The sequence below is a fragment of the Mytilus californianus genome, unplaced genomic scaffold, assembly GCF_021869535.1.
Source record: "Mytilus californianus isolate M0D057914Y unplaced genomic scaffold, xbMytCali1.0.p SCAF_8, whole genome shotgun sequence".
Classification (NCBI taxonomy): Eukaryota; Metazoa; Mollusca; class Bivalvia; order Mytilida; family Mytilidae; genus Mytilus; species Mytilus californianus.
The window spans coordinates 49879698-49951786 of record NW_026262734.1 but is presented as its reverse complement, the minus strand read 5'-3'; the positions used below and the strand labels follow the sequence as shown (position 1 = coordinate 49951786).

General features: G+C 32.1%; 1 long non-coding RNA gene across 1 annotated transcript; it reads left to right on the top strand.

Moving 5' to 3' along the window:
* The first annotated feature begins 34268 nt into the window (after positions 1–34268).
* LOC127712242 (uncharacterized) lies at positions 34269–34880 on the top strand. Its single transcript, XR_007987003.1, has 2 exons — positions 34269–34439; positions 34841–34880. It is a non-coding gene; the product is annotated as an uncharacterized LOC127712242 (long non-coding RNA).
* The last annotated feature ends 37209 nt before the right edge of the window (positions 34881–72089 follow it).

Here is a 72089-nt window from a genome sequence, read left to right as displayed (position 1 = left end):
TGGTGTAAACTATATAATAATTGTCAAGTTAATATCTTCAAGCATGACGAAAAAAGTGTGAAAAACTGATTATTTAAGTGAATTTTCTAAGTGCAAGGACCATAACTCTGAACAAAATCATCAGACCGAAAGAAAATTTGAACGTGGTTTGTAACTTGTCATGATAAAACTATGTATTAATTATCAAATCAATATCTTCAATCATGACGAAAAAAAGTGTGGAAAACAGAATATTCGAGAGAATTTTCTAATTCCAAGGACCATAACTCTGCACAAAATTATCAGACCGGAACAAAATTCGAACTTGATCTGTAACTTGTCATGATAAAACCGTATACCAAATATCAAATCAAAATCTTCAAGCACGAAGAAAAAAACCGCGGAAAACTGATTTGCCGGACTGACGGATGGACAGACGGACGGAATGCAAACATAAAGTCCCCTTCGACTTCGTCGGTAGGGGACTAAAAAATTGATTTTTTTCTCATCATTTTCCTTTACTCTACTTATCAATCTTTCAAAGTCCCCTAAGGTAAATAACTGTCATACTTTTTTTAATTGAAGTAATCTATAGTCATATATGCGGTTCTAAAAGTTAAAAGTTCAAAACTATTATTGTAACATCTGTTAAATCATACCAAGTGTATATTAATATTTGGAATATGATTTTCAAAACACTTTAAAGCATGATTTTTTTATCGATTGTACATCTACTTGAAAGATAAAACAAAAATCCCAAAGTTCACTTATTGCCTGCAACGATGTTTGACAATAGGTTGAATAATCATCATTATATTTCAGGAAATAAGCTTCATGCCTGAAAATTTCAGGCAATAACTTAATGACTAGGCGTTAGCTTATTGCCTAGGATTTAAGCTTAATGCCCAATTTTACTTATGGCCGCTGATAATTTATCACATAAGCACAAGGCATATCACATTTCTGAATGATTCATGAGATATTTTCCTAAGTTAAATGTGTAATTGTGCCTATATCACCCTTAACTTTTGCGAAAGATGAAGAGTTAGCACTTGGTATTTCTAATGAATATCTTTTATTCAAGCATCACTGATGAGTCTTGTATAGACGAAATGCGCGTCTGGCGTAGAAAATATCATAAGCCTGGTATCTTTGAAGTATATACTTTAGGCCTAACACAGTGCCATATTCTGTGAGATGTCGATAATTTGCAAGTACATTTCATTTGTCTACATGATTTATTTTCTTATGCTTGATTTGTTCAGTACGGTATACATTTTGTCTGATATCTACAGTATATCCTGTTTTATTTTAAAAAATGAACGATGTCGCTCTCATGGAAGAAATTTAAGCGTGCTTGCCTTTGCAACATATAGACTCTTATAAATAAATATCACATACCTCTTTCAAATCCTGCAATCAAAATACCGAGACCCTTCCTCGTGCAGTGTATAACTAAGTTCGGGTACATGTATGCTTTGTTTATTAAATGTGAAATAAACCTGAAAATTCTGTTTCAAAAATCAGACGACACGGCCGTTTATACATACGACCGTTTATATATATATATTTTTAAGAAATCAGTGAAACGTAATATATTTGTATCTCGCAACTCGATCTTCGTAACTCGCAACTCGACTTTCGTAACTCGCAACTCGACTTTTGTTACTCGCAGCTCGATTTTCGTAACTCGCAACTCAACTTTCGTAACTCGCAACTCGACTTTCGTACCTCGCAACTCGACCTTCGTACCTCGCAACTCGACCGTCGTACCTCGCAATTCGACCGTCGTAACTCGCAAATCGAACGTCGTAACTCGCAACTCGACTTTCTTAACTCGCAAATTGCATCTCGACGATAAGAAACCCTCCTTTCAAACATAGGGAATGAACTATTTTTGATATAATTCAATATGTTTTCCAGGAAGATGATACTAATGAAAGAATATGCACGTGTAAAAATTTGGAGTACACACTGTGCGATTACAAATGCAATAATGTTTTGTTAATTTTAGTCGTGGAATTGCATTAGTGTATAATGTTGTTCGTTTATTTAAAGGATTCGTCCCAAAAGCGATGGGATTGATATAATTATGTATGCACCAAAATTTAATAAGGCCACGGCTTATTGTGTAGTTTTCTTTTTATTTCATGGCGGTGGTCTCATGTTTAACATGTGACCATGTGGCGGGAAAGCGACACAACGCTAACAATCTTGCACCATGTTCACATAATGGTTTAATCGCTTCGTCCTGAAAGAGAAGGGATTGTGTTGAAGTATGTATTCACCAAAAGTGAATTAGGCCACGGCTTATTGTGTCGTTTTCTTTTTATTTCCTGGCGGTGGTTTAACATGTGACCATGCGGAGAGGAAGCGACACAACGCCAATAATCTTGGACCATGTTTACATAAAGGCTTCGTCCTTAAATAGTCTTAGATGCATGATTTTTTATTTCATTACTTGTTACTTGTTTTAAACTAGCTGCCAGTAACTGCGAGTACTCTCAGATCTATTCTTATTTCATATGATAAAGACATAATCTTTCAATCGGTTTAATTGAGGTCTTGAGCTGGCATGTCAGTAACTGCTAGTAGTCCTTTGTTTACTTATGTATCATTGTCATTTTGATTAGTTTCTTTTGTTACCTATTCTGAAATCGGCCTCGGACTTCTTTTAAACTGAGTTTTACTGTGCATATTGCTATGTGTTTGTTTTTCTACATTGGCTAGAGGTGTAAGGGGAGGGTTGGGATCTCGCTTAACATGTTTAACCCCAAGTCATTTTTTGTTTTGCGCCTGTCCCAAGTCAGGACCCTGTGGCCTTTGTTAGTCTTGTATGATTTTTAATTTTAGTTCATTTATATTTTTTGGAGTTTAGTATGATATCCATTTTCGCTGAACTAGTACATTTTTGTATTTAGGTGCCCACCTCCATGTGCTAGATTTTTTCGCTGTGTTGAAGACCCTTTGGTGGGATTCGGCTGTTCTACTCTATTGTCGGGTTGTTGTCTCTTTGAAACATTCCCATTTCATTTCCATTCTCAATTTTTTTTTTTTTAATTTTTAATTTTTTTTTTTTAACAACATAATTAAATATTTATTTCAATTATTGGCTTGTTACAATATCCTTCAGGAGCCCAAGCTCCTTCTGATGTTCCCTGTTACATTCTACTATTCACTCAGGGCAGTAATTAGTTGTAAAATTCATATTACATCAAATATATATTAAATTATATCACTCATAATGATTATTCATATTTTTTCTAATGGTTGCTAAAACATTACTTTTAATTGTCAAACATACTCTTCTATTGAACTCATTAAGAAAAATTGAGAAAACATTGACATTTTTTGTCTTTTGATCAGATATGTAATAGGCTTTGTAAATTGAATTAATTATATAAGTTTCTTTTTGTTGTTGGGATGTATAAGTACCCGTCCACGTCCACGTCTGTGTTTTTGTTAGATGTATTTCTATTTGTACCCATCTAATGAGTTCAGCCTTTTCAACCGATTTTTATAGTTGGTTCTTATGTTGTGTTGTTACACTACTGTCCCAATTTAAGGGAAGGTTGGCACCTTCAAACGAGTTTATCCCCGCCACATTATGTATGAGCCTGTCCCAAGTCAGGAGTCTGTAATTCAATGATTGTCGTTTGTTGCTGTGTAACATATTTTTTTTCGTTCATTATTTTTTACATTAATTAGGCCTTTAGTTTTCTCGTTTGAATTGTTTTACATTTGTCTTTTCGGGGCTTTTCGTAGCTGACTATGCGGTATGATCTTTGCTCATCGTTGATGATTTCGTTGATAATTTCTGCGTCATTTGGTCTCTTGTGTAGAGTTGCCTCATTGACAATCATACCACATCGTCCTATTTTTATATAATATTCTTTACTGAGCTTCTGTTCCAAGGGCCTGTATTCTTAAAGTCAATGTTATTATTCATAAATGGACATTAATGGAAACAGGTTAGAAAGTTCAATGCAAAGATTTTTTTATAGGAAACCATTTGGAAGCAAAGTGTACATTCTATATTGTAACGACACAATTGGGAGTGACGTCTTTATACATACTAAGCACAGTGAACATGTAATTTCCTCCTACCTCTATCAAAAAACACACATGAACCATCATGTAATATATAAAGTATGAAATTTGAGTTCAGTTATAATGCGTCTATCTAAATAATATAAACATTGAATGAGAATCTTTCAATATCTTTAAATGATATGTCAAACAATATGAATTACAACTTTAAATGTTAAACTTTGTCAACCGTCAATAACATGTAAAACATAGACTACAATTTCTCTTCAATTCTTTTGTATAGCTTATACGCCATGTACTATGATTCCAATTACAATATCTATGAAGTATTAAATTTCTTAACATTACCAAAATATTTTCGAAAAGTTTTATTTCCTACAAGGTGATTTTGTGCAAATATATATATAAGTACATTATTCAACATTTTCAAGTCTTGAATATTTTTTCCATTCATTATGAACCTTTCGAAATCGTTTGAGAAAACATTTCTGTTTACGACATAGAATCATTTTCATAACAGCGTGGACAAGACCATTTCTTTGCGCGCTCAGGTTATCAATAGACCGGGTCAGATTAGGTGAACGTTCGTCTGCAACACCCACTTGTCATATCGTACGTGTTAAAGACATTTAAACTGTGGGGTCGACAAAGGTTCTTAACGCCTAAATCAGATTACGGATAAGCATGTCGGTAAGACTTCCATTTGAGCTCCAATCCCTGTATGTCTATGTTTATTGCGCCAACAGAGGGCTGTTTAAAGGGGGCTTATTCGCCTTCACTGTCAGTTTATATATTTTGAAATAATCTTATGCTAGTACCAGAGGCGGATTTAGAGGGAGCCAGGGGGCTCCCCCCCCCCCTTTTGTGGGAAAAAATATGGTTGATTATATAGGAAATCACTGAAGCATGACTGGAGCGAGCCCCCTCTTAGGCAGTCAGTGGGCCCCCTTTTATGAAAATTTCTGGATCCGCCACTGAGTACTCACACATTATTTTAATGCAAATCACCACAACGTAGGCCTTTAACCTTTTTATGAACGACAGATATTTCCTATTTCATGGCGTTAGATATATCATATAAAATTGAGAATGAAAATGGGGAATGTGTCAAAGAGACAACAACCCGACCATAGACAGACAACAGCCGAAGGCCACCAATGGGTCTTCAATGCAGCGAGAAACTCCCGCACCCGGAGGCGTCCTTCAGCTGGCCCCTAAACAAATATGTATATTTGTTATGGTATTTTCTGTTGTGGAATTAATAAAATAACATGAATAAGGTAGATGTTGATAAATGTATTCAGTTAAAAAATAATAAAAAAATACCTGATGTATAATCTGTTTCGTTAACCTTCCACAACTAGTCCCAGGAAGTTCAATGACGAATCTTTATAAATAGAACAATCATCATTTTTAAGTTTTGCTCTAGCGTACTCTGACCATGCTGACTATATAGCAGGGAAAATATACGTTTTCGGAGATATTTTAGTAATAGACCTCGCTGAACTGCATTTGAATATTGAAAAAAATATATAATTATGTAGTATTGATATACCAGAGATAAATGTCCACATAATTTTTATTAAAAATAATCGATTGACTCTCTGTTTAGTTAGTTTAAACATATTTATTCGACATCATAACAAATATATCATCAAACAAAACTACACTACAAAAATAGGATTCAGAAACAAGCTGTATATAGCTTATACATGTTACAGTAATCCGTTTCCTTGATTTTTTTATTTATACCAACTCTAAATGACGATTCCATAAACATAGCATGCAATGTTACAATGATATGGAACAAGTAATTACATAACAAAGAAAGATGGGGAAAAAATTGGTCATTTGAAAATAATGAAAATAATAAAAAAATACAACAAAAGAAGAAAACTATTTAAAAAATTATTAAAGCCGTGGAATAATGTACCGTGAAAAAGGGTCAGCAAAAAGAATTACAATTTCGTGAAGGTATCATGTGCAAAATCGTAGTTTTCCTTTTTGCGTTTTGTATATTACTCATACTTAATGATTAAGACAGTAAAAACTAATCCGGTAACACCCTTTTATTATTTTATTGTTAAAAGGGAAACATTTACAACAATAATAGAATTGCATGTACGGATTATTTAGAAATCGTACTCTGAAGTGAACAAAGGCACATGTTTGTCGTTTTTTACATACATTCTATACATTGATATACTTATTTCACACATTTTTGATTAAGCGAACCTCTTGAAGTTAAAACGCTACATTTATCTTTTTGGATATTCAGATGCAGTTTAACGAGTTCAAAATGTATAAGAAAGTTCATCAAAATCAGACGCATTTACGTTACTCTGCCTTAATTGCAATATGACAAAAATCTGAAGATTTGTTTAGGTATCTGCCATATTACGTTAAACTTTCTTGTATAGGCAGATCGGTAAACTTTTGAATTACAATTCATCTGCCTCTATTTATTTCAGAAACATGGCAGTATCTCTTTGTTCCGGGCTTCAAATTCCTTTTTTAGGTAACCTAGGGAGACGACGGAAGTCAACTTTCGAGTGCTTTGATTGCATGAATGAGTATAATATATTTCGTTTTATCTATTCATGACTAAATGCAGCATATATTGTTATGATATTGTAACTACCATTTTTATTTAGTTGGCCTAATTTGTTGTGTGTGGCCTATTATATATTTTAACATTGTGTACAAAATTATACACATTGTGTTACAACTATGCAGTTTAGAAATCACTGGAACAATCATTGATACTCAGTTGGACGGCAAACGATTTAATGGCTTCTAAGGTCAAGACATTGGTCACGTGACAAAAGGTCAGAGTTTACGGTTTTTTGGTAAACGTGCAAGCCTGGTGGTTTTTTGACTCGTATCGTCTTATTTGTACTCGTACATCAATAAAAATCAAAGTGTTCAATTCTAGATTGAATAAGCTTCATTATTCTTTATAGTTATTATTAAAAAGTGTTGTTAAAGTATTATAAATTCACGAGTGAAGTGAAACTTTTTTTCTGAAAATTTGCGTAGGTCCACGGAAAATCCTTAATTATTCCTTAAATAGGTATGGTAACGTGTTGAGGGGTATAAAATATGAAGCAAAACCATTTTTTACGTTAAATTTTGATGATAATCGATCCTAAATTCACTGGACACGAAATTGTGTCAGCTTAATCGTGGCGAAGTGGAGATCAAAGGGAGATAACTCCGTTCACGCGTCGTAGGAAAATGCAAGTTCACAACAGTAAATTCGAGTAAAAATTAATGATTGTAGTTATATTTCGACACTTTCTTGAATAACCATTCAATATTTCATGTTCCTCTACTCTTGTATCATTAAAATAGTCATGGAATGGTTGAATATGGCATTTTTTCAAGTATCCTAAAACAGGTTTTTGAAAACTTCCAAAGAAGAAAATTTAGATAACTGACTTTTCTCTGAAACTTGGACTTATTTGTATATTCTCAAACACCCTTTTGGTAGATGGAATGATACAAGTCTTTGTTTTACTTTCTTCATATCAATATTCTTAGAAAGGATATGAAAATAAACTCAGTGTTTGTACATGTTGGTTGTTTGTAGAACAGTTTGTTTAAATATATTAAAATTTCACTCTAAAATTAGACTTGAATTTTTATATTTAAATAAGTATCTAACATAGAAAGTTGTTAATCTGGTGCACTGAAAATGTTCAGATTCTGTATGGGAATGTTTCTCTTGATATTTTCAAACAATACATTTATGTTACCAACTACATTGTATCTTTGTTTTTCTACTATTATCTGCAAAGAGATGGGTTCTTTATGTGTGACCTCAATGATCGTCAAGCATGATTATTGGTAGCCTTTATTCCTGATGTAACAATGGAAAATTCTGAGAAAAGCAAGAACTTTTAAGCAGATCCAGGTCTTTTATAAAGAGAGGATGGATTATTCCTAATTTCCATATACAGAAAAAACATATTTCATTTCATGCCAAATAATTACATACAAGAGGGGTTTATCAGCTATTTGTCAGCAGAACTTGTGTTACAATAGAATTTAACTTTGCATTACATTATAATACAATATGGAAAAAATATGAAAAAAAAAGAAAATGTAGACAATACATGCTTCAAAATTGTGAACATTGACATTGAATGAAAAAAAAGTCAATTTGCAGTGGACAGAAGTACAATTTTTTATTTTTATATTATACCTGCTATAAGATACAGTGGCAGATCTCCAGGGGGTATAGCGATTGGAATCTACTCTTTTTATCGACAACCAATGCATTTGAATGGGGACATATAGTTGGAACCCCCCCCCCCTCCTCTTTGAAAATTAGCTTGATCCGCCCCCGAGATAAAAAACTATATAAGATGTACAAGTTCCGTTGCTCGCTCTTAATCAAGAGAAAAAATCTGAACATCCAAAAACCCAGAAAGGGATTTAAAACATTATAATCAACACAAGGAAACAGAACAAAAAGCTGTATTGCAATCTGATATCATGCAGTTCTCATAATTCCTATTACATGTATTACTTCAAGTTTTTATTTTTTTTTCTTATATTTGAATTCAAAAGTCCTACAAACAACTGTTGAGTCCTTTAATTAAATTATTGATTGAATAATGAATGATTAGCTAAGCTGATCTGTAAAAAAAGCCTGAAAATGTTTTGTTTAAATAAAAGAGTGTTATTATGTCATAAAAAATACTGAATCAACTTCAAATTTAATCCAAATTCATATTTAACTGCTCTAAAATGCATAGTCAATTGAACTACAAAACAAAAACCTGAGACTACTATAACATAGAGATTGGTCACTTCCCATGTTATAGTAGTCTCAGACAAAAACAAAGCTGACTAAAATACATGTACAGTATGTTCAGAAATTTTTTGAAGAATGGACAACAATGAGATATTTATTTTTCTGATATCAGAAAAAATCTCATAGTATCAAATCAGAATGCGAGTTCTTTTTATTGAGATAATCAATTTAATCGCATTATTTACTTTAATAAAAACCTCATGATATAAATATCTGAATTTACAGTCATGACTTAGCTTGTCAACCTCTACACTTAAAAATTTAAGGTTCCTAGGCCTAAATGTGGTTGAAATACAGACAATTTTGGTAACTTTTACAAAAAATATCTTTTTTATGACATACATTACAATTTCAGAATAAGCTGCATTAAGTTATATATGTATCACATATAACAATGCTAGTTTGTATTAATATCATGATTATCATGATTATTGCAATAAGTTGTTATTATTCAATTAATTAAAAAAAACATCAATTATTTTTGAATTGATAGATCTGGAACTAGTATATACATTTGTTTTTTTAAACATCTATATACTATTCATTAGAGAACTTATTCAAATATATTTTGTACAAGACAGTCATGGCAGTTCACAATTACAGTGGTCATTATAAACATAATGACACAATTTATACAACCAAATTTTATTGTTGATATATGTAAACTGAAATCATTGCAGAATTTTTCTTTCAAATGATTTAATGTTTGTTTGTCACTTACTTTAAATACTTAACCTGTACTAAAATAAAGGGATGTGGTATGATTGCCAATGAGATAACAGTATAGAAACTATCCACCAGAGTCCAAATTATAAGTCACTTTACAGACATCAACAATGAATACATTTCATTGTTATCAGGCAGGTGAGGAAAAAGAGTAATGATAGTTTTTTTAGCTTACTACATATACAAGAGAATATAAGAAATATAATAATATAAATAAGGAAATAATAGAGACAAAAAAGACAGGACTTAGCCACTGGACTATATGTAAAGTGTTCCCTTACTAATCCTTAGAGGAGCTGCTGTATACTTAGAAAAAAGGATGTTGAGGACTTGGCCACATCAATCAGCATTTTTAGACACTACATTATGGTCAATTGCAATCTGCCTTATTTGCTCCAACCTATAATGAGTATTAAAATTAATACCTAGGATGGGAATTAAACCCATGTATGTTCATTTACTCTATTGTTCTCTATGAACATACATGTACATGTATATGAAATATATCAAATGCAAAAAAATGCTGGAATGTAAATATGGTAATTTACATCATGTACATTATTACAGCCTCATTTTTTAAGGACCTAGTAAAGGAAGTCCCTGGACCTAGCTAGACCTATTTCTTAGGCAAGGTGTATTATATAACTCTTGAAAGTAGTAAAATGCAATTGTAAAATTAATTTTATCTGCTGTTAAACAATAATAACACGATAATGGTTATTTCTAAGTATTTAGTAACAACAACGTGCAATTTAGGTAAACAAACATCAATAATCTACCACGTGTTTGTCTGCTGTGCTTGAATATTCAAAACGACCCATCATGTTTATTTACACGAATTTTTGCTAAAGCAGACAGTTACACATGTCTGTTTACCTTATAAGTTCTATAAAAAATGCATTTGCTGTTATGAATTGTGCATGCATGGAAATATAATAAACATAACATTGATTATTTACCGTAAATATTGAATACACATCATTCCTGAGCTATACACACAAAACAGATGGCACTTTTGTAACGATGGATGGTAACGTATAGCCACTTTATAACAGTAAATCCCATTGGATAAGCTACCCTACACAGTACATAATATGCAAATTAATGATTGGATACGAAATTGTGTCAGCTCTCAAATCGATGGAAAAATGTAAACATTGGAATCCGCCATTTTGACATAGGAAACAAACTAATTTTGAATCTTGGATTAAAGGACATTGCGCACATTGCCAGCGTATCATGCATAACCAGTCATGTGCAAATATATCTTTTAATTAGTTTTATACACTTTCTTTTCTATGTTTTAGTTAATTTAATGTTTTAATTTACTACAGAACGGAACATCGTTCTCAAAGACGCCGTAGAAAAAATTATAGGTGGCGCTGTTTGTGGGCGTAAACATTTTACATACGGGTACTTTTTTTGTCGACAAATTAACCTCTATCTGTCAGATTCGGGCGTTTGCCGTTCAACTGACTCATGGAATGATTATAACTTTTTATTTCACTTACATAACGTTTCCAGAATGATCATAACAAAAGATGCGTAATTTAAACATCTACTGTTATCTAGAAGTTTCCATTATAAGTACTGTATATATATATATAAGTATGCAGACCCTAAAGTTAGATAGACATAGACATCAATAGACATCAACATTCTCAACAGTTGGATTGACACTTTTTATTTACAAACTACATCATACTAGATTGTGACCTATTGGACGTAATATTCTCTGTGGATACCGAGAAGATTTCCGGATACAGAAAAGATAAAAGATTGGACTCATATTTTGACAGTTAATTTGACATTACTATTTGTGTAATACTTCTTGTAAACTTGTGTTTAATAAATCTTGTTAAATTTTATTATTGATTTGTGTCTTTTGTTGGCTACAATTAAAAGTCGATTTTTCTGGTCGTAACAGTATACTAACTGTATAATTGTTTAAAAGGGCACGAGCTACGAGATATAAAGAAAATTAAAGTATGATTCTTTTTGTTCAATCATTAATGAAAGTGGTTAAATCAAACAATTATTCGCTGTTGGCAGCCAATTTGGTGCAATTTTGTCAAAATAAATTAAGAAAAATCGCTGATGAGTTATTCACTTGCAAGTGAATAATTCGACCTCGTTTAATCCGTATTCATGTGACCTTTAATTTAACCTCTTAGGTGGGGATGGGTTAGCTATTAAAAGCAAAATAATGTCAACATTGAAATTGAAACAAGGATGAACCATTTGGTTGGCAGAATCGATCCACAAAAAAATCATTCGTATGCAGGTAAAATCGATGATAAACATATTTTTAACCTACAATATGAAATCAAACAGACATAGAAAAACCCAATTGCACGTGGTCACTATCTGTTTATATTTATATTTATGTTTACATCGGATTAAGTGACCGTCGGCAGTTTCGATGGTCATCTCGATTGTAAATTAAATGGAATCTAGACAAAAATAAACACGAAAATTATTAATGTTGAAACATATCATCGAGTCCATGTATTGTCAATTGTTTATTCAGACCTTTTGCAATTTGGATATACTTTGTTGTATGTTATAAATCAAATATGAGAATTTTAGTCAAATCGGTGATCATGAATTTTACAGCTAATGCCCCTTTAAACACATTCAAATATTTATGAGAATTCTTTGAAAAGGCATTTTGATGTTGAACAAATATGATGTAATTTACAGAAACATCATCGAAGATACCAGCGTTATAAGATAACAGGCTTATGATTTAATACGCTAAACGCGCATTTCATGTATATAAATCTCATGACTTGCGCACGAATTTGAAAAATTGAAAGGTCAATTTTTATTTGACGCTGAAAAGCACTGAAACAAATAGACTCCGAAAAATTATGACAAATATGGAAAAGGTTATCTATGCTAGATGAGAACCTTCACGTTTCCAGTTATTTAACACTTAATCAACAGTAAATTTACAGAAAATTACTGTTTTAATGACACTATATGTTAGCATAGAGGTGCTGACTACTGAGGTGTCACATTCAAGTGTACATGAAAAATACTTCCTAAAAACATACGACACTAAGCACAGTTGTTGCAATTTCAATTTGCATATTGTAACTATAAGTTTTATGTCACCATAACTATTTTCAAAAAATAAAAAAGGGTTATTAACTGTGTAACCTTATTATCATTCGCATCTCAATAGATTTTTTACTGCTGATTTTTTGAAAGATTGTGTGCAAATACATGTAACTATTTCTGCACCCTTCAGGTCTCAGTTACATGTCCTTTCTATTTTATATTAAGGAAGATATCCCTTTAAATAAATATCAATGTACCTCATACCGCCCAGAGAAGGTGGAACCTATTACGTTAACCTAGCAACAGTAGTCTTACAAATTAAAGATACAGGAAATGAGGTAACGGATCTATTGATAGAAATACGTTAATATAAAGATATTATACTTTCAATTAACTCAGATGTGTTTTATTTGTGATAAACTGATTGAGGTTTTTTTAAACTTAAAACAATTTTTTCTGACTTTTGTTTTATTTATATAAATCATTTGATAGATTATTAACTAATTAGTATTATATGAATACGCATGATCAGAAGTAAACATTATTGCCAATATTTTTGAAATATGTATTTGCCTAAATGAAACCATAACATTATAACCCTATACCGTGTACCAAGTCAGAAATATGACAGTATATTTCCATTAGTTTGACGTGTTTGAACCTTTGATTTTGCTATTTGAATTTTCCTTGCAGTTCGTTATTTTTGTTATTTTACCTTTTTATACATGATATACGGAAACGTTTAGTTTATTATCAAATCTTGAAAGAAGGTTTTTGAAAATGCTTATGCGATATTTTTCAAAGTGGTATTTGGGTTTTGATGCTTGGTTAAGAAGTTTTTAAAAAAACTGCCCGAAACATGATTATTACAATTCTAAAAACAGTGATTTTTGAGATTTGTAAAGTTTTCTACAATGAAAAAGAAGGGATATTCACTCATAAATCGACAATGCCAGAGCACAAAAATATAAACGACTACGTGTAAAAGATAAACAATAGTACACAAAACACAACATAGAGGACTTAAGACTGATCGACAAGAGCCCCACCAAAATATGAAGTGCTCTCAGGTGCTCCGGACTGTTCAGCAGATTCTGTTCCACATTTGACACGTCGTGCAGCTCATGTAATTACAATCTTAGTGATCAATCTATATCGGTAGGTCACGTTCGAGGAAAAGAGGACGGGATTGTGGTTGCGACCATTCGAACACTCCGTCGTCATCTTGGAAACATATATTTTATGAAGGTTAACCAACTCGTAATTGTGTCCGTAAAATGTCCGAAGGGTTGAATTCAACTTCATCACCCGGAACTTATGGTTTAAATGCTTCTTTGTATGTAGCAACCTTGTCAGTAGAGACCAATAACTGTTATCAGGAGTCGACTGAAAAAAAAAAACATAAAATGTACAATAAATGTGTTGAGAATTTATGTTCTTGATCAATAACATAATTTTAAATAAAATCCAGGTGAAATAACCCAGCGCTTTCCGGAATCAGGTAAATTGCAAATATGTTTTCAAATGAAACCTTTTGCTCTTTCCACAAAAATTCAAATGAACGTCTCCTTATTTTGATGTATAATACACATCTGAACTCGAAGGTACACAAATTGTCAACCATTTGTCACACGTTCAATGAGCTATGGTAAAAACTCAGACTCAGGGGTGTTACTTTTTTTTCGCGAATTATCTGAAAAATTACCCCGTTTTATTTTACGTTTTCAAATGATTTTTCTGTTTGGCGTAAAATGCTCTTGAGCTCATATTATAGTGGAGATAGAGTTGTCGCATTGGCAATCATACCACATCTTTTATTTCTTTATATATCAAACATTGGTCTTTAGAATAATGACATTTTTCCTTGATTTTTTTTTTCATGCCATGGTGCTGCCATTTAGTCTTCGACTTATACGTTGGAATATCCCGTTGGTATTTTTTATCATGATTCATTATTGTATTTGTACATTAAACTATATTTTGCTACCATTATTTGAAAACACTCAATCAATGTTTTTTACGCGGATTTGTCTGTAAAAACACACATTCGTTAATTTTACGCCTCCGAAAGATTTTTTTGCCGTGAATTGCTCTTGAGCTCGGATCATCATCTCTCTGGTGGATATAAAATTGTCTCATTGGCAATCATGCCACATATTTTTATTTCTATATATTAAAAACAGATTTTGATTTGATTTGAGACCATTGACCTTTGCTCTTAATTTTTTTATTATTTTTTTTGTTCCATCGTATTGTCATTTTTTTTTTCGACTTATGTGTTGAAATATCCTCTCTTCTGCAAAACATACAATTATAATTTTGATATTTTATATTCACATGTACTACTTGCGCAATGATAATGATTCATTATTGTATTTTTCTATATTTGCTATCATTACTGAAAAACGCCTCACCAATTAAGCAATAATTTTGAAGTATTTCTTTCAATTCTGACCTGTAAACTTCAAAATATAATTCATATGTTTCAATTTGATGTAAGAACGTAGAATTGGTTTATCATTAAGTTTAGAGGTATTTACAGAATATACAGCAGTAACAACATAATGTAATGCATATTACACATAATTAACAAAGCATAGCAATGACATAACACAGAGATGCAGTGTCAGGAAATAAAGTCACTTACACATAACATAAAGAAGAAATGACAGAACGTAAAGACAAAGCAACAAAACACATTAAATATCTACACTATAAGACAGTTACGGCGTTCCATTTGATTGCATCTTTGTCATTTCCTAATAGCAACTTTAATTGAAAAGAAACATATGAAAAATTGAATCATGCGTGTCCAGCCACAAGACATGTCTTACCATTTATTGCATCTGATGTCACAATTCTATGAATTTTCTCAAATCTGTGTCTGTCCTTTTCATTTGGTCATGTCCTTTATTCCACATCATACCTCGGGACACAGAATTTAAGAAAAGACGCATAGTTTTGTTAGGACTATTGTTTTGCTTTTAAAGTAATGATTATAGGTTTGCTTGTTTATACAAATACGTTTATATTGGGTGTAAGAATAATATCTATTCTTATTTTCATGTTTTGAATATTTGGTAGAAGATACACTTATTCAAACATTAATAGTGTATACTAAATTGTCGCTTAGCTACATTTTTCTATACAATTATTGACGTTTACGGCGCTAACTATATTTGCAGTCTTTGCCGCCCGTCTTTATGACGTTAATTATTCTATGATGATGTTATTTCAATTTGTTTACGGCAGTTTTATTATTTGGATTGTATTTGGACACGCAAGATGATTTATAAGAGAGCATAATCGGTAAGAATATATTTGATCGGACTTAAACATTATTTCTTTAACATGAATTGTAACAATGTTTCGTAAATGAAATATATTGATTTAATCTTTTGTGCAAATTTTGTTCTTTATTGGAAGATATGTTTCTTTATCTTTTATTATTGACTGAGAAGTAATTTATGCACTGTATATTCTTTTTATGATTATCGGAATTTAGTTTCACTCTTATTTATGATTTATAATTTATGTATTTGCAGAGAATCGTATCGTATACATCAACATATTAAAGAATCAATTGATACGCATACTTGACTTTGTTTTGATTTACTGCGTGGACCAAACAATTCTCGATTTCCTATAAAGAAAAAATGGATAAAGAGGCGCTTTCAGACGGCGATGGTCATATTTATGAATATGAAACAGTTCGAAGACAACGAACATCTAATTTGTCACAGATGACTAAACTGTATAATGAGCTTGACAAGAAAATGATTTCCCGAGACAACACCGAAATTGTAAAGAATTTATATGTCAAACTGTGTGACCGTTTCGAACAATTCAAAACAGCTGACATCAACTGCTTAGATTTGTGCCCAGATTTACTTGTAATTGAGACTTTGGAAATGAAGTTTGATAGCTGCTAGAAAAACTTGAAGGAGTTCCGGGAAAGATTTTCAGAATGGAAAAACGTATCACTGGAAAATATTGCCGATGACGAGGTTTGTAGCCGTATGAGTTCATCAAGTTCTACATCGTCAAAGGCCAAATTGAGGACGGCAAGGGCTAATCGTTTGAAAGCGAACAGAAATTAAAGAACACTGAAGAAAAACTCAAGTTAGAGCGAGAAAAAAGGGAGTTAGAAATAAAAGAACAATTATTAGAAAAACATAGTGAAGAAGAAGCAAAATTGAAGGAACTAGTGTGGCAAGAAGCGTACGATGAAGACAATGACACGTTAAACACAAATCGAAATAAAGGCATTATTACAGAAAGCGTCGTTTCCGCACGCAGAAATAGTATTTTGATTAATGGTGTCATTGATACCGAAGAGATTTCAGCGACGAAAGCGACAAAAGCGACAAAAGCGACAAAGACCGATTCAGAAGAAAAGTTTGAGTTAACAACCGGAAGTTCCAAGTCCAAAATCAGCAGTATCGACTCAGCATTCCAGCGACTGGCGTCTACTTTCCAAGAAGGATTTAATTTACCAAAACCAGAACTGTTAACATTTGATGGTAAACCAATTAATTATTACAAATTTAATAAAGAATTTTGAAACAAATGTAGACAGTAGAGTAGGTGATGATCAAATGAGATCAAGATATTTGATTCAATACTGTAAAGGTGAAGCAAAGTCTTCTATTGAAGACTGTGTATTGCTAGAACCAACTGATGGTTAAAAGCGTGCTAGGTCAATATTGTATTCCCGTTATGGTAGATCACACAATATTGCTAGATCATACATTGAAAAATTGGTATATGGAACACAGATAAAAGCAAATGATTTAGATTCTTTATCACAGCTATCACTTGATATGCAAAAGTGTGAAATTACATTATCACAGCTAGGTTTTATTTCTGACATCGATAATTAAGATAACTTGAGAAAAGTTGTAAAGAGGTTACCAATGCATTTACGAGTGAAATGGGTAGATGTTACACATTCTATAGGAATCAGGTCGAAAACCACGTTTTACTGATCTTACAAAATGTATTGATCAGAAATCTCGCATAGCTGCGTCTATGTGTGGACTTGATCTTGCTAAAGAAAGGGTTGCTAATAAAGGTTCAAGCGGCATGAGAAGTAAGTCGCATGATTATGTCAGAGAAATGGTCTCAACATATGCCACAAATAATTTAAACACAAGTGAAAATGTCAAACATGAGCAAAAGTGTATTTGTTGTAATGGTACATGTAGATTCATAGAGATTTGTAGTAAGTTCAAGTCCATGAGCTTAGTAGATAGAATGAAATTTGTCAGTATAATGAAATTGTGTTATAATGGTTTAAAGGGTAAACATTTTGCAAATAGTTGTAGAAAACCAAAAGCGTGTACTGTCACTGATTATAATTCTAAACACAATTTATTGTTACACAACTGGGTAAAACCAGAGTCTGACCATACAGCTACGCATCCTTCTGTTAACTGTGCTACCACTGATAGTTCTTTTGTCTGGGGATTATTCCTGTCATTGTAAGAGGTGGGGACGGTAACTCATGTCAAACGTATGCCTTATTAGACGATGGTGCTGATAAAACTTTATGTGACGAGCGGCTATTAAAAAAATAAATCTCACCAGCAGACCAGTCACATTTCATATGTCTACAGTAAGCTCGTCCGGTAGTACGATTCACGGTCAAGAAGTCGACGTACAGGTAAGATCCGTCGATGGCAATAAAGACGACTTAGAAGTATCGTTACAAAAAGTCTGGTCGGTAAAAAAGCTTCCGATATCCACCCACTCATCAGCTGAAAACTTTGACATTAGCAAATTAGCATATCTAGCTGATATTAAAATTCCAAAAATTGATGTCAATGATGTAATGTTGCTGCTTGGCACTTACTCATCTGAAGCTCATATACCGTTGGAAGTAAGATCCGGTACAGGTAAGCAACCTTACACGAATCGATCACGCCTCGGATGGGCAATTCGAGGACCTATAAGAAATACGTCTACACCAAATGTTATAAATGTACATTTTGAAGAGTCAAGAGACGTTATGTTACAGCGACAACTAGAACGTATGTGGACAACTGACTTTAACGATAACCAGAACGATGACAAGAATTTGATGTCTGTAGAAGACAAAAAAGCTTTGAACATTATGGAATCGTCAATTACTCATGAGGGTGGACATTACAAACTAGGACTACCTTGGCTAGACAAAAATACTTCGTTAACAAATAATATGGTTATGTCACATGCCCGTTTACAGCAGCTGAAACGTAAGTTGGAACGAGACGATACATTACATAAGATGTACACGACCACTGTAAATGAATATATAGAAAAGGGTTATGCCAAAGAAGTGTCAAACATTGACCCCGAATCAAAACGAATGTGATACTTACCTCATCATCCTGTCACGAATGTAAACAAACCAGGAAAAGTACGAGTAATTTTTGACTGCGCAGCTGAATATCAAGGAATATCACTCAACAGTCAACTTTTACAAGAACCTGATCTCATGAACAGTTTGGTTGGTGTTTTAATAAGGTTCAGACAGGAGCAAATAACATTAGAAGCCGACATCGAATCTATGTTCCATCTAGTTCGTGTTAAAGAAGAGGACTGTGATGCCTTGCGTTTTCTATGGTGGCCTAATGGTGACTTAAACCAGAAACCCAGAAGTTATTGCATGCAGGTATATTTGTTTGGCGCTACATCGTCACCCAGTTGTGCAGGATATGCATTAAATCGGACAGCAAGAGATAATTCCCATCTTTTTGATCCGGAAGTATCTACTACAGTAGAGAACATTTTTTACGTTGACGATTGTCTGAAGTCTGTGTCATCCGAGCAGAAAGCTATTCGATTCGCTATTGACTTACAGTCACTTATGAAAATTGGTGGCTTCCGACTTAACAAATGGCTTAGTAATAGAAAAGATGTATTAAAAGCTATACCAGAGTCTGAACTTGCTCCTGCTGTAATAAATCTTAGCCCTGGAGATGTGCTGCCGAACGATAAGGCCCTTGAAATAATCTGGAATGTTAATGAAGATAAAATTAGATTTAAAGTAAAGTTAACAGATAAACCGTTAACTAGACGTAGTATATTGTCCATTGTAAGTTCAATATTTGATCCTCTCGGACTTGTGTCTCTAGTTATACTCAGAGCAAAAACAATAGTACAGAATTTATGCAGATTGAAGCTTGGATGGGATGAAAAAATTCCACAATATTACTGTGACGAATGGAAAAAATGTTTAACGAGTCTACCCTGTATTCAAAGTTTGTCCGTGAATCGCTGTTTTCAACCAAAAATTAACACATTAAGAACGCTCAATTGCACTTTCAGCGATTGATCCGAACTTGGTTATGGAGCGTTTGCCTATCTGAAACTAGTTAATAGAAATGACAAAATTACTTGCTTTTTAGTCATAGGAAAGGCACGACTAGCACCAATTAAACAGATGTCAATACCAAGACTTGAATTATCAGGAGCTGTCACTGCATGCCGCTTATACCAAATCCTGAATGATGAACTTGAAATAAAGATTCACAACGTTACCTTTTGGACAGACTCGACAATAGTGCTGGGCTACATTAGAAATATATCATGACGATTCAAAACCTTTGTAGCTAATAGATTAAGCATAATTCACAATACAACTAGTCTAGATCAATGGCGACACATCGTCAAGAGGAATAGACGCTTGTGATAGTAAGAAACTTAATGTATGCATTGGTTAAATGGTCCGTACTTTCTCTCGAAAGATTCAAGATACTGGCCACTAGAAAACGACGCCATTGACTATCTTATGAACTATTTTTCCAACTGGACAAAACTATTACGAGCAACGGCAACGAAATGTAATATTTGCCAATGTACAAGAAACTTGCTTCAAGGAGGAAATACTCAAACTTAAGCAGGATACGCCTGTGAAAAAAGACAGCCGTATTGCTTCTCTTAATCCAGTACTGTATAATGAGCTTATTCGTGCTAAAGGACGCTTAAGAACACAAAATCATGATGAATATCCCATGATCCTACCAGATAATCATCACGTTACGTCGTTAATTGTTCGTTTTTATCACGAAAATCAAGGTCACATAGGAAAACAACAGGTGCTTGCAGCTACACGTATGAAATATTGGAATTTAAAAGGACCTAATTTTGTTAAAAAAGTAATTGGGTGCTGTATTCCATGTAAACGTCAACACCGTCCACTTTGTGTACAACAAATGGCACATCTTTTTGATGAACCGATGACTGCCGACAAACTCCATTTATATTCGTCAGAATCGACTATTTTGGATCACTTTTAGTTAAGTTAGGTCGTTCACACGTTAAAAGATATGATTACCTATTTACATGTCTCACAACCAGAGCGGTTCATCTAGAAGTGGCCCACACATTAACCATTCGCGTTTCAACGCTTTATAAACCAACGAGGTGTACCAGAAAAGATGTACAACGGCAATTGAACTAATTTGGTAAGCGGAGACAGTGAAATGCGAAAATCAATTAAAGAATTGACCCAATCAAAAATTGGAAAAACGCATGTTACAACAGGCGATCGAATGGCATTTTAATCCACCTTTAGCAAGTCATATGGGTGGTTCATGGGAGCGTTTAATTCGTTCCACTTGTAGAATTTTGAAAGCCTTAGTAAAGCAACAGCTTCTAAATGATAAACAACTGCTTTTAACGTTGATGACTGAGGTTGAGAAAATTTTAAATGACAGACCTATTACGCCAGTGAGCGATGATCCCAACGACCCGTCTGTACTAACACTAAATATGTTACTCTTAATGAAGGAAATTCCTGCCTTCCAGGCGGTATCCTCAAAAAGACAGATATTTACGCTAGAAGATGGTGGAAACAGGTCTAATATCTCGCAAACGTGTTCTGGAGAAGATGGATACGCGAGTATCTACCAACGTTGCAGATGCGTCCAAAATGGTAACGATCTAACACTGATATACGATAAGGCGATCTCGTTTTAGTGGCTGATGAAAATGTACTAAGAGGACAATGGCCTTTGGGCAGAGTTACCGGGGTTGAAGCGGATCGGGATGGGCACGTACGTAGCTGTATTGTCAAAACTAACAAATCAGAATTAGTAAGACCAATAACAAAACTATTTTTACTAGAAGGTTCAGATTTATAGATTGTTAATATTATTTTTGTATTAATACCTTTTTTTTAAATGAAATTGTAGAATTTCATGGTGAGGAGTGTAAGAATTATATCTATTCTTATTTTCATGTTTTGAATATTTGGTAGAAGATACATTTATTTAAACACTAATAGTGTATACTACATTGTCGCTTAGCTGCCACTAGTTAATTTATAGGTAAGCTTTTTGTAAAAGCTACATTTTTCTATACAGTTATTGACTATTTAATTGATAGGTAAGCTTTTTATAAAAGCTTCATTTTTCTATACAATTGTTGACGTTTACGGCGCTAACTATATTTGCAGTCTTTGCCACCCGTCTTTATGACGTTAATCATTCTATGATGAGAATATATTTGATCGGACATAAAACATTATTTCTTGAACATGAATTGAAACAATGTTCCGTAAATGAAATATATTGATTTAATCTTTTGTGCAAATTTTGTTCTTTATTGGAAGATATGTTTCTTTATCTTTTATTATTGACTGAGAAGTAATTTATGCACTGTATATTCTTTTTATGATTATCGGAATTTAGTTTCACTCTTATTTATGATTTATAATTTATGTATTTGCAGAGAATCGTATCGTATACATCAACATATTAAAGAATCAATTGATACGCATACTTGACTTTGTTTTGATTTACTGTGTTGACCAAACATTTGGTATACGTTAACTGGACTGAAGTCCACTTATAAAAACATACGAAACTAAAATAAATACATGGCATAAGTATAATAACTGATGCGCACCTTATATCTTATTTTTCATTTTCAACTGTTTTTGTGTAACGTTTTGCCTACACGTATCAACCTTAAATTGCTTGAATTTTAGTCTGTGTTGGTTGTATTTCCGTATAACATGTATGAAAATAAGAAGATGTAGTATGATTGCTAATGATGCAAGACTCCACATTATAACTAATGACGTAGAACAGCCATATTATGTAGCACTTATGTCCGTTCGTTCTTTGTTTCCTAGGGTTCAAAACTGTGCAAAAAATATCTTTTGAGCTCCTAGTATTAAAACATGTTTTTAAGAAGTTGGTGTACAATTGATAAAAAATTGTATGCATAAAACTGATTTGCATACTGATTAGTGGAAAAGACAATGAAAGATATAGTCCACAATTTCTTTGTGTCACACATGCAAACATTCCTTTACTATGATATAAAAACAAAGGCTAAGGGGTATCCAACCATGACACAAAATCAGTGCATGCACAGAAAATAACACAACATGCAAAAGGATAGTGCTTTATGCTTAATGACTTTAATACCATTTTGTTTCAAAGTTTAAATTTTGAGTGCATAATTTACATCGATTTTCAGTTAAAATATTGTTTTGTGTTTTATGGACACATTTACATGTACCTAAACAGTAAAGTATCATTAAGTAAAAAATATTACATCCTCCAATATATCAATTGCAATAGCGATGGTAACGAATTTGAAATTCTGCCTTTCAAGACTTATAATAATTAATTCATATTATAATGTTCAAATTGACAAATATACGATCGTCATCAAAACTGTTCAATTATTATCAGAAATTATGACATGTTTGTTACAAATTCTTCAAAATAGGAAAATTATGAAATGGAATCATTGCCAATGAAAAAAGTCTCCATAAAGAACAGGGGTTTAAAGATGTCACTTACGCATTCAACATTGAGCTTTCCCATACTGGGAGTAAGCTATTTTTATAACTTCCCCCTAAATGATTTTTCAAATCAGCAGCTCAAATGACACAAAACTGGCACTACACGGTGGACTAATAAGATAAATGTATTCGCATTTCTATCACCCCGGTTTTGGATTTAGTTTTTGGTGCTCAGTCTTTATATGTTTATTGTATGTACCGTTGTTTGCCGTTGGTCTTTTGTTTTTTGTCATGGCATTATACGTTTGTTTTCAATGTTTTAGTTTCTTACTCCATAAGTTACATTTCACCTCTCCTTTTCGAGCCAGAATCATGCGGCAATGTCGTACCGGATATTTTTTCAATATCGTAGTAAGTATCAGGAGCGAGTAACGCAAAGTTTCACCACCCAAGATAATACGATAATCCCGAGATTCGAATCCTTATAACTATATAATTCCTTAAGTACATTAAAATGATTGAGACAAGACTTTATTAATTCATTCATAAACGAAAGCTGAAAATTAATAAGACAGAAGAATGTGCAAATGAAGCATTGTTATGTGGTAGTGTGTTAATTTGGATATTTTTACTTTTGTATTATACTTTGATATTGTGATACTATATATTTGATGAGTGTAATATTTTTAATTCTAAGTATTTAGTGAGTTAGTTTCTAGTCATGCTCCACTGGTTATGTTCATTGTATGATTTTTTTACATGGCTCAGTGAGTTTTGATATATTGGTTATTTGTTTACTCTCTGGGTTTTACTAGTTTGTATTGTGAAACTTTTTCTTCTTTGTGATAATTGGCTAATTTAGTCATATGGTCATTTTGGAGGGAAATTCTATTGTTAGGTCAGAATTTACTCATACTTTGAATTGTATAGTTGTGTGTTGTTTGCTTTGATATATTTATATTTGTGGACATCTTTGATTCCATTATCAGGTCAGTTTTCTCTACTTAATATGTCACATTCATACTAAAATACTGATATGAATAGATTGTATAGATGATTTGGTATGAATGGTCAGAATGAATGATTTCAGAGTAAAAGGTGTATAAAATAGATTAAAACATATAAAAGTATATTAAATATTGTTTAAATGAGTTTAACTAAATTGACACAGTCAAACAAATCATTTTGTAAGTATTTAAGCCATAAACAGTAAAATTATATGAATTACTCAGTTTAGTGAAAAGAAGTAATAGTAAAGATATAAAATAGTAATTTGTATGTTAAGACATATTTTAAACTATTAAATGATTTGATAATTTGATACGTAAACTATAAACACAAATAGTTATGATAATATTTTTATTACAGATATTTGAACCATACTGTTCGTATATCATGTAGAAGATTCCATATTGTAAATACAGGACCTATGTACCTCATACATGGTAGGTTGTGTATTCTGTTTATATGTGTGTTTTTGTGCTTAACATTTGTCTTGAGCATGGCTATAATATTTGTTTTAATAAGCTTATTGTGTTATGTTACTGTACGCATTGCTTTATGTGTACTAATTCAATGTTGTTAGTAATTTGAATGGAATGACCCATAAATGACTATCAGAAGAATATTTGGTAGAATACAATATGTTAAATGTTAAGATGTGTAATTTATGATGAGAACAATATTTCTCATGATTAACATTCTATGTAAATAAATTTGTAAGTAAATAGCATGGAAAACCATAGTTGTCCAGTAGGAAGTATTTGAGTATTGTATTTTAGGTATTGTCACCTAGAATGACTAGAGTTATCTTTCTTTGTATTTATTATTTGTATTTGTATTGCAGGGTCATTTCTTATATTACACAATAAAACGAAGCCATTGATCCTGAGGTGTTTATTTTATTATACGACCAAAACAACCTGGTTACAGATGGCGCCCAACGACTTATTTTGTGGAGAATTCGAATTTCAATTGTAATTATTTTCATTTGTGGATTGCGTAACTACTACACAGCTGTTCGTAACTTCCGGTTCAACACCTGGTGAAGGAAACGTGAATTGGATTGAGACATTTTTTTTGGAAAAAAACCAGCGAACTGTAGGTGTTTATCATCATTATTTGTATGTTATATGTATGTTTGTACGTCTTGTGTTTGTGTTTGTACATGATGTTGACATTGTCATAGAAATTTATTGAAGATTTGGTTTAGAAATTGAAAATTTTCATGGTATAAACAAATGCAGAATTTGATTATTTGCTGTGGATAGAGATTTGACAGAACAGTTGTAATATAATAACATGAAATAGGCTTTGTTATTTGAAGTAAACATATAGTATTATACCACAGAGACAATCGTGTATTGATATTGGTATTGAATATTATAAATGTTATTTTGAGTTGTTGAACTTAAAATTTTTTTTTCGTAAATACATAGACCCCCCTCCCCCACACATCTGTTTTGAGGTCAAGGTCAACCGGAAGTACTTATAGACACACCCACACATAATGTAAATAAACATTGAACATTTTATAGGGTGAATACTAGGTAGTATTCGGAAAGATTGATTGATTTAGAAACACCTACATAGACATTCATAGTTGTTAATAGTTAATTACATACACTTTTATTTTATAAAAAAAAAAAAAGAAAAAAAGATTTAGACATATACATTTCATTGATTTAACGAGTGATAATACTGTTCGAGATCAAACTTTACTACATTCAATTTTGATTAATTGATACAGACACACAAACTATTTTGAACTTTTCCATTTTTCACACGTCCATATACATTTAAATGTGTTGTTTATTTTGTGTTGTATGTGTAGAGTAACTGTGTACTGTCATTTGTGTTGTATGTTTAGTTGTTCACTGTACTATTTAGTATTTATATGTACTTTGTGCTCCTTTATTTATTAACATGATGTGTTGGTGTTAATACTGAATTGTAGTTTGAGGTATAAAATTATTTAAAAAATTTTAAAGGTTTAAACTAATTTAAATTTGAAAAAAGAAAAAGAAAGAAAAGCATAAATCTTATTAAACATTCAAAGAGTTTAATATTATTGAACGTAATATAATTTAAGCAACCACTTTTACTCTGAGTAGCGATTGAGCATTGAGAGGATAGAGTGTGAATAAACGTTACATTTAACCGTTCATACTATTAACCTCACCATCTGTTTCTAGTTACATCCTTTATCTTTACTGTTCACTTATTGTTTACTCATTGACTTTGATTTGATTTAGTTCATTTATTCTTTGAGGCATTTAGATTTTGGACTTGTATTTTTTTTAAGTAAGCTAGGTAGGTTTAGTATTTGCTTTGGAGTTGAGATATATCAGTGAAGTTGTACTATATTTATTGACTTGAAGTTCTTGTAGTTTGAGTTTGTTGACGTAAAAGTTCATCACACTCATATTGTAGGTAGAAGCAGATTATAATTAAGAAGGTAGGCCTTGGTGATATTGTGTGTATATATATATTGTATTGAATATTATTTTGTGTAGTTATATTCATACTTTTGATTTGTATTTTATTATATTTATAGTACATGTCATTGTGTATTTATTCTATTTTGCATTGATTATTATTGTAGATTATTAATACACTTTACATTGTATTGTAGATTTGATTTATTTTAAATTTGTATAATAGATTTGATTGATCTTTAACTTTATTTTGTAGATTTAATCATCTTTGTCTATATATCTTTTGAGATATACTTTATTATTTTTTTATATATCTTCTGAGATATACTAAATTTCTTTTCTCTATATCTTTTGAGATATATCTGATTATTTCTATACATATCTTCTTAGATATACTTATTTAGTTTATTTTCTTTATACATTTAGCTTATATTTTAGGTTAAGGTATTTAATTAGTTTTCTTATTTTTTCTTGTAGACTTTATATATATTGATTAGTTTATCACTATTCTAATACATTATTTTTTTCCCCCAGCTATATTTGATTAATTTATTTACTTTTCTTTGTAGGTATACTTATACTTGGTTGTATTACTTATACTTGAGATATTTTATACTTATTACCAGATTTAGTTTAATTTCAGATTATCTCCCTTGACAGTTGATATTTATTTTTTTTTTCAGATAAGAAGTGCAGTAGCTTTTGATTATTAATTTGATATTTATTTTGTTACAGATAAGGAGTATTGATACATAGCGGACACTTCTTCTTTGGTATTTATACTTATCATCTAGTTTGGTCAGCAGTATATTATTTTAGGTTTCAGATTCATTAGATTATCTCCCTTAGATTACTATATATAATTTTTTTTATTTCTGACAGATAATTGCTGTTACAGTTTATATTTGACTACTTTGTTTGGTTTCTTTCATATTTCAGTGTAGGATTATCAGATCTTTCATATTTTTTTTCTTTGTAGTATATTTTATTAGTATTGTTCACATTTTATTTAGTATTACTGATCACCATGGCAGAAGGAGGAAAGTCTTTGGAGGAAGTCGTCGTTACTCCATCCAAGGATAAGACATTTAGAGATTTATATCTGGACATTGAGGATTTGAAGAAGAATCCACAGAAAGGAATTGAACCACAATTAGCTGGCATGATGATTGATGTGTTGAAGGCTTCTGGACATTTAGATGAAACAACACCTGTTAAAGATGTCAAAACACCTAGTTTTAAGAAGGGGATTATATTTGGTCTACCAAAACCAATGCCACCATCTCCACCTTTGATGTCAAAGAATATATCTACATTACAACATCCATCTACTTTACAAAAGGCATCATCTATGTCTCAGCCACCAAAACTTACATGGTTTTCTGGAGAAAATGCAAAAGGAGAACTTACATTTGATTTATGGAGGTACAACATTAGATGTTTATTGAAACAACAACTTTACACAGAAAATATGATTAAGGAAGCGATGAGAACATCATTGAGAGGAGAAGCTGGAAGAGTTGTTATGCGACTTGGTACAGACATTTCTGTCAACCAGATACTGAACAAGCTAGATAGTATCTATGGGAACATTGATCAAAGAGAGGCATTATTGGCAGAATTTTATGGGGCTAGACAGAAAGAGGATGAGGATATAACAAGTTGGAGTTGCAGACTTGAGAATGTCATTGGTAGAGCACAGGATTTAGGAATGGTACAGGTTAATGATGTTGACAAGATGCTTCATTCCATGCTTTGGACGGGATTGCGTCAGGACCTGAAGGATATCAGCAGTCATAAGTATGACACCATTAAGGATTTTGACAGTTTACGCGTAGCCCTTCGTCAGATTGAAAGAGATCATGCAGTGTTAAAAGAGACCGATACACTAAAAACTAAGAGTAAGCAAGGAACATCTAAATCAGCGATCACTACAGAGGAACCGAAGTATGATAAATTGGTAGGAATGATAAACCAACTTACACAAAAGGTTACTTCATTGGAACAACAGAATACACCACAAAGATACTTACCTCAATTCAACAGAGGATATAGAGGTAATAATAGAGGATTTGGACGAGGTAGAAGTCAACCGTCAAGAGGTACTGGCAACTGGCAATCATCAAGAGGTACTAGTAACTGGCAATCATCAAGAGGTACTGGTAACTGGCAACCACCTAATACAGGTAATTGGAATCAGCAATCATCAGATACACCAACCTATGAAGATACCCAACATCAACCTACACAACAACCGGGATATCAACAGGAACCTTAGTGCCATAGATGTGGACTTTACGGTCACTTACAGATTGGATGCCGGGTGATTTTAGATCACCAGAGGAATTCTTTAAACTTCAGGCAGCCTATGACCAGGGGCCGGTGGTAGGCTTGAGGAAAAATGCAACACATGGTCCTCAGATTAGAAATAATTTAGTTAAAGAAATACCGCCAGGATTATTAGGAAAACCTGCAGAATCAACAGTAGAATTAGAGGGAAACAAGGTAACTACACTTTTAGATACTGGTTCAACAGTGTCAACTTTGGCATACTCTTATTACAAAGATCATCTTTCTAGCTCATTAGAACTTCAGGAATTACATAAACTTTTGGATATTGAATGTGCAGGAGGAACTCAATTACCATATTTAGGATTTATCGAAGCAAGAATAACAACTAAAAACAACATTAACAGAACTTATCCGATACTTGTTATACCAGATAGTCAATATAACCAGCATGTACCTTTACTACTTGGAACTAATATACTTGAAACCTTGATGTCAGAACTTAAACAACAGCATGGAGATAGATTTTTACAGAATGCACAGTTAACTACACCTTGGTATCTTACATTCAGGACTATATCACTACAAGAAAAACAACTTACAAAGAACAAAAACAGATTAGCTTTAGTAAGATCTGCAGAAATACAAAAGATTATAATACCTCCAAATACCGAGAAAATTATTGAAGGATATTGCGTCAAGGAAATACCGTTTAAGCCTACAGCTTGTTTATTACAAACAACATTAGTATCTGATCATCATATACAAGATTTAGATATAGAGCCAGCAATACATCAATACAGATATAACAACAACAATATATTGAAAATTAAGATAGCAAATGTAACAACTAGTACAATAGCCATTCCACCTAAAGCTATAGTTTGCGAACTTCAACCAGTCACTATTGAAGATATACCAAAGGACGAAAACACTGATGATATACCTATTACAGAAAAAGTCAAGCATATCATGCAAAGTGATTTGACAGATGAACAATTTCAAGAAGGAAAAGATATGATAAATTCATTTCAAGATATTTTCTCAAAAGGTGATGGTGATGTAGGACATACCGATAGGGTGCAACACCGAATAGATTTAATTGACAGAAATGAAAGACCATTCAAACAGAGATACCGCAGAATTCCAACCGCAATGTATGATGAAGTTCGTTCTCATTTACGCCAACTTCTCAACAATAGAATCATAAGACCATCTCATTCACCATATGCATCTAACGTGGTACTTGTTAAGAAAAAGGATGGATCTCTCAGACTATGCATTGATTACCGCCAAATTAATTTAAAGACAAGAAAAGATAGTTATGCTTTGCCAAGGATAGAGGAATTATTAGATTGTTTAGCTGGCAGCAAGTTCTTTTCCGTTGTCGACATGAAGTCGGGATATTATCAAGTCGAGATCAAAGAAGAACATAAGGAAAGAACTGCGTTCACTGTAGGACCACTGGGTTTTTATGAGTATAACCGTCTTCCGTTTGGACTAACAAATCCACCAGCAACTTATCAAAGACTCATGGAGGAAATTTTAGGCGATTTGAATTTAAAGATATGTTGCATATTCATCGACGATATCATCATTTTTGGAAAATCTTACGAAGAACATCTTCACAACATAAAATTAGTTTTTGACAAAAATAGAGAAGCAAATTTAAAATTAGCACCAGGAAAATGCGAATTCTTCAAGCGAAAGGTTAAATATGTTGGTCACATAGTATCTGAAGAAGGAATTCAAATAGATAAACAAAAGACAGAAGTAGTAACATCTTGGCCAAAACCATCTACACCAGAAGACATTCGTCGATTTTTAGGATTTGTTGGATATTACCGTCGTTTCATTCACCAGTTTAGTAAGATATCAAAACCATTAACAGAGTTAATGCCTACACCAACAAAGAAAGGACAGAAAAACAAGACTAAAACAAAGAAATTATGGAAATGGGGAAATGAACAAGAAAGAGCATTTGAACAACTGAAGGAAAATCTCATATCAGCACCTATACTTGGCTACGCAGATGGTTCTAAACCGTATGAACTTCATACAGACGCATCTGGAGACGCTCTTGGTGCTGTTTTATATCAAGAACAGAATGGACTCAAAAGAGTGATTAGCTATGCCAGTCGCAGTTTATCTAAAGCTGAAAAGAACTATGCTACACATAAGAGGGAATTTCTGGCACTGAAATGGGCAGTATCAGATAAATTCAAGGATTACTTATACGGAACGAAATTTACCATCATGACTGACAACAATCCTCTTACTTATGTATTAACATCTGCAAAACTTGATGCAACAGGACATAGATGGTTAGCTGCATTATCAGCATTTGATTTTGATATACTCTATAGACCAGGGAAGGCTAATGCAGACGCAGATGCTCTAAGTCGTCTTCCTGCTGATACAGATTGCAACGACAGATGTAATATACCGCTTGAATCCATCAAAGCTAATTGTCGAAAAGCATTACCACCAGCTTATATTGAGAGTTTAGCTATTTCACCTGATGTAGTGATTGAGGATATAGAAAACAGAGGAACCAATATAGGAAATATTATTGACTGGGAAAAAGCACAAACTATGGATCCAGACATCAGACCATGGATTGAATTTTTTCACCAGAATAGAAAACCTAGAATTAAAGAAATAGGACCTAGTCCATTTATGCGCCAATTTCAACATCTTAGATTGATTGATAACATCCTATACAGAGAAACAACTATAGATGGAGAAATAAGGAAGCAATTAGTTCTGCCTATTACTCATGCATCAACTGTATTGGAAGCTATGCATAATGATATGGGACATCCTGGAAAAGAAAGAACACTCTCATTGTTAAAAGACAGATTCTATTGGCCAAGAATGGATAAAGATGTGGAACATTGGATTGAACAATGTGGTCGCTGTATAAGGAGAAAAACAACAACGAAACAAAGAGCGCCATTAGTAAGTATCACTACTTCAACGCCAATGGAACTTGTTGCTATAGACTATTTAACGTTGGAACCATCAAAAGGAGGATATCAGAACATACTTGTCATAACCGATCACTACACAAGATATGCACAAGCCATTCCAACTCGTAATCAGACTGCCAAAACCACCGCAGATGTTTTATTTAACAACTATATTGTACATTATGGAATTCCACAAAGACTTCATTCAGATCAAGGAGCAAATTTTGAAGGAAAAGTAATAAAAGAACTTTGTAAATTAACAGGAATGAAAAAGTCAAGAACAACAAGCTATCACCCTATCGGTAACGGTATGACAGAAAGATTCAATAGAACTTTGTTAAACATGCTTGGATCTTTGGAAAATCACCAGAAAGTCAACTGGAAACAATACATTGGACCTTTGGTACATGCATACAACTGCACTAGACACGAGTCTACTGGTCAGTCACCTTATTTACTGATGTTTGGTCGTAATCCGAGACTTCCCATTGATGTTGTTTTTGGATTAAGGAAGGATGACTTTGAGCCTTCAACGAATTACATTAAGGAATTGAAGGAGCGTTTATCAAAGGCATACCAACTTGCTGAAGAGGCTGCCAAAAAGGCCAGAGAAAAACAAAAACAGATGTATGATACCAAGGTCCGAGGAGCTAATATCAGCATTGGAGATAAAGTTTTGGTCCGAATCCTTGCATTTGATGGAAAACATAAATTGTCTGACAAATGGGAAGAAGAACCATACAAAGTCATGACTCAGCCAAACACAGATATACCAGTTTATACTGTAAGAAGGGAAAATGGAACAGGAAGAACACGAACATTACATAGAAACCTACTTTTACCCATTGGATTCATCTATGACAAAGAAAAATCACTTCATAAATCCACAAAAGATCATATTAAACACTCACTGAAGAAACAGGACAAACCAGAAGAAGGTTCAGATTCTGATACCACATCAGAAGACGAGTCTGATTCTGAAAACCATTTCATTGTCAACTCAGATGGATATTTGGACAGTGATAGAATCATCACTGAAGAGTCAATTGATCCAGATGTTGATGAAACACAGCTCGAAGATAACAACAGGGAAGCTGTAGAAACTACAGATCCGCATGGGGACGCCCATACTGCTACACAGGCTGAGCAGGAGGAATCTGTACACATAGAAAGCGCTCCAGTAGAGGAAAGTGATGGCCAACAGGATGATACACCTGAGGCAGATATTTCACTAGAGTCAGATGATTCAGATAATGTTCCTGTCAGACGCTCAACTAGATCTAGAAAACCACCCGTTTGGTATACATCAGGTGATTATGATATATCTAAGTCAGCAGTTAGTATTAAGAGTGAGTGGAAACAGAAGATTGATTGCATTACTGATCTGGTACAGTCTGATCTTTTTGTGGATATGAAGAGTGAAGCAGCACGCACTATTTTAGATATTTTGAAGACATCTACACATACTGATAAATGACGGGACGTCATTTTTTTCCTGCAGTGGGGAGTATGTGGTAGTGTGTTAATTTGGATATTTTTACTTTTGTATTATACTTTGATATTGTGATACTATATATTTGATGAGTGTAATATTTTTAATTCTAAGTATTTAGTGAGTTAGTTTCTAGTCATGCTCCACTGGTTATGTTCATTGTATGATTTTTTTACATGGCTCAGTGAGTTTTGATATATTGGTTATTTGTTTACTCTCTGGGATTTACTAGTTTGTATTGTGAAACTTTTTCTTCTTTGTGATAATTGGCTAATTTAGTCATATGGTCATTTTGGAGGGAAATTCTATTGTTAGGTCAGAATTTACTCATACTTTGAATTGTATAGTTGTGTGTTGTTTGCTTTGATATATTTATATTTGTGGACATCTTTGATTCCATTATCAGGTCAGTTTTCTCTACTTAATATGTCACATTCATACTAAAATACTGATATGAATAGATTGTATAGATGATTTGGTATGAATGGTCAGAATGAATGATTTCAGAGTAAAAGGTGTATAAAATAGATTAAAACATATAAAAGTATATTAAATATTGTTTAAATGAGTTTAACTAAATTGACACAGTCAAACAAATCATTTTGTAAGTATTTAAGCCATAAACAGTAAAATTATATGAATTACTCAGTTTAGTGAAGAGAAGTAATAGTAAAGATATAAAATAGTAATTTGTATGTTAAGACATATTTTAAACTATTAAATGATTTGATAATTTGATACGTAAACTATAAACACAAATAGTTATGATAATATTTTTATTACAGATATTTGAACCATACTGTTCGTATATCATGTAGAAGATTCCATATTGTAAATACAGGACCTATGTACCTCATACATGGTAGGTTGTGTATTCTGTTTATATGTGTGTTTTTGTGCTTAACATTTGTCTTGAGCATGGCTATAATATTTGTTTTAATAAGCTTATTGTGTTATGTTACTGTACGCTTTGCTTTATGTGTACTAATTCAATGTTGTTAGTAATTTGAATGGAATGACCCATAAATGACTATCAGAAGAATATTTGGTAGAATACAATATGTTAAATGTTAAGATGTGTAATTTATGATGAGAACAATATTTCTCATGATTAACATTCTATGTAAATAAATTTGTAAGTAAATAACATGGAAAACCATAGTTGTCCAGTAGGAAGTATTTGAGTATTGTATTTTAGGTATTGTCACCTAGAATGAATAGAGTTATCTTTCTTTGTATTTATTATTTGTATTTGTATTGCAGGGTCATTTCTTATATTACACAATAAAACGAAGCCATTGATCCTGAGGTGTTTATTTTATTATACGACCAAAACAACCTGGTTACAGTTAGAATAATCACAATGTCACGTTGACATCTCAGCCTTTTAATAGATTGATTGTGTATGAACAAAAACTTAAATTAAATTATTTGCTATGCTTGCATCAAAAATATTAATAGGTGATGCTTGATAACTTAGCGATTAAATATAAATAAAAAAGAACGTCGTACTGTAATGGTTTCGTTTTGCACATTTATTATATTCGAACTCATTAGCACTCACCATTTTGACGTCTTCAACATGATTTGTTAATGCAAACAACACGTTTTAACTCTGTAACTCATGTTTCAATAAATTTTGAATAACAATCTGCAAAATAAAACGTTTTATTTTTTGGCAAATCTTGACGAATTGTATTCAAATATTCCTCAAAGGTTTAAAGACGTTACACATTTCTAACTTTATTTTATGTATTTGTTCCTCTAAAATGCAAAAATCAACTTAAACATATATGATACAAAAGGAATAGATATGACACCAATAAGCAGAATAAGTACATGTTATCCATTGCAAACGGTTGACTTTTATCAGATTGATTTACCCTGAATTTGTCCACTTATACATAATTAATATGTGTTAGGAATTTATATATTAATATGTGTAAGCTTGAGGTCATGTGAATTGCTCTTGTGTGCAATGTATATGATTTCGTGCTGACAACGTATACGTTTGGACTCATTATAAAAAAAGTATCCTTTAATATTTGAGAATAACTTTTTAATGAATATAATTTTATCTGACGACAAAGTACCTAAAATTATATAACTTTGCAATTAGCCATAAAATAAATTTCATCGAGTGTAAAGAATGTGACAAGAAATTCATATTAATTGAGAAGCCAAGGTTTCAGCATATAAAAAAAGGATGTGGTATGATTGAAAATAAGACAACTGCCCTACGGAGCCAAAATGATATGGACTTACTGTACTAAAGAATACCGAACGTCCTTTAACAATGAACAAATTAGACTGTATAGTCTGCTATAGTTGTCCCCAAGATGATAAAATGAGAAACAATTCGAACTTAACGCAGTGATTAAAGCTAAACAATATATGAACAATGAATACTACGGAGAGCAACCACCGACACACAAGCTCCACACAAGGAAGAGAAACATTGGAATGAAGCGTGTTCAACACTTCCCCAAGCTCAACTGTAAAATCAGTTGGAAATTAATTGGCTTATCATATTGATAGAGGAAAGAAATCATAAGAAATCTTCTGAGCTATTTCATACCCATGTTTACCCAAATGAACTGAGGCTATTTTCATTCGTTCAGACTTTGATTTCAGACTGTAATTCAGTTGAACTCATATTACAAGATTTGCAAGATTTAAATGGGACTAAAACACTAAATTTCATATCTTTATAAACTACTGATCTACAAGACACAACCAATTTACAATTATGCTTTCAACAACACCAAGTAACTGTTTCCAGCTGTCAATCATCTTTTGATTAGCTGTAAAATTGCCACAAATGTCATCGACAACAAAAACTGTTAGTTTTCCAGGCTGGTAAAAGTCTCTTATATCTGTTGGGACTGTTATTGGAATGACAGTATTTCCTAATCCTTCCATCTTTAAAGCAACGTGTCTTGTGACAGCCATTTTTCCTATCCCCGGACTTCCAACAACAGTTACACAGTTTTCTTTTTTCAGACAATTTAATACAAATTGAACCGCTCTTGTAGGTACAAACTTCTCATCATCTTGTTTCCATTTTTGTAAATCCTTATCAATTTGATCTATGGAATAAATGGCAAACATTTACAAAAGGATTAATCATTTCTCAATACACTTACAAAAGTTCAATGTGGTTAAGTTGAAATTATCACTTTGTAAATTTACAGTCGCCATTACGAGTTTGTTGACCGTTATGGAATATTCATTTCACAGATGATAGCGAATATGCTCCAATTGTTGCAACTAGAATCCAGATCCTTTTTTTTCCGAATGTGACCTACCGATTTAGAATTATTATTTGGTTTGTACTAACATGAACAATACGACGGGTGTCACATTTAGAGTAAGGTCTATTTAACCATCCGCAGCACCTGAGATCACCCCAGTTTTGATGAAGTTCGTGTTGCTCATTCTTCAGTTTTATATGTTGTGTTTTGTGTACTGTTGTTTGTCTGTTTGTCTGTTTGTCTTTTCTTTTTAAGCCATGGCGTTGTCAGTTTATTTTCGACATATGAGTTTGTCCCTTTGGTATCTTTCGACCCTCTTTTACAAAACTCATCCTCATGAATTCACTCTTACTGAATCAAGCATATGTTTTCTACTCTAATTATTAAATGTGCTATCATGTTGGAACCTCTTGAAGCTTACTATATGGTATATGGCTTTGCTGATTAGTGAAAGCCTACATTTGTTAAGATCTACGTCAGTTGGTCTCTGTTGGATAGTTGTCTCATCGGCAATCATCCAAGTCTTTTCATTTTTCATATAAATAATGCCCGATGACTTTTCATATCACGATATCAAAATATATCTTGGTGGTTTTCGTTAATATATGAATAACGAACGGACAATCCTGTCCTACTGATTATTTTTCATTTATTGATTGCTCATTGAATCCTTTATATTTAGTTTACGTTTTGCAGTTGGTTTGAAATTATGGCATTTTCAGAGACATATCAGATTTGAATAAACACAATACAGAAACAAAATACCATTACAACAGATATATTTATCGCACCTCAGGTAAATAAATAACGTTATGATTGGTTTAACGTCTTCACCTGGTTACCCCTATGAATCCGTATTGGGCCATTAGATCTCATTTTTGGTTCACGTCTACTATTAATAGCGACGTCATTAATTAATGTTATTCTATTTCATTGTTTATTCTATACAAAACTTGGCAGGAACAGTCCTGTGTTCGATAAATTCGTTATACGGTTCACGGTCTCACGCCCCTTTGATTTTTGCTAACTCTCTATGGATCTTAAAGGGTCAGTAACAAACAATACAACTGTTATATGAATTATTAAAGCTTCATTTTTTGCAATTTCATTATCAATCTCGAAAACTTGGATAACTATGACGGCTTGCTTGGATGTTGAAACATCAACATATATGTGTGTAAATGGTGTAAACTGTTAAATTTCATTTTTTAACAACTACACAGGCAAATTTCACTCACATGAATTTCACGTGAATTTAAATCCATGTAAATCTCACGTGAAAATCACGTTAACTTTACCTCACACGAGCTTATACGTGAGACTCAAGTGAAAATCACATGAATTTTTTTCACGTGAAATTCACATGAATTTTTTTAAAGTGATATTCACGTGAATTTTTAAAATAAAGTTTTTCAAAAAACATTGAAATTTTCAAACTTAATCAAAATCATGAAAATTGTTGTCAAATACAGCGAAGGTAATATATTCCGGGATAGAAAATCCTTTGTATTTCGAAAAATGCAAAGTTTAGTGAACAGTCAATTTATGCTTTTGACCATATCAATGATAATTCATGTTTACACAGGAGTACTGGCAACTCATCTGGTGATGTATATGTGCATGTTCCAATTTCTAATTGTATAAAAAGATGTCATATGAAATGTATAAAATGTTCACTTGCTGGCAAAAAAATCCCGCTCGAATATACTATCATTGCCACATAAATTTCTATACGGAATATCATCAAGAGTTTTATTTGTATAGACATGATAGAGGAGTTATTTACATGTAGCTAAATATTTCATTTTCATTATTTGAAAGACGTTAAGTGATTACAAAATGAAGGGAACTAGTCTGTACTTTACTGAATACATACATATTTATTGAACTTATAATTTTTATGATTTGTGTTAACACGATGTATAACTGACAGTATATTTTATGTCATAGAATGGCGCATACGACTAATCGTATTGAAGTCAATTAAAAGTATTATCATAAATTCACATAACTTTAAAGACAAAACAAAACCTTTTAACGACAGTACTCTTATTTGAGGTTGACAAGAAATTGTATTTGACTTTTGATAGAACTAATGACATATGTTGATAGGATATTTTGATTAATTTCATATCCAAGACGAATAACTGTTCATTCTTTTTGTAAAACCAATATATTATGTTAACGATTTGTCTAAATCATGTCGGTTGCCCATTGTCTGGAATGTTAGCAACAAATTGTAATGCATTAACTGCAAAACGCCAATTGATATGTTTTTGGTGAGAAAGATTTGTTCAAACCGTAAATTAAGTGACAATCTTTTTACTTGAAATGATCTTGAAGGGAGAAATCGATTTAATTGAAAACAAAGAAAACTGGTATTTAAAACTGCACAAGAGTTGTGTCTTTGTAAGATTGACCTACTGTCTATTTGTTTAATTACTATATTCAACAGCAGCAGTTTGACATCCTTGATTTATATTCGTTAGATCATATGATCTAGACTGATTCCTTTAATATCAGATGAAAACATCAGACCCGTATAATCATCTTCATATCAGATAGATTAGCCAAGAATGATTCTACTTTCTATTTCATGTGTTTTGGGCGGTAACCTGGCTTTATCTTAAGACTTCATGGTGAAATGTCCTTACATTATCTTAAATACACTAATATTTATAAAATTATAGTATTCACAACAGCACTTCCAAAACATTAATTATGAAACATCGTGTTTTTTTTTTTAAGTAAGGGGCAGTTATTGATAACATAACTTAATCTCAAAGTAGAAACTATATTAAGTTATAAGATATATAACTAGTAAACAGATTTCTTGCAGCGGAAATATGGACAAACCAGTGATTGTATGGTCCTATGAATTTTCATGTAAAGCGTAAAAATATTGGCCGCATGAAATTCTTGGTTTCGACTTGTATCATTGCTATTATATTCAAATAAAATAAAACATGGTTTTTTTACTTCAAATTACTAATTGTATCAAGTTTTCAATATACCTTGTATGTAAAGCAAAATGGATAAATAAATGCGAATACATTCTCTTGAAATTCTATCGACCATGAGAAAACGTATACCTCTGATATTCCTCCGAATCACCTCCTCTTGTTCTTTTATCACGTTGTCTATTTTCTTTTGAAGTGTTGAAACATTCCCCTTCACTACAATGAAAAATATACATTATTTCAATTAAAATGTATAGACAACAGTAGATGTTTGATATACATTCATATGTATTCATATGAGACTGACTTCCTGCACAAACTCCTTATTAAGAAAGAAAAGAAGTTAGCAGTATCCTTCAATTTTCACTTTCCGCTATATATATGATGTTATCTCACTAAATATTTCAAAATTTAACGCATCTGTCATGTCTATCCAATCCAACTTGAGATAAAGGATACAACAGATACAAATTTGTCTTCCTTATATCCTGACTTATATCTAGAGAAATTGATAATGAAGGTCGGTTGAAAACAAAACTTTACGACAAAAGAGATGATTTAAGCTTCCCTATTGTGAACTTTCCATTTCTATGTAGCATCATTTCAACAGCGCCTGTATACGGATTTTATATCTGCCATTTGATACGATATTCCAGGGCTTGTATTTCCTATCATGATTCCATTGAGTGTTGCTGCTCACATGGAAACTATTTAACAAAGAATTCCAAGTAGTGAAGTTGAAATCATTTCTTCAAAAATTTTACGGACGCCATCACGAGTTGGTTGACTGTTATGAAGTATCCGTTTAACAATTGACAAGAAACATGTTCCAACTGGTTTAACGACAAACCCGTCCCATTTTCCCCGAATGTGACCTATCGAATTAGACTCATTATCGGATGTGTACTAACAGGAGAAACACGACGGGTACCATTTATGATGCTGAATCAGCTTAGACTTCAGGAGCACATATGTTCACCCCCAGTTCTAAGATGGGTTCGTGTTGCTCAGTCTTTGTGTTTCTATGTTGCGTTTTATGTACTGTCTGTTTGTCTTTGTCTTTCTTAGCCACGGCGATGTTAGTTTTTTTTTCACTTACAAATGTCCATTTGGTATCCTTCGTCTCTTTTTTAATCTATACTATAACATAATTTTTTTTTTCTATATCATACTGAACAAGAAATAAAATAGTCAATCGACATATTGAATAGTAAATGGTTAATGCGTCAAAGACTCGGCGAAAGGAATGTACATAGATAAAATGATATAAAGAGATGTGGTAGAATTGCATATGAGTCCAAACATAAAATGACAGAAGTTAATGTATTGCTATAGGTCATCAAACGGTCTTCGGCAATGAATACACACATATCGTAGTGTATGTATAATTTAACATCAAGACGCGAAACAAGTGAAATAACTGAAAATATTTACACTTAATCTTTATTATATAATTTACGAAAAACAAAAATGATGGACATTAACCAATAACGACTACTGAATTACAGGGTCTTGACTTAGGACAGGCACAGAACGAATGTAGCTTGGTCAAACATGTAAGTGAATGCTCAACCTTCTACATAGTCTTGGACATTGATGTAACAGCACAACCAACAAAAACCCTCTAAAATCAATTACATATGACTTAAGGCAAACGATCAATATGTATCTCCCTCCCCCAAAAAAATTACATACGAGTGACACAAATCAGACATGAGAGTACTTGCAGTAAATTTGGTTACTCTGAAATGTTAACATTGTATCTAATTAATCCATCAAATAGAATAAAGCTAAGGTAGTACGGGGTTAAGAATTTTAACCTTTTCTGCAGGTTGTTGTGCAAAAGAGAACACTTTAAGGTATAGAACCACTAATTTGGGCCCGTTCGAAAAGAACATACAAGAAAGTAGTACATATTTTAAACAAAATAGTTCCTACGCATAGCTGTATCTTTGTCAAAAGGTGAAATATTTGGGTAGTTTTTGGTATCAAATGAAAGCTTGGGGACTTGGGATCACTGTAGAACCCTCGTTGAAAGATTTTTTTGAAGAAAAAAAAAATAAACATTTATAATAGGAGGGCACATTTGCCCAGTTGTTCAGATCAGAAGTACCTGTTTTTGTAGTATCTAACTTTCGGGAACCAGTACGCTTTAATATGCAAATAAAGGTATGTTGAATTTTTCAGCACAAAATAGATATAAGAAGATGTGGTATGAGTGCCAATGAGACAAGTCAGGATAAGGTATAGTTTTGACATGAAATGACTGCCGCTTTATTTGAACTTAAAACAAAGAAGCCACTATTACTTCAAATTGCAGAATTTAACATAGAAAGCAATGGGGCTATGAATTAGTGGTTTTATACCTATTAATGAAAGGCATATGAAATTCTAATTTTAGAAATCATACCCATTACAATGAAAATTGCATGGTCACATTTGTTGTTAGTTATCATGTTACATTAAATTTTTTTTATGTCAATATTATGTTGGTGTCAAATTACAGCCCTCAAATTGCTACAATAGGGCGATTAAGCCTTTTTTGGTCATTTAGCATGTATACAGTTAAAATTTTACCTGAAGTTTAAATTTTTGCACTATATAGGACTGAAACCAATGAAACATGAATATTATGACTGGTTTAAAGTATACATATAGTTTGTGGTCAAATTATCTAATGAGTGTTTATGTTTTATTGGGTTTCTTAGTGTATCATTCATTTCAAAGGAAATTAAGGTATACTTATATAGGAATTCCAATATCTCACTTGAAATGCAATCTATAACCAGTTTAGCAAGTTGTCTAGCTGGAAGATACATAAATTGATCTTGTTGATTCACATTTTTACATGAAAGTGTGGTTTGTACCAAATCACTCTCATTTTTCAACACGTAGAAAAAAGGGGGGGGGACAAAATCATCAATTATATTTAAGGTTTGGACCACTATAACTATATTCCAGGAACACTCTCTGATAAAAAAAAAGACATATAGGTAAGCACTTTGGTATTTGAGTAGATATTTACAAATAAGAACTGGTAAACATTGAAAAAGTCTCATATCTGTTACTTTTAGTATCCATATGGTGTTTTCTTTGTATAACGCATATGTTACTTCCAGTCCAATTTGCGCTTGAATTCAGTGATATAGTTTTTTGAAAAAAGCTTTATGTATTTTTCTACGTTAGAAATAGACCATAGAAGTAAATCAAGTAAAGCAGAAGTCAATCTAACAACTTTAGTGCTGTTATAGGTATAGAACCACTAATTCGGGCTCAGTCGGAAAGAACATACAAGAAAGTAGTACATATTTTAAACAAATAGTTCCTACGCATAGCTGTATCTTTGTCAAAAGGTGAAATATTTGGGTAGTGTTTGGTATCAAATGAAAGCTTGGGGACTTGGGATCACTGTGGAACCCTCGTTGAAAGATTCTTTTGAAGAAAAAAGAATAAACATCTATAATAGGAGGGCACATTTGCCCTGTTGTTCAGATCAGAAGTACCTGTTTTGTAGTATCTAACTTCCGGGAACCAGTACGCTCTAATATGCAATTAAAGGTTTGTTGAATTTTTCAGCACAAGTCAGGATAAGGTATAGGTTTGACATGAAATGACTGCCACTTCATTTGAACTTAAAACAAAGTCGCCACTATTGCTTCAAATTGCAGAATTTAACATAAAAAGCAATGGGGCTATGAATTAGTGGTTTTATACCTTAAACTAGTTGTGAGTGTATCGGCCAGTTTATTGTCCACGAGACAGCTGCTGGCAGCGAAACTGAAGGCAATACTTGGAATTGAAGGCACAATAGGCTTACTAATATCCTCGTAACCTGTTTATGAGTGTTTTGCTTTATCAAAAAACTCAACTTCTAAAGACTTCCATATATAGTACCTGACAACAACTAGTCACATATACATACACAGAACATACGTTTGTTATATTAAAGTTCTCTGAAAACGTTTCCTTTTTCGTTTTTAACACATGTCACTGACACAATTGACTAGCTAAGTAGTACAAGAATTTTGTAATACAGTTTTAGAAAATGATGATGACAGACACTTACATTTATCATATATTTCAGTCTTTTGCTCTACCCATGCCTCATTTTTTTCAGCAAAAATAAGTATGAAAGGTTCGGTAAACACGATTGCAGAACTATTTGCTGGGGTGATAGTCGTTGATAACAAAATTGGCTACATGTAAAAGTCGTTTGAGAGCATAATGGAAAGAAATATCACAAATATGTTCTTTTTATATGGAAAAAAAAGTAAGCAACGCGAATAGTCAATGACTCATGAAAACGAAGTACTAAAGGTTCTGTAAATAAGTTATCGAAAAAAAGTATTCAATTGTTTTCCAACCTCAATTATGACTAAATGGATCAATCAAAAGGCAACCTACTTTATAAACGTAGACTATCTAGGTCCCGGTAAACTTCAGCAACGCTCATGTTGTGTTGTGCCTCGTGTTCAGCTAAATCGTTTAATCGTCTGTATCGTTGTTCTATATCTTTGTCTAGACAACAAGTTTCAGCAATCTCTATTTTTGACACAAATTCTCTTTTTGGCTTCGAAAGGTATGACTCAAGCCTGCTGGCTATACTCTTAAATGTAGAGAAATACTTGTCTAATTCAGAGTCTTGGACATTCGTGTTTCCTCTGTGAACTATCTCATTCCTAATTCGCCTAATTCGTTCTACGTCATCGCCTATTGTTATCTCAAATGCAGATGGTGGCGTGTCATTATACCAGCCTTGGATTGGACTTGGCACCAAGTTTAGATTTCTTATTATCTTGCACATAAGCGGCACATCAAAATCATGATACGAGTTCTCTCGAACAGTTCTGATAATATTCCATTCATATGCTTTTAAGTTTCTTGATAAGAAGCTGTTGTTATGAAGGTAAGCTTCCAAAATATGTGGCGGCTCTTTTATCAATAAGAGTTCTCGAAGCATGTCTGGTAACTCATTTTGAGACGCCAGGCCTAATCGTGCATAGTTGGCTATTGTTGATGATGTACTTGCAGTCGATGAGCAGCTTGGCGTTGCCATTGTATGGGGTACATATGTAAATCTGTCTATATAACTTTGTTGAGAAATGTATAAAATGAGTTGATCTCATGTTTTCTTCCTCTTACATATCATTTACATATCTACAAAATAAAGTATACTTTTTTTATATTTCATTACTGAATGTTTTGAACGTTTTGTGTTCACAACATGCACAAGGGTAAGGTTTAGATTTAATGTGTATTAATGTTCATTAATTAAAGTTTATGTAAGTGTTTATTTCCTTGCAGCTGCCATTTGATACTTTATCTCTTAATCTTGACTTATTTGTTGATGTCTGCAAATTGTTTAACCGCAGTGTTTTGATAGTCTACTTTATCTGATAAATCAGGCGTGTCAACCTTGAGGTCACTCCGCCCCAACATCGTCTATAGTTATCAGAAAGTTTGTTTTAAATAGCAGTTGAAATTTTGTAAAGGAAATAGATATACATGTTTATATTTGTAACAATTTTATTCTGTATTTATTGAAATATTTCAACTACATATTACCATCATTTAGAAATGGACTTATTACACACAGAGAGATTCACTTTGTTGATTTGTCACGCTAGTTTCAAATGTTTATATTTATACACAATATTTTAACTTTAGCCTTTGCAGATGTACACGAACTGCACATCAATTCTTATTTAAGATTACACATGTATATTACAATTTTGTTGACGGTAAGATTACTGAATATGTTGTGGATATGGCAGTTGGCGTTAACATTCTCATATATTCACTGCTGGACATGTCTCACAAGTACATTAATTAATACTTAGTATAGTGAAATGAATAGCTTTTGTGTTTTTATTCATATTAGCTCCAGTGCAATTATAGTCGTTTACAATGTTTTCATTTAATGAATAAACAATGTGTACTAGTATATGTAATATACAAGAACCGTTCGTCATTAAACATAAATTATATGGATAATATGAGATCAATCGTCGGTCATAGTCGATTTATTGGTCGACTCGTCGACTATTGCTGCGGAACAAGTGGATACGGTTTTGAAGATATGGGTGGAGGCATACAATAGTTTTGGACAGTTCTACGGTTAAACTGGTATACGTTAATTTTTCTCAGACAGGTCAGTTTATTGTACATTTTTATTTTCTGAGGGCAATCTGAATGTCGTTCATATTACTTGTTACTAAATAAATGCTCATATTCATTGGTTGATTATCGAAACATACAATTTCATTTACAAGAAACAGCTTATACAGTCTCAATGCAATTGATGAGTGTAACATATTTGGATATTCATATTCAATAATTTCGAAAATTATTATTCTCTCGTTTTATTATCGTTGGTATGCACCTTTAAGAATTGTTTACTGTTGACTAATTATATCTTAATCTATTCAGTACTATTCTAGCCTTTATTGTTTGGGACGTACACATATCTACAATTTGAGTAAGAGACTAAACTCATTACAATTATTGAATACATTTGTAATATATCATCTCGGTATGTCATACATATACATATTGAAATATTAATATTAAATATTCTTACTTATCGTTTACATGTTTACTGTAATCCCATTGCCGAGAAGTGGCATACATTATTTAGATTTTGTATACGATGTAAGATATGGAACTATGAAACAGAGAAGTTGCATCAGGTTGTATACTATAGTTTTTGTTCCACGTTCCTTTAAAAAATTACTATACCATATGGGAACTTCTTGCTAAACTTTTTCGGAATAAGTACGTCCTGTAGTCATACGCCATTTGTATGCATTTAATACCCTTAACGTTTATTAAGTTCTTATCATACTATGGCTTAGCCGGAATAACACTCTACAGCATATGTTGGGATCTTAACTACTAGTTAATATTAACTTAATTTCACATAAACATTTTAATTATGTACAGCTCATTTTATATTTATTATTTATCATTTATGGTTCATATACGCATGACATTTCACAATTATTTTTTATATATATATACTTTCCTCTTCATGTAAATATTCCTTCGCCTGCGGACTTTCTCACACACAACATTATTCTCCTCATAACATCACAACTATAGAGACCATTATAATACAAAGACATATAGTAATTAATAATACTTCTGCAATGAGGAGTGATTAAAGATAAACACAGCTGCAGCTTCACCTTTTCCGAAGTCTACCTCAGTTCATTACATAATATACCTAGAATTATTTCTCAACACATGCAATTGACCTTATCAATTTAATTTTGTCTTGGACAATTAAATATGCAGTACAGATGATGAAAGGTTAAGGAGTACAGATCTACGACGAATAAATACGTTGAATAAATAAGGATATTTCTAGCTTATGAAAGTCATCTATATCGTCTCTCTCTATGTTGTCTGCAATTAGAACAATAAGTATACAGAAAAGAAGGCGTTATGGATAGTATGGTATCACAACGCAAATTGATAATAATCGTCTCAGTCATACAATATATATAGCTTGATAACGATGATCATGTTTTACAGATTAATTGATATATGTAAATTTAACATGGTTTTGAGCATTATTTTATTTATTTTCATATTTCGAATACGGAGAAAAACTTTGGGTGCTCACAGAACCTACCAGATCTGCATTACTAATGATGAGTATACTTGAATGCAAAGAACTACCACCAATTATTGAACAAGGTTTAGACACAACTATACTATAAAAGAAACAGATCGCTTGAAATCGATATATTTCCTGATAATGCATTTATACATCATAGTTTATCTACTTAAAATAACAATGTTGAAAGGTTGTTGCTTCACGAAATTGGTAGCATAAACAGTTGTTCGTTGTTTTCTATTACCTTATCAACACAGTATGACATGCATTATATCCTAGGGAGATCTGTTTATTCATCTAGCAAAATAGTATGACATGCGTTAACCAACTTAAGTGTGCTACGATAGAGGAATTAACTTTTACAGAGAAATATTTTTGATCCGCACTTATATTACATTAAACTGCAGTTATAATGGGTTTTTTTCGGATACCTGCGTTTTTCCGAATATACAGACCAAAAACTAACGTAATCAACTGTCAAAGTTATGTTTTTACATTGTTTTATCTGACTTACTAATTAATTTACGTTAACAGGCATCTTAAAAATTGTCATTTTGTTTTTGTCACAGAGTAATTATTAATCAACTTATTATAAATCATATTTGTCTATAGGTTGCACTTTGTAAATACAGCTGTTTCTCAAACCACGCCTCTTTTGGGGACATATAGAATATTCATAGATAACTAATTTTGTTTACAAACTGGATCCAAGTTATGATCTCTATGTTTCATTTCATAGAGACATAACTTGGGAATGTAAACAGTAAATATACATATACATATTGTTTATATTGAAATCTGTAGTAATCCTACTGTTAAGGTATGGGTAGTTAAGAAATTTAGTGTTAGTTTAAACTCTTAAAAGTTCGGGGCATATAAACGTTGAAAATATGCCGCACAGTCCTATATTTTGATCTTTGAAAAAAATTAGTAGTGCATATAAACTTTCCATTCTAGGATATGATTTTTTTTCAAAACTTCATAGGAAAAGTGGTACAGTTTTAGCCATAAAAGGAGTTCCTATGGGAAAATGCATTGTCAATATTTACAGAAATGCAACCTATAAGATCAGTTGTATAAATATGTGACCCATTGGTTACAGTAGCATTAAGCTTTACAAAGAGCACTATTTATATTTAATTCAAAGATACAACTAATGGTATCCAAATCACATAATTCAAACTGGGATGCGTCGGACATCTGACGGATACACCCGTTATATTAAAAATTGGAAGTTAACAGGCATCAATATCTGTTGAAAATGTTTTAAAATTATTATTCATAAGTTGCAGATTGATCTGTTATTTTCATTATTTCTTTACTAATTTAGTAGATGTCTATTTATAATATAATTAATTACTATGTTAAGTATTTTCTTATATAATCAATTTCTATTTTTATTTCATTTTTATAACTAAGCTCTAATTTTTTTTTTAGAACGAAGGTTTGTTACAGTACACATAACCAATATGGCACAATCACTATCTCGGAATAATTTTGGGGATACTCAATGCGTTACAAGGGCAGCATGTGTAACACATTTCGTTTGGGCAATGTAATAATGGATGTTACCCATTCTTTACTTGTCACAAAATTATTACCTGAGTTCTCAGGAAGCCCTGAATAAAACGGGTAACTAGGCAGCCCTCTCGTCGGGTGAACGAATCATTTGTTTGTCCAATTGACAGTTCTTTTTGGTACATGTTTTAGTGTGCAAATAGTTTTTTCACTCGGGGTTAGCCGTCTCAGGTTGCAAAGTGAGCCCATACCCTCTAAGCATGGGCTGGACCAGCGCTCAACATGCAGGTATATAATTTTAGAGTAGGTATTAAATATACTTGAGTTACTTATGTTTGACATGGGATAGGCCAGCGCTCAACATGTCACGCGTAGAGAGGTATAATACTTCGAAGTAACACGTGTTCTTCGAATTATGCTTCGAGCTCTTGTCAATACTCTCTATTAAAGGCTCTCTTTGCTATTTAGTTCACATTGTTTGAGGTTTCATTTAATACTCTTCGGGTTATGTTTCTGTTAGATGTATACTCAAGCGGCTCATAACTTTCTCCTTATGGTCTAAGTTATCTGAAGTCACAGTAATACATCTACACTCTATCGTCTATTGCAGTTGCAGCGATAGATGCTCGAATAATGTGAATTTAATTTCATTATTGAGATATGTATTTTATTTATATTTAAACAAATATCAATCATAAGCATGTTGCCCGTAAGGCCAATTTTTATAATTTTTATATTTGTATTTTATTTATTGTGTTTTTAATTTGTTATGTAAATATATTAAATCTTTTTCATTTTTGATTTATTTTAATTTTGTCCATTGGATTATTATTATTATTATTATTATTATGATTATTATTATTATGATTATTATTATTATTATTATTATTATCTTAATTTAAATTACTTCATCAGTCGTTCTGGGTCTGTTTACATAACAGGTTTGATTAATAGCGCGGAGATACTTCTAACACACATTAAATCTTAAATCAGCTGGGGGGAGGTCATCGTCCGTTCATATCTTTGTTGAAAAGAAACACGGCACATGAATAATGAAAATAATACTTTTGCAAAAGACTTTGTTGATCCGATATTTCATGATAATTAAAGGTGATATTTGACAACAATAGTTTTAAGTCTATAAATGAAATGTATATGACGAATATATGGACAACATTCAATTCACTTGTAAAAAAATCAGGCCACGAAAATAAAGTATAGTAAAAAGTATTTTTCATATATATATATAAATACGTGAGGATATAATATCAAGCGACAAAAGTCAACAAGACAAGGTCATAAATTATAAATATGTTAATAAATGATATTTTCAACTTATATTTTGTATTCACAGCAACATTGTAAAACAGTTAATTAGTTAATTAATTTTTGCATTACCATCGAAAATATATATAGCACCTAATTGCGATAGAGCATGTGTTTGCAATCCAGATAACAATAAGAATTATGGTGTTGAAAAGTTAATTGTAAAGAATGATATTGTTTGTAATGATTTAGATGCTTATATATCTTTTGATGAAGTTTATAAGGTAGCTATGGCAGCCAAGAATGTGAAAAGCCTAGGTGTAGATTGTATTCAGGCAGAGTTATGCAAAAATCATACAGTTATTTTGACTTTAACTAAATTGTTTCATATTTGTTTTAAATTTAGCAGTTCCAAATATGTGGAATAAAGGTATTATTACTCCTATACCTAAATGTTCAACTACAAATCCTAGAGATCCTTTATCATACAGAGGTATTACTTTAGCACCTTGTGCATATAAACTTTATTGTGGAGTTTTAAATAAAAGGTTAACTGAGTGGTTAGACGAAAGAGAGATAATAAATGATGAACAAAATGTGTTTATTAAAGGTAGAAGTACAATAGATCATATCAGTACATTAACATCTGTTATTGAAACTCGGAAAAAATGTAAGCTGTCAACTTTTGTATCTTTCATTCACTTTAAAAAAGCTTATGATTCTATTGATAGAGTTTTGTTATTTAATAAATTAAAAAACTTGGTGTTAGTACAAAATTTAGGTATGCTTTAAAGGCTATCTATTCGAATGTAGAATGTAGTGTCAGATTAAATGGTAACATGACTGAATAGTTCAGTGTTAATACTGGATTAAAACAAGGTTGTGTATTGTCAACAGTAATGTTTAATATATTTATTAATGATGTAATTGATGATATTAAGTTGTTAGACATTGGTATTAATATTGATGGCGAAAAATTATTTATCTTGCTGTATGCCGATGACATAGTTTTATAAGCAGAAAATGCTGAGGATTTACACAAATTATTAGATGTTTTAAATGTATGGTGTAATCATAATAGTTTAAAAGTACATTTAAGAAAATCAAATGAAATACATTTTAGAAATCCCTCTTTAGCCAGATCAGATTTTCAGTTCTGTTTAAATGATGAAAATATTGAGTATGTTTCAAGTTACCAATACTTAGGTTTATTGTTAACAGAATTTTTAGACTACCAATTAATGGCAAAAGCTGTAGCCAGGTCAGTAAGTAGGGCATTAGGTTTACTTATTGTTAAATGTAAAGCAAATGGTGGTTTTCAGCACAATATCTACACAAAGCTATTTGATACGATGGTTTGGTCAGTCATAAATTATGGCTCATCTATCTGGGGCACGAGAGATTACTCGTGCATCACGGCAGTACAGAATCGCGCCATGCGTTTCTACATGGGTGTGGGTAAGTATACCCCGAACGATGCTGTGTCAGGTGATATGGGCTGGAAGCCACCATGTGTTAAACAGTGGACAATTTTTTTGAACACTGGTCCAGATGTACAAAAATGGACAATAATAGAATTAATTATAAAGTTTTTAAATGGTCAGTGATGAAAGGCAGTTGTAAATTGAAAAATTGGTGTTACAAAGTTATGGAGAAATTAAAATCTTTTGATTTTGAAAGATATTGTAAAATAAATGAAAATGTTCTTGATAGTTATAGTATATCTCAGTTAGAAGAGAAAATGTTTGATAAATATAAAAAAGACTGGTGTACAAGAATTTTTTCATATAGTACTAGTTGTAAATTGAGAACATATAAACTCTTTAAACATACTTATAACACTGAACAATATTTGCTACAGAAAATGCCACTGCGTCATCGTAGTGCTTTTTCAAAATTTAGATGTGGTGTAGCACCATTAAAAATTGAAACTGGTCGATATGAAAAGAAAAATCTATACGAAAGAGTCTGTTTGATCTGCAATATTTTAGAGGATGAAAAACATGTACTTTTAAATTGTCCATAGTATGAAGATCTAAGACATGCTTTGTTTATTGATATATTGTGTCATAATGATATGTTTTTCTCACAAATATAGATTCATTTCGTCTTCAAGCCATTGTTCCACTACTAAATTGTCTATTCTTCTTACCAGTACACTTGGTACAATCAAAAACCTGATAATAAATTGTTCAAATAAGGCCTTCGAAAATAGTGGAATTAATTACTTTTGGAGTGTCAAGAACTCGTTGGAAGTACTTGATAAATTACATGCATATATTGGTGATTTTGAATCTGTTCAAAGTTTTGATTTTTCTACCCTATATACCACATTGCCTCACATTCTCATTAAGAAAAAATTCACACACCTAATTAAATGGGCATTTAAAAAGTCAGAATGTGAATAAATATGTTCAAACTCTTTTAGGTCATTTTTTAGTAGCAATAAACAAAAAAACTATGTCAATTGGACATGCTTTGATACTATATATGCCCTTGAATTTTTACTAGATAACATTTTTGTTCGCTTTGGAGATTCCGTATATCGTCAGGTTATCGGAATTCCAATGGGGACTAACTGTGCACCACTTATTGCGGACCTTTTTTTGTATTGCTATTAGTTACAATTTATGACAAAAATCAGCAAAGACCCATCGAAACAACATCTGATACACAAATTTAATAATACTTTTAGATATTTGGATGATATTTTGGCTCTCAATAATGACGACTTCAGTATGTATACTAAAGAAATGTATCCTGTTGAACTTACTTTAAATAAAGCTAATACTAACAATGACCACTGCCCTTTCCTCGATCTTGATATCTATATCATTAACGGAAAGCTTAATACTAAAATATATGATAAAAGAGATGATTTTTCATTTCCTATCGTTAATTATCCATTTCTAGATGGTGACGTTCCCTTGTCACCATCTTACGGTGTTTATATATCTCAACTTGTACGATTCGCTCGTGTATGTAACAATGTTTTAGATTTTAACGAGAGAAATTTATGTATTACTGAAAAATTATTACACCAGGGTTTTCGATATCACAAACTAGTCAAAACATTTACTAAATTTTATCATCGGTATAAGGACATCATTCGTAAATATAGCTCAACATGCAGACTTCTTATACGTTCAGGTATTTCATACCCAATTTTTTATTGAAATATTCTTTATAAAGCACAAAAATGTCAGTATTCACCTCTGAAGCTAACAAAACCTTTAAATAGACTTATTAAGAAGGGATATAGTTACGATACTGTTGTCAGGTCATTAAAGATTGCATATTTTGGCGTTAATATTGATTCACTTATAGGGTCTTTGCATCGGCACTAAACACATTTATTTACAAACCAGTTGTTGGCATGACACGGGTTATGTTCTTCTCATATATGTTATGATGGTATGATACTAAACCCCTAACGAGAAGGATTGTGCCTGATATTCATTTGATGAAGACATAATCTTTCAATCAGTTTAATTGAAGTCTGGAGCTGGCATGTCAGTTAACTGCTAGTAGTACTAGTCTGTCGTTATTTATGTATTATTGTCATTTTGTTTATTTTCTTTGGTTACATCTTCTGACATCAGACTCCGACTTCTCTTGAACTGAATTTTAATGTGCGTATTGTTATGCGTTTACTTTTCTACATTTGCTAGAGGAATAGGGGGATGGTTGAGATCTCATAAACATGTTTAACCCCGCCGCATTTTTGCGCCTGTCTAAAGTCAGGAGCCTCTAGCCTTTGTTAGTCTTGTATTATTTTTAATTTTAGTTTCTTGTGTACAATTTGGAGTTTAGTATGGCGTTCATTATCACTGAACTAGTATATATATTTGTTTAGGGGCCAGCTGAAAGACGCCTCCGGGTGCGGGAATTTCTCGCTGCATTGAAGACCTGTTGGTGACCTTCTGCTGTTGTCTGTTCTATGGTCGGGTTGTTGTCTCTTTGACACATTCCCCATTTCCATTCTCAATTTCATTTTAAACTTGTCTGATGAGGAAAAATTTATATATATGTTTAAAAATAGCAATATGTGTAATATTGTTGCCAAAACCTGCAATAACATTTTAACAAGGAGAAACAGTATTTTATATCATTAACTATTTGTTGTATTTTATAAAATGAATTACTATAGATATGTATTTTAATAGTCTCTCATAATTCTTTTAAGAATGGCACATACATATATTTAATTGTTTTAAATATGTTTACTGTATATTTAATTATATAATTGTATCTTGTTTTAAATATGTTGTATGTGGTGAGACTTTAATAAACTATTGAATCTTGAATCTTGAATCTGTTTGTTTAAATATCTGCAATCTGAATCTGAACATTGAAAAGCGTAGTCTAAGAGAGACAGTCATGGGAACGAAATACCTTACTTAATATTTTACCAGTGATGCATTGATTACGTTCGTAAAAATTTATGACATCACTACACACATGGGCATAACATGCATAACGAACGGATTGGGATATATGAACACCGTATGATGGAACCAAAGGAACATCGCCGTCAAAAAAGGAAAATTAACAATAGGGAAAGAAAAAACGTCTCTTTTGTCGTAAATTGTAGTATTGTGTTTCCCTTTAAAAATTGAAATTTCTAAATCTAGAAAAGGACAAAACAACTACTGCTTTTAATGTTAGATTTATTCAACTTAAGTTCATTTGGGTAACATTTGGTAGCATATTAAGAGAATTATGGATAATTTAACGAAAATATATCATCAAGATAACGGTAGGTGTTGTTGAAGGTATCAACCAAATGTAAAAAATGACGTGTCTTTGCTGAGTTTGGTCATGAACTGAGATTCATAGCAATACAGAAATAAATCTGCTATTAAAGGGGTGCAATTAGTCCCCATAGGAATACCTACTACCTGTCGATACACTTTATCACCGATGTTCTCCAGGAAAAAATTTAAAGCTTCAATCATGTCTTCACATTTCCAGTAAGTGTATCTAGCATACTTTCCTTTTTTATTACAGAAAAAGTCTTTAAACGAGTTACAGCAAATAAATTTTAAATTTGCAATGAGATTTTCAAAAGACCATTTGATTAAATATGAAAACTTTTTCTTGATAATATTGTGTGGAAGTGTAGTGTAAAGAGTAGAAAAATCATAACTTTCAACAGAATAAAAAATGCCATCAAAATAACGTATTTTATCTAAAATCGCTAGAGAACTTTTAATACTCCAAAAATGATTAATACCATTATTTTCATAAGCTTTATTACAAAAGTTAATAACAAATTCTTTGATATGAGTAAGGAAGGTAGTTAGAAACACTGTTAGATTAGTTTAAATGTTCAGAAGAGGCTTTGAAATTAGATGTTTAAATGTTTTTAAACACGTTTCGTGAGATCTCAACCCTCTCCTTCTCTCTTATACCTGTAGAAATGTAGAATAAACAGACAGACAGCATTGTATACAATGAGGTTAAACGAAGGGATCATAAAGCGTCCACCAAATATCAATGAACAATATAAATACTCCGATCAAATCTACTTTAAACCTCTTTTTATTACTCTAATCAATCAAGTATGGAATGACATTATTTTAAATTACTTTTAAAAAAATAATGTTTATTTCATTAATTTCATATATAATACTAATATAGATATATTCTAAATATAAATAAACCTAGCATGTTGAACGAAAATGATTAGTACATAATACAAAAACATTATGTCTATCATATACTCATCTGAATAGAAGCCTTAAAACCAAGTATGTCATACGCGTGCGTCGTTGACGTGCATCTCGTCGGTGATGATTGAATCGAAACTGAATTTCATGAAACAAATTTCCCTATTGTGTTCATGATCACGATTTTTTTCAATAATTCCAGTCTTTTCGATAATTTAAAAAGAAGAAGTGTTAATATTTCCGTTTTACATGATTTACCGAGTATCGTAAAAATTATAAAAACAAAAAATACATAAGATAGCTGTTGTCGCATTTAAAAATGTTCCTCCACATTTTCTTTTACATTAGCTTTTGTTTAGTGTTTTGTTATTGTTGTAAAAAACAGTGGACGTGTCTAACAAATAAAAAAGCACATTAATAATAAGTATCAATCAAATTTCAATAACTTAAATCACATAATACTTTGAAACAATTTAAATAACAGTAAAACAAAGTTAATTATAACATGTAACATGCACATTCACTCTTCAATATGAATAAACACGTATTTATGTGTATTTTAAAAAAGTTCAATGTTTTAATTCAATAATTAACAATGAACAAAATGTTACTTGTTTGAAAATTTATGTTTTATTAATTTCATAATAACTTTTATTCTAATCGCTATTCTTGTATTATCGATAAAAATTGTTAAATGGCTAATTGCTGTGCTGGAAGATCACGTTGATTGCGCAAAATCGCAATATGTTGTCTATTTTCTAAAACTAATCTATTTGTACAAGTATGTTTGGATGTGATGCAATTTTTTTTTTCATGCATCATGAAATCACGAATTAGCTTTTCATTAGTGTGTGCACGCATTCCTTTATAAACTTAAAATCGGATAAAGACAGAATTTTAGGGCACTAATTTTTACAAACACATATTTTTTTAAATAAAAGGATTTTTTAGGGAACAATTAATGAAGCCATATATATTATTTGTTTGGTTATGCTCGGGATAATATTCGACTATAGCAGCCAAGGCTATGTGACGATGATAACAAATCTATGACTTGCCTGAATTATTTCGATTCTAATAAGACAAATACGGTAATTAAAAAATATGAAGCAAACAAAAGTATGCCGTATGTGCTTTACTTTACCTTTCTGTAAGATGAAGCTTCATATGTCAAATAAATCGATGGCTTGCATGAATTATTCCTTGAATAACCTCTAAAACCAATGTGTTTAATCATATCAATTTCAACCCAAACATGTGTTTCGTTGCTTACTATTCAACCGTCAGATTCACAGTTGACCTGTTGTAACTAAGGTGTGAGCTACCATGTTGACCTGCCGAAATCCATAAACGTAATAATAGAATAGAAAATAAAACAACACTTACCTCAAAACTCCATTCAAATGCAATATTATCCGAATTAAGAGCGTACATGTATATATAAAGGAATAACCTTCAGCTTAAGAGTGTTCATTCGTATGGCGTCATATTTTAACAATTTTGCTGGTTGGTGAAATAAATCAAGTGCATATACATCTATTTTTTTTTTAGTGGAGCAAGCTTTGTTATCTAAGATCTTCGTTTTTAATGGGGTTCGAGTTGACAAATTTTCTATCTGTGTTTTGTAGACTGTTTTTTTTTTTTGTCTTTTCGTCGTTTTTCTGTTCTGCTTTGGCATTGTCAATTTGTCCATTAGTTTGAATATCCTTTTGGTATCTTTCTTTACCAGTTTGTTAAATTGTTTTGTTGTCACATTTCTACTCTTGAAAAGGGCAGGTATGAGCACTCACAAGTAAATGTGCCTGTCAGAAATAAAATGCTTACGATTTAGTGGTGGTCTGTCGTCCGCTATTTTCGTCTTTTAGTTTTGTTTGTGTATTAATAAGTTCATACAGCTTGTTGATTCTTTCATTGGTTGAAATTTTACTTTTCATTGGTTGAACTTTTACTTTTCGTTGGTTTTTTATAAGTGAACATATACAATCGGTTTAGATAAATGTGAAAAATTGTACGGATATTTGTAGTTATTGAATTCCTCGTTTTTTTTCTATATGCATAATTGAAGAATAAATCAGTGTGTGATATGAAATATGTCTCACCCAGTCTGTTACCGTAATATACAAGATTTGGTCCCTGATATTTTTTGATTTGTTTTCTTTTATCCTTTTATTGAAAAAAATTCAAACCAAGTGGTCGTTGCTTCGATGTTGTGTCAGGTTTTTTTTTTGTTTATTGAGAAATGTATAATGAATATCTTTATTTTAAAAGTTACAGCCTTTAAACTCAGATTTGTGCGTATTATCTTAGAAACTGTAACAGATAGTAAGAAAATATTACAGTAAAAATTTATCAGCATGACAGTAATCAAATAATGTAAATATGACGAAGACAATCATCTGACTTCTGTGCAATTATAACAGATAGTGTTACTAAAGTTTGATTTAGTGATTGATTGTTGGTGTTTAATTCCCCACTTTAAGGATCCCTTTGCGGCCCTGTTTTTAAAGATGGAAGAAGACGGAAAACCCCGAGAAAGGGTTTTGACTGGAAAATGACAGTCCTAGACAATTAAGATCGATTCGAACGCACTCAGGATTCACAAACCCATGTCCATTGTCAATGAACAACTTAATCAAATTAAGCGTAAAACTTCTTATCCAAGAAATAAGTGGATCATCATAGACAAATACTGAAATAAAAAAACATCAGATCATCAAAGCAAAATATAAGTATGAGTACAATTACCAAAACTGATATTATATTTAAACAGCAACGAATAAAAAATAAACCTAATTGATTACCGTCTTTATTATTATTATGACGACTATTTAGTAGAGAGACTTTTTATTTTCAGGAGATTGTAGTAGGAGTGTAGGGGGTAAAGGTTTCTTGAAAAATTGTTGCACTGAACTGTACCCAAATATTCTTTACTGAATGAGGTAAAGGTTCAGATGGTATTTTAAGCTAAAGTGAATGTGTTTCAAAATTAACTCCGAGTAGAGACACACCTGTGAGTCTGAAATGGTTTTCAGACATAGCATGGCTTGGATAAAGAAACTTTAAATGCATTTTATCTCTTAGAAAAAAAACTGAACTGGATTTTACTCTGCATTTGTGTCCCTCTCCGGGCCTTTTACTGTTTGTTTAACATAATGTAGAGGTCTGGATACGGGCGTATATACTCATATATGAGATTTGTGGCGACTAAGTTGGTATCTGCCTATTGTAGGATGAGTGTTTCAGTAAACAAAGTAGTACTTTTGGAAATTCTACAAGTGGTTAAAATACTAGTCCACCAAATAATTTAACTTCTTCGACTCAACATGTTTACACTATATTCATCAGGCTCCAGGACAAATATAATCAGAGTCAATGGACCAGGGTTGGCAAAGTATTACCCGAGCGGGAAAACCCAGGTCAGGTGGGTAAACCAGGGTTTTCCCGGGCTGGGCAATACTCACTGAAATGGGAAATACTCGGCAATACTGGGCAATATGATTTTTTGAGCTTATTTTTACTGATTATAGTAAAGAAACACTATACTTTCATAGCATTATTGCTACATATACACATTTTATACAGATAACCATATAATTGAGAGTAATTTTTAGATAATAAACAAATCAAAATCTTCCTTTTCTTTATAATTTCTATATACACGATATATAGGCAGATACCTATAAGTTTTGCAAATTTTTTGATACCTTGTTTATTTCTCAATTTTGATTGAAAATGCATATTAGTGTTGTGTATAAGTACAATAAATTGGAATATTTAATTGATTTACAATCATATTGCTAAATATATAATACATTTGTTTATTAAAGTGTCACATATTGATTGCCATAAAACATCTACAACATTTATAATATTAACACATAAAACAATCAATATCTAGCCATAAATACTGACTTATGAGACACTATGTATACACCCTAAAGGGACAATTCACTCATACTTTAAGAGATGAAAAGACTTATAATTGCAGTATTACCCAATCTGTGTTATAATCTGAATAATTACTTATTAATTAGTGATGTTTATATAAGTTTGCTTGCTAAAACTGTTTCAACAATAAAAATAGAAAAGAACAAACATTGTTGAATAGTCATTTTCAATTTAAGTTATAATTATAAAAAATAATCAGAAAGAAAACTTTGTTACGAGTTTGACCAATAAAGACAGAATGGCAACTTAATTAATATTGTACATGTTTCAGCAGGAATATCTATATATCTTTTTGAGAAAACTTTCACATATGTCTATTTGTGCTCATATTTGTCTAAAGAGTTGCTGGACAAATACTTTATCAAAATAATACACTTTTTAAAAAAATATGTATTTCTATTTTTATATACAGTCCTATAACTATATCTTTATTATAACTATATATTGCATTTGTAATTGAACACAGAGTCTTCCTTTTAAATTTCAAACCAGTATTTCTTATTACCCAGTATTGCCCAGTATTACCGTAAAACCCGGGTTTTCCCAGTATTTCTCACTGGGCTGGGCAATACTCATAAAACCCGGGTTTTTGCCAACCATACAATGGACTCAATGAAAACATCCCCAGTCATTGGATCTGGTTCAATCTTAAGTCCTTGACTAAAGAAATCCAGAAAGACTCCCGGTAAAATTCATTGCAACAAGAAAATTTCTTTAAAAATATATACGAAATTGCTCTGGAAAAGGAGTTAATATGACCAGTTATATGTAACTATATATACAACATAATAAAAATTTATTTCTGGTCCTTAATTGCTCTTCCAATATATTGCCTGTGTATTGGAGAATGCACTTTCAATGAGGTGTTCAATAGACGTATTGTTAACATTTTTGGCAAAACAAAGTTAATAACAAATGGCATATAGACAAAGCACAAAAGCAAAAATGAAAGACGAGACGTTCTTTGGCATCACCCTGTTCATCAACTTTCTGCTCAGACACTGGTGACGTTTTATCAAGTCTCAGTAGCAGCTGCAAGCTCTTGAATACCGAATGAGTTGGTTAATGTATATCCCATATGAGGTGAAGTTGGAATATTGCTACTAAGGTGAGGGAAATTGATAATTTTAGAATTAAAGTCGTCTCGTTTGTCATAGATTTTGGTACTGAGAAGACCGCTTATGTCAAGTACGAGGTATAAGTCTAAAAAAGAGGCGGAGCAGGCCGTGTCTGTTGTATCTTTAATTTCTAGTTCTGGAAATATATTAGTAAAAACCTATTAGAAACGTTTGAATTGTGAATGGAAAGAACATCATCAATATATCTGAATGTAAAATTAAATTATCTGACTTCTTTGATATTTTTGTTTTTACAAGTGTCTGAAGGAACTCCGACTCATATGAAAATAAGAAGAAGTCGGCAAGGAGATGCACACAGTTCGTTTCCATAGGAATGCCGACAATTTGTTGAAAAAATCTACCTAAAAATTCAACAAATATGTTGTCAATAAGAAACTCCAGTATACTATCACTTGTTCCTCTGTGTAGCATGTTTTATCTTTTTATTCACTATTAACAAAATAAGTAGTATGGTATCTCAAAGTAATTAATTTATAGCGTGTACTACCATTTTTATATTAAATAGCATTTTGGAATATTTCTTTAAGACTTTTTCAATTTCACATGGGGAATGGTGGTATACTGGGTTAAAAAATCAAAGGTTTTAATAGAATTAATTTCACAGAAGTTCTATAGATTTTTTAGAATCAAAATGTAGTTGATACCACTACGCGAGTAAACAGTTTCACAATATTTCTGAAGACCCTCTTTCACTGTGGATAGATTTTTTGTCAATCTAATGGACAATTTCTTTGTAATACATGCAGATGAGTCGGCAGTGTGCCGTTGTGTGTACGGAATTTTGTGAAGCTTAGGTATCAAATACAAACAATGTAAGTGTCAAATGATATGTTTTTGAATGTGATATTACCCGAGTTCTACTTTTTTCCTAATTCTTTTACAAGACACTCGTAATAGTACGATTTACATACAAATGCAATATCATTTTATGCTTTCTCCGCAGGAGCATCAAAATATTTATCGTGAAGCGATGATAGATATTTTACAGCTTCTTTGTCTGTGAAAACGGAGTTTGGTCGATCATTCACACAGTTTTTCAACTTACGAATTCGAAATTTGGATGGTTGGGTAATCGGTCCCCGAAAATTGTATCTGTCCAGAAGACAGTGTTACGAGATAGGTAAGATTTGAATATTCTATTTTCAATGGTAAATTCATATTCATTTTACTAACCCTAGCCCCTCAGATTGTAACTCTAGGCTTATCTGAAGGACTGCGCTCCCCTGATTTCTCGTATCGTTCATGTTTTGTTCTCTAAATTTTTATTAAAATTTTATTATCTATTTGGGGTTTTTCATTAATATTGTATTCTGGGATTCCTCTTTATATTCTTAGATTTAAAAAAGACCGTTGATTTTTCACCAATTTCCTTCGAATTCTTGTTTTCGGGTTTGATTTTGTTTTATCATTTAGTGAGTACTCGATAATAATTCTTTTAATTAATAGTTTGTAGTATGACCATAGCAGCGAAACTATTCATTCCCTTCAAAGTGTTTCATATTATGTATGTTATTCATAAAAAAGTATCAAATATATTACATCTATGTTATTCAAAGCAGTAAATATTTTTACAACTAAGGATTTGATAAGCAATTCAAATGACAAATAATTGTCATAACACAAAAATTGTCTATTTTTTATATATTTTGGAATAGTAAATATGTTTTTGAAATGATAAATAACGCTTTTTTATAACAACAAAAGGGGCTCTTCAAAGGGACATCGTATGTCTTCAGCATCAGTCGAATTACATTTTACATTCATATCCTTGTACACTTTATGGTTTTGACCTTTTTGCTCGGATTAATGTTATCCTTTTTAAGACAGTACAATATATATGGTAAGTATTTCCTGTAATTTTTAATAACCCCTTACTATCTAGATTTACAAAATTAAATAAAAACAAAAGTTATAATGGAAACAGCATTATCAGGTAACTTCTATTATTATTTTGTGGGTTTAATGGTATTTTTTGATAGTATATCTTCTAAAGGTAAAAGCAAGAAAAAAATTGTTATCTAGGAGCTATATAAAAAATTTTAAAAAAATCTTCGATTAAAACAGCATTAAATTGATCTTGGATGCAAAGTTTTTAAACATTTAGTAATGTCAACATAGATATTTGCATTAAGATTAACTTTTTAGTAGGAAACAAATGTTAAAGGTCCGTCCATTAGATGTGTCATCCATTAATATACAAAACGTTTCTGTATAATTGGAATTCCAAGTATAAAGTATTTGATCGAGTAAAATTGAAATAAATAAGAACTGGTACACGGATTCTTGTCTCAATTTCTTCATAACTCATAATGCCTTGACATACATATAGTAACATGAAAACTATATTATTCATACTTGTTTCAGAAAAATGGGAAATTCTATGAATATAACAAATACTTCAGATACAACTATTAGGGTTCTTGTCGCACCAGACCTTGAATGGAACATTTCTGATATATTTGTTGGGGCAAACTCTTTTACCGTTGGCAAATATCATGACTTAAAAAGATGATACGGAAGTAAAAGAAAGATGTCGTGGTGCCATGATATCTGGCCATGGTATTCGCAATTAACTTGTAATAAAAAGATCAATATTAATACATTACATGGTATATAAAAAAATGCATTAAAGGCGATTTTCTTTGGAGTTATTGGAGTGTTTGTAAATAGAAAAAACATCAAAATAAACTCTCTTAACCCTCTTCTTTTTTTAAGCACACCTATTCTTTGTCGTAATAAATCAAATTCGATTTTTCTTCACGAATTTAAAGTCAGAGTTTCCTTGTTATGAAACGTTTATTTATAATACCAAAACATTGCAATTTCATACATGACGATTTGTTCATATGTTTTAAATTGTTCTTTGGATCTGAATATATTCGTTTTGGTTAACACCTAATAATACTAATTAAAGATGCATGTGTAGATTGTCTATTTTATGTTTTTTTAAACATGATTGTTTTTGTTATATTTTTTTCTTTCTTTGTTTCTTAACTTTGATTATTTGTTCTTCAGTGGATATCGGTAAATTTGCTCAATTTGTAGTACCACCGTCGCTATGGTAATATATGATTAACGTCCAGCAGCGAATATTACATGTATATTCAGTACAATTATTTATGATGTCGTATTAGCATACATCTATACTTTGTAGTAAACCAATTGTAAAGACCAATAGAATGAATGGAATGTTTTATATGGTGGTTTACAGGAGAATAATAGAAAAAGACGAGGCAACCTATACAGACAAATTTGTCCTGTTATGGGTTCGAACCTATCATCGGACCTATTGAACTAGTTGCAAATACATAAGTGTAAGACCACCACGGTAAGTAAGAGGAAAGGGATATTCAGTTCATGTATATGATGATATAAGGATCTTATAGAATATTTAAAAAAAATGTTTAAAAGATATGTTTATTTTATTTATATAAAAATAAGGAGATCTGGTCTGATTGCCAATGAGACAACTATCCACCAAAGTTCAAATGAAGTGGATGAAAGCAAATATAGACAATGGTCGGCTTTAAAAGGACAAGGCATGAAAATATGAAACAATTCAAATGAGAAAACTAACGGCCTAGCTTATAACAAAACAGTGTACGAAAAACAGATATGACAAACATGAACCCACGATAACCACTGAACTACAGGCTCCTGAATTGGAGCAGGCACATAAAGAATATTATTAGTTCTTTTAACGTCAAATAGTATACAAACATCGGAATTTCCACGAGACTTGGATCTTTAAAGATCAAGCCGGTCCATATAACGTCATACAATTTTAAATCGTAGTAAATTTTTTTCAATTATATTACAAATCTATAACATTAAATATCATATTCTTTTATTATTACAATTTAAAAAAGGCTGTCAAAATCCTTCAATATATGATATTTATTAACAACATGGAAGAAATAGGAAAACTGGAATTGGAGGTAATCTTCAATCAGACATTACCATAACAACACAGAAGAAACTAGAGGCCAAGATGTTGTCGTCAACAATATTATCTTTACTATATGGCAACCCCGTAGCTAAATGTGTCTTAAAAGTCTTAAAAGTCACAGGCACCATCGAAAGTCTGAGATCAACACCGAATTCAGATGACAAGAAAACACTTTACGACTGCCGCACATACAGTGCAAAACATAATGATGTCGCCAGTTCGGTTGTTTTGGCGCTTTCTTTTCAGATAGGTTCGTACCATTTATCCTGATCATTATTGTATTGCTACAAGTTGTATGTATCAGTAAACTTTATAATGCCATTTGTGACGTCTCATAACTAATAAAGTAGTACAGGACTGCTAAGTCTCAAGTAATTATCGTAAGACTCGTGCAGTTAAATGCTTATTTGGCTGCAGTTTCCTTTGATTTATTGTTTTATCGCCCCGCAACAAAGTTGTCTGGGTCGTATAGTGTTACCCTTGTCCGTCATTCCGTCATTCCGTCATTCCACAACAAACCATTATATGTCGATTTTTCTGAACGCCTCAGATGTTGGGCTAACGTTTTGGTATGTTAATTAACTATGATAAGTTACAGACCAAGTTTAAGTTTCGTTCCGCTCTGCTTATTTTTGCTGAAATTACGGTTTTTGGACTTTGATAAATTGTTGAAAATCACAGTTATCCGGACTTTTTTCTAAACGCCTTCAGATTTTGAGCTGATTGTTTGGTATGTGAGTAAACCATGATGAGTAACAGATCGAATTTCGTTCCGCTCTGCTAATTTTTGTCGAAATTGAGGGCTTTTGGACTTTGATAAATTTATGAAAATCACAGTCATACGGATTTTTCTATACCCCTTTAGGTTTTGGGCTGCTTTTTGATATGTGTGTCTAGCATGATGAGTTACAGATCTAGTTGTTCAGCTATGCTGATTTTCTTGTCGTTTGAACACATCTTCTTACTTCTGCAGTACATCCACTCCCTGTTTGTGATAGTTTGAAATTAAACTTCTCGTTGATCAAGTGCATTTTTCATTAAACTAGTATTGGTCTTGAGAGCTTGATACTATCCTTGCATGTTTGTGTCCACATGTGTTGTTGAAATTGCTGATTTATTCTTATTTTTTTGAGAACAGGGCCATTCGTGTTGTTCCGACAAATCTAGTTTTCACTAAGAACAATTTATCATTTGCATAGTCTAAAAACTGTAGCTTTTGCACAATTTTTCTAATTCATTTATTTTATGCCAACATTGCTTTTATCATGTTAATTACCTATTGTTACAGTGGGAATAATTATGGGAACCATACCTTGACCTTGCACCTTCAAGCCATGAGAGAGCTTGTATCCAGAGATAAGAACAGACCCTCAGTCATAGCATGGTCTCTAGCTAATGAACCTAATTCTAGATTTGAAATAACTGGTCCTTACTTCCAGTGAGTAAACAGTTATTGTGGGTTCATTTATTTCGTCTGTACCAATTTTCGTGGATTGAGAAAAAGTTGTTTTTCTTGGATAATTGGTTCCTTTGTTTTGCCAAACTATGCATTAAAGCTTATAGAGTAGTTGTACTTTGATGAAATTTAAACTTGTGGTTTATCTCTACTTAAGAAATCCACAAAGATTGGTATTCTATGAATAATAATGAATCCAAAGTTTTTACCAAAGAAATGGTCATATTCCTGTCTGAAGTCAGAAATTTTAGTTTTATTATAATAAAATTGAAATTGGAAATAGGGAATATGTAAAAGAGATAAAAGCCTAAGGCCACCAATGGGTCTTCATCGCAGCAAGAAAATCCAGCAACCGGAGGTGGTCCTCAGCTGGCCCCTTGATAAAAATGTTTACTAGTTCAGTGAAAATGGACGTCATCCTAAACTCCAAAACATATAAATGAACTAAAATTAAAAGACATACATGACTAACAAAGGTCAGAGGTCTCTGACTTGGGACAGGCGCAAAAATGTGTCGGGGTTAAACATGTTTGTGAGATTTCAACCCTACCCTATGCCTCCAATAATGAATACAGAAACACACAGCAGTAAAACTCAGTTTAAAAGAAGTCTGAGTCCGATGTCAGAATAGGTAACAAAAGAAACTAAGCAAAATGACAATGATACATAAATTAACAAATGACTACTAGTAGTTACTGACATGCCAGCTCTAGACCTCATTTAAACTGAAAGATTATGTCTTCATCATATGAAAATCAAGTACAATCCCTCCCGTTAGGGGTTTAGTATCGTACCATCATGCAATATATGAGAAGAACATTCTGTTTATATGTGTCAGTATTAGGTCAGGAGCCTGTAATTCAGTGGTTGTTGTTTGTTGATGTGTTACATAATTTTTTTCGTTAATTTTTTTGTACATAAATTAGGCCGTTAGTTTTCTCGTTTGAATTGCTTTACATTTGTCAATTCGGGGCCATTTATAACTGACTATGCGGTATGGGCTTTGCTCATTGTTGAAGGCCGTACGGTGACCTATAGTTGTTAATTTCTGTTTCATTTGGTCTCTTGTGGAGAGTTGTCTCATTGGCAATCATACCACATCTTCTTTTTTATAACAACCCGTATCATGCCAACAACTAATTTAAGAATAAATGTGTTAAATTTCGTTTGAAATTGATTTTTTTCAGTTTTAAGTTATGAGTGTCTCAGTTATTTACAACTACTTTTAACTTAGATGATTTAGAGTTTGATATATTTGATGGACGATTGTCTATTGTTGATGTCCAAATGGTGACCTTTTATGTTGTTTTGTTTTACATGTTTTTGGGTTGCTGTGTTATTGACATATGCATCTATCCTTGATTTTACAATTGCAACTTTTACCTATGTTAAGTGTCAGTTAAGGTAAAGACTCCAATATGATAATTTTAAATACAACCTCTATGCTCAAACGACAAAATAGAAATGGATTCTAATAGGACAAATATAGTAATGTTAAACCTGAATTGAAGGTTAGTGTGATGTGTATGTGTCTTTCCAATTTTACACCTATAAGATAAACCTAAATGTATCTCAAAAAACTATGGCTTGCAGGAATCATTTATCTAAACACATGATAAACCTCAAGAACAATTGTGTTTTATCCTTATAGTTTAAACCCAAACATTTGCAGTTTTTGATTTCAGTTTCGTTTCATTGGAACTAAGGAATGAGCTCCAATTTGACCTACGGAAATCCATAAATGTTCGATTGATGTAATAGAATAGATAATGGAATATCACCTACCTCAAAACTCGATTTTAACAAGTAACAGAAAAACCTTCAGCTTGAGAGTTTTCATTTGTATGATCTCATAGTTTGACATGACATTTATGCAATAGGTTACAATGCATATGACAGTACTTGGGAGGCCATAGATATGTACATCAGTGTGTCTGCGCTAAATATAGATATGGAGAATTTTATAAGGCTGTTGTTTACAAAGTAAAAGCAGCACCTCATATTATAAGTATTTCTAAAATATGTTTTGACACATAGTGTATATATTGAACACATGGTAATTACAAGCATTTGCTTCTTAGACAGGTATATGATTTGACAAAGTCCCTGGATCCAACTAGACTTGTAACCTTTGCTTCAAGTAACAGTAACCCATTGTCTGATCATGTGGTAGGTTTTTGTTGTACATATATTTATGCAACTTATATTCAAAATCGTTTATTGTCTCCCACTATTCAGTCTTATAATGACTTGTCCACCCTAAAATTAAAAAACATCTGTTCCTCAGATTTTGAAATATCATGCCTATACAGATAATGGGCATTTTTTGGTTTATACTTGTTGAATGATGAGTAACAGGTCATGGTGGGATTTGGTTTTCAATAATATACTTTCAGAATAAAGACCAGTATGAAAATTGTATATATATGGTATTAGAGATTTACAATAAGTGTCTGACGCCGACCCGAGTCTGACTACGAGTCATAGTAAGACAGTTTAAATGACGGGGGCGATCTCAAACAATAAAAATATTGTAAACATTGTGCTTTAATCATTATAATACTAATTGAAAAATTGTTTTCGGCGATTTACAAAACTCCCACAAACTTCAATAATAGCTTTAAGTTTCTGACGAGGATGCCTCCAAAGAGTTCCCATGACTTAATAGCATTTCAACTCGTCAATAACATGTTCAACGGAAACTCGGTATTCTGTTATAAGTCTTTGTAACTTTCTACACTTTATCTTAAAATGTTCCGGCTATCTGGTTATCTGCTGTCTGGTGTAAGGCGCCACAACAGAATAGCGGTTTGGATATATTTCATCACCAAGTATATACTTGTTCAATGGGAAAGGAAGGTTTTCATCCGTCCTGATTTGACGCAATAATCTAAACTGTTAGGCATCGTTCTGATGTCCCAGAACACCTGACTCCAATAAAACTATGTTACATTGATTGTTGATAACACCCTGTGTGTGAATACAGTGAAAGTATGTGGCCATAAAAAAAAGGTTTTTGTGGATATAATTTATATTTCTGTTGATGTTCCGTCGATTGCACCTAGTGCGGATGGTAATTTATGCCAAGCACCCTCGAGACTTCTCCACTCTTCTAATGTAGGCCAGCGAATTAAAGGGTGTACTTTTCTTTAAAAATTGCCACAGAAATCGTTGTTTCGTTCATCACCATTGATACGCTGACATCAAATAACGTAGAGAGAAAATGGTACGACGAATATAAGCGGAGCCAAAGAACAAAAAGCATGACTCTGTTCAGCGGTGAAAGTTTATGAGGTCGGCCGCACCTTTGCCTGAACTGCGCTCCTACATCCCTCAAAATATCTGACATAGTTTCAGGTGTCTCTCCCGTTGTCTCGAAAAAAAAACCATAACTGCTTGAAAATATTGCAAATGCGTTTCTTCCTGCCCAACAATTCAAACTGTTTCTCCTAACTTTTTGACGCAAAGTGCAAAAAATGGGTGGGGGGGGGGGGGGGGTAGTTCCGGAGCAGGTTTCAGAATTACAAGTAGAAAAACGATCAATTGTTTGATAAATGAATTGTTTGATGAATGTGATGACACTGCAAAATGACAGTCAACGTGCCAAGGAATAGACGATTGATTGATTGATTGATTGAATGATTGTTTTGTTTGTTAATGTATAGTGGCAAATAGTTCATGCATTTCAGGACAAGAAACAATTATCAATGAATACAATAGGTAGGTTCTGTAATAGGAAAACTTATGATATGAACTAAATATCAAGTCATCATAGTACAATCTTGTAGTATTTCATTAATAATATCTTTATTTTGATCTGGTTTCTAAAGTAACTTTGTGCAGATTTATTTTGGTCAGTATTGAAATGTTCATATAAGTAGCTGGTTTTATTTTTTAGATTTGTAGTGCTTTTGATATTATGAATAATGAAATCTATAGAAACGACTTTTTACTTTGGTGAATTTATATGAATTGACAAAGACTTTATGACTGTCAATGTTGTATTGACAATGTGGATAAAGGCTTGAAAACAACATACTATTGTTCCAACATTTGACGAATTTGAGGTGGTGATGATTGCCAATGAGTCAACCCCAGGGCTCCAACAGATGCCAACTGACATTGAAATTAGCTAGCAACTATAGGTCACCGTATGGCCGTCAACAATGTGCAAATCAAAAACCACATAGCAAGCAATAATAGGCCCTGACATTACCAAAACAAACAATCAAAACAAAAACCCATATCTCCTTTCTATTGTACAAAAACAAATATGATATACATGAGTGTACAGCAACAAACGGCAATCACTGAATTACAGGCTCATGACTTGGAACAGGCACAATCATACAGAATGTGGCGGGGTAAACTGTTTGCGGGCACTCAATCATTCTAACCTTGAATTGTGATGAAACAACATAACACGAGAACAAATAATAAAAATCGATTGCGAAGGCCAAGTTCATCAGATCAAAACAAAGTAAAAAACAAATAACAAAAATACAAAAGACAAAAAGTACACAGATCTGTGAGAACTTGCAGTTACTGAAAGATAGTTCAAAGCCAATAACTACTACTAAAACAAGTATGTATCTAAGACTAAAATATTAAGCGGTACATATCTAACATCCAATTAAGTGTACATAAGTCGTTAACAATCAGAGAAAAACATGGCCCATTGCAATTCCAAAATTAAGGTATTGGCATTCAATTAATATAGGAATAATTTATTGAGTACAAAATCGATTTATGTCGATAATCACAATATTCTAATATAAACTTACAGTTTAAGATTGGTAACCTGTAAAAATAAGTTTATTCAAATGATCGATAAGTTTACCCGGATCGTAATTGAATTTACGGTCACTAATGTCACGGTAAATATTAGGACGTGGTGTCCCGTTTGTACTAAGTCTTCTACATGTTTGTCAAAACTTCAAAATATATCATTGTGTTTATGAAAGAATCAAGTTACGGTATATTGTATAAGTATATTGAGGTAAAGAAATCCTTGACTTTTCAAATAATTAACCAGTTGTACGTAGAATTCGTTCAGTGAAACCCAAAACGTCACTACTGACACGTGCATAGAGAACGATTTGGGATAAACATACAACGTAAGCCGGAGCCAAAAAACAACACTGTCCAAGAAAGGAAAAGTTACAATCTGAAACTACAAATCAATCCTTTTGTCGTAAAGTTTTGTGTAGAGTTTCCAGTACTAGTTTTAAACTGAAATATCTATATCTAGGAAAAGACAGTTATTGCTGTTTATATCTAATTTATTTAAAATCAGTTCCTTTTGGTAAATTTTGGTAAAACTTTTAGATAATTCTTGATTATTTGACGAAAACAAATATCATCAAGATAACGGTAAGTGTTGTTTAATTTATTAATTAGATATACTTTGGACGTTTTTTTCACCGTAATAATATAGGAGCAACTCTGCAATTTAAATGGTGCAATTGTGTAAAATGAGTTGCAGTAGATTAATTTCCTATCATATAGTTCAAACGAACATATAATTTCTGTTTAACAAGTTGTATAGAAGTTGAAAAGTCAAAACTGCCATCCAGTTTTTGTTGTAAATTTCAGTAATAACTTACGCTTGATTACCAAACATAATTATCAGTTCTTTGAAAGTATTGAAGGACTAAATAAAAGCACTGAGATCTTAAATGTAGAACACTTACGAGCGGTCGAATTGAAACGATACTTTACTGGTGTTT